Raw genomic sequence first — 72,089 nt, forward strand, 5'->3', positions numbered from 1 at the left:
AAAAATCACACAAGTTGGCAGAAAAATCAGTATCAAGAAAAAAAAAGGTGAAAGGGAAGTGTGCTTGTTGTTTTGGCTCAAAATTTATTCTATAATTGGTGCCTATTTTATACCAATCTTAGTTCCGCAATTTCAATTGAAAATTAGTGTGAAAACAAGTTCCAGAGCTAGAGGTTTGTTGAGTCTTTTTTTTATAGTTTTTTTACTCTACTCTAGAGCCATTCTAAGTTTCTCTTTGAGTCCTAGCTTGCTTCTATGTCCTTTTTATTGCTTTAATTGTTGAATAATCCTTGATAAATTGTCTTGTTAAAACTCCATTGGTTTAGCTTTCATTTCATTTTTTTGGTCTTTGGTTATTGCTTGTCTTTTTGTTTCCTTGTTTGTGAGTTGCCATATAGGGAATTGGAAAGGAGGATTGGTGTCATCCCTTGAAGAATTTGAGTCAAGAAGCCAGGGGCCAACCACCTTAAGAGCTATTGGACTAAGAAGAACTCCAAGTTGAGTGAATCACCAAAGAGAGAACAACCACCAAAATTGAGGACCTTTTGTAATTTTGTAACTGTCAATTTACTTACCTTCATTGCTTTTAAATTTTGTAACAAGAAGGCCTTTCATTGGAAGTAAGTTAGGAGCCTCCAATAGGTCACCCTACTTCCATTTGTGTGTAATAATTTTAGGAAATTTTTGCTTAGGATAGTGAGCATTTTGTTGGGAACCTTAAATGTGGTCATCCACACACTCTTAGGATTCGCCTAGTTTACATTTCTTACTTACTTTCATAGCTTATTTCCTTTACCTTCCATTATCAAACCGCCTAGATAGCTTGCCTTTTACCTATTAGTTTTTACCTTATCTTTCACACCTCTTTTAGCGTTTATTTTGGCTAGTTTCAACTATAGTTTCTTTTATCTTTTGTTTTCAAACCCCCAACAAGAAAGAACCTCAACTTTGGAACCGATATCAGTCATCATTCAACTAGTGTTAATGATGAGGGTACTAGTCATAAGGACCCTCTAAGAGAGTTAAGAAAAGAAAAGCATGCCTCCTATAGTAGTCATAACTCTTGCAAGAGCCTAAGTGAAGAACTTCGTGATTATTATGAAGGAAGGCATAGGGCACATATTAGACCTCACTCCCATTGGAGAGAAAGGGAAAGAAAGCCTCAAGAGGCTAACATTAACCTCCCATACTTCCATGGGAAGGACAATGTAGAGGCTAACTTAGATTGTGAAATAAGGGTAGAGCAACAACTTAAAAAAGAAGTCTACTTCAAAATCTTATGGCTCTCACTCTTATCCAAAGAAAGACCAAGGTTAAGGCATCTTAGGGGTGATACCTTCTAAGCCCGAAGATGATAAGGGGAAGACAATAGAAAAGCAACTGCTTAAGGCTAGTATGCAAGAGAAGACTAGCTCCATAAAGTGCTTTAAATGTCTTGGAAGAGGATAGATTACTTCTCAATGCCCCACCAAGAAAACCACGATTATGAGGGGCCAAGACATTTATAGTAGCCAAGATGAGGCTACTACTTCACCTTCCTCAAGTAAAAGTGAAAAAGCAAAAGGGGAAGAATCTAGTGAAGAAATCTACCCCAAGAAGAAGGACAACCTTTAATGGTTAACAAGGAGTGTAAGGAGGTAAGTGTCTCCTCCAAGAGGTTAGCTAAGAATGAAAGTCATTTTGAAATAAAGACAAATATTAAAGAAAAACTTCCCCTCTTAGACAACCTCCTCATTTTCTCGTTTGCAAAAAGACACTTGTTAGCACTGCCACATCTCTTGGGCTTGAGGTTATTCCTCAAGTAAAGAAGTTGTTGGATGAGGGTTTGGTTCGTAAGAGCTTAAATCCTTGTGCTTTGTTGGTGCCCAAAATAGGTATTATTAGGCACCAAATTGATATGATGAATGTGTTGAATGTTGCAACCCTCTTTTGTAAAATCAGTCATGCACCCAACATCTTCATGATTCATGTACATAGGGACTCATTAGGAAGGCTTGTTCTTATTTTTAGTTTTAATACAAACCTAGGTGCTCATATGGGACACGTTAGGTTTGTTGTATTTTTTTAGGAATAATCAACATGAAAATACAGAAAAGGTACATTTTATTGCATTACTTTCCTTAATTTTTTAAATAGTGATCAAGGGGTTCCCACGGACCCTTAGAGAATAAAGGTCATTCCTGATTGGCCCACTCCACCAAGTATAAGGGAAATCTGGGGCTGCCATAACTTAACAAACTTTTACAAAAGGTTTGTCCCATATTTTTCTATACTTATAGCACCACCTATTGAGTTGGTGAGGAACCATGTTCCCTCATGGGATGATGCCCATGAAAAGGGTTTTCAGACCTTTCCCTACTCTAACATACCCAACACCACTAATATATATGTTTTTATTCTTTTTACAGGTGTCGTGGAAAGGAGCCCAGAGTATGAAGAACCTCGAGATTTGAGGTCAAATCCTTTCCAAGGCAGAGGGGATGATGCAATCCTACCCCCCAAGGGACAGACTGTTGTTGTTGTGGAGGACTTGCCCATCTTAGATTTGGATGATTTCTCCAACCTGGATTGTATCTGTTGCTTGAAAGATCATAATTATTCTACTGTTGTTGATTTTGCTGCTGAGGGGGTCTATTATAAATGTTTGCAACATAAGTTTCAGGTTGCTTATTGACTCCAGATTGCTTCAAAGAAGGACAAAGATCTGTATAGTGATCTGCAGAAGAACATAAACCACAGACTCTTGCAACAGGTGCAGATTTCTAATTCAAGGCAAGCTGAGTTACTAGGTTGACCAAGGCATCAAGTTTTCCCTCAAGCTTTTTATTTTCAGTAGATGAAGATGAATCTGTGGCCACCAAATGGACTTTTCTAAGGAAAATAGCATCATTTCTCGCACTGAATTGTTGGGAGTTGGAAGCCATCTTCCCAATCAAATTCCTAGCCTCGGCAGGAGTCATATCACTGAGAGCTCCACCACTGGCAGCATCAATCATACTCCTCTCCATGTTGCTAAGTTCCTCATAGAAATATTGAAGAAGGAGTTGCTCTGGAAACTGGTGGTGAGGACAGCTTGCACACAATTTCTTGAATCTTTCCCAATACTCATACAAGCTCTCTCCACTAAGTTGCCTGATGCCTTAAATGTCTTTTTTGATGGCAGTGGTCCTAGATGCGGGGAAGAATTTCTCCAAGAACACCCTCTTAAGGTCATCCCAGCTGAAAATGGACCTGGGGGCAAGGTAGTATAGCCAATCTTTTGCCACTCCCTCCAGAGAATGAGGAAAAGCCTTTAGTGAGATATGATCTTCTTGGACATCAGGGGGCTTCATGGTGGAACAAACAATATGGAACTTCTTAAGATGCTTATGAGGATCTTCACCTGCAAGACCATGAAACTTGGGCAGCAAATGTATTAGTCCAGTCTTGAGAACATATGGAACACCCTCATCAGGATATTGAATGCACAAGCTTTCATAAGTGAAATCAGGTGCAACCATCTCCCTAAGAGTCCTCTCACGAGGTGGAGGTTGAGCCATGTTCTCAGTATGAAAATTAGTAGTTGAATGCTCAAAATCAGAATGTTCAGAATCACCAGCAACAAAATACTCAAAATGCTCGAAATGCACATAATGATCAGGATGCACACTATGCCTAACTAATCTATGAAAGGTTCTATCTATTTCAGGATCAAAGGGTTGTAAATCACCTGGATTGCCCCTAGTCATGCACTATATGCAACAAATCATGTATCTCTCAAATAAGCACCAGGGGAGGGTTAAAACTATAACTATAGTCAAATGATATCCAAATTAGCTGAAATTTTGTGAGCAACACCCTAAAATCATGAGAAGATAGCACAAAAAATTTCAAACAAAAATTCAAAGTCTAACTATGAAAACGTCCTAAGCAAAGTTTAGAAAAATAGGACAATAATACTTGAAAAATAAAAAAAAACTTAGTAAACAACTGATTTTTTGAGTTTGGGAGACCCCAACTGGCTAAAGAGGGTTGAGACAGTATGGGAAATTTTTTTCTACCCCAAATGCATATATAATAAAAGTGATTCTGATACCCGGAGCAAAAGTTATGGTTGTTTTAAGTTTTGCTAAAAACAAGTTCCCAAAATTTCTCTCTCTCAAATACTACCACACCAAGTGCTCCTGGTATTTTTCACACAAAATATGGACCAAAAGAAGCTACCACACAAAAAATCATCCAAAAATAACAACTCTAACTATCAAAACAAAAATCGCTAATTAAATTACAAAATTAGTCGCTAATGACTGTTCACAGCAAAACACAAAGCTGAAACAGTCGCAAAATAGTCGCTAAACAGGGGACGCAACTAAAATGCAAAACAGAACGCTACACAAAACAAAACAGCTAAACACTATTATGAACCTTTGGCCCACTGCTCCCTGGCAACGGCGCCAAATTTTATCGAGGTTGTACCCGAATCAAATAAACATTAAAAATGCAGTATCTAGGAAGTGATCCTAGGTCGTCTCCCAATGAGCAATGGTCAACCAAACGTTCATAACAGATTCTAATAAAAATGGTAACGAATTGGGGGGGGGGGTGTTTGTTTTTGTAAATTAAATAGCAAGCAAATTTGAATTAGAAAATAACAGAATTAAAACATGTTGTTTCCCCTTGATTCACAAGCAAGTCTCTTATCCTAGGTTACGAGAATTTATCCTTAATCAGTTCAACCACTTAATCCAACCCTAAATTAAATTACTAAGCAAAAATTAACATAAGGTTGTCATTATGTGATTAAGCAACACATACACCAATTAATCATGAACGAAATTGATCATTAAGCATGAACATAAATTAAGCGCAGAGACAATTAATCAAGCACTAAGCATGCATGGATTAATAGCAACAAATACAGAGTAATTTGTGAAGAGGAAAAACTTATCAGAATTCAATAGTAATAACAAAATCTCAAAGAGAGTTGTGCTTGATCCTCAAGAGAAAACAACGCTAGAGACTTAGCCTTCCATTAATCAGTAGAAAACGAAATTGTAGATTGAAGCAGAAACAAAATTGCAGAAAATGAATTTTATTCTATGTGAACAGTGCGCATGAACAGTAAAAACTGGAATTGTAAAATCCTAGAATTATTCTCCTCTCCAAAAACTCCAAAACTAAAACCCTGGTGCTGTTATATAGGTCCTCAGCCCCAAAGCTTACAAATCTATTTTAAGTCCAAGCCCGTAAACGAAATAAAAATAAAATCTGGACAAGATAAGAAAAGATTGGATGAAATACAATCTGGACGAAATAAAATCTAGATGAAATAAAATCTGGATAAGATAAGATTTGATAAAATAAAATTGTCTGCTCTCTTCAAGTCCAAGCCCAATTCCGGATTCAAGCCCAATTGCTTATAATTCTCCTGAAATTAAATTGAAAACACAAAATTAGTCAACTAGGCCCAAATGATAAAACTGCATAATTAATTTGACAATTAAGGCTAATTAGTAATTAAAATGGTGACAAAAAGGGTTAAGAAATAGGAGTAAATAATGACACATCAGTCTTCGCGTGTCATCAGACTTGATTGTCTCTGGATGACGAAATGAGAGATTAAAGTAGTCTCAGGTGCGTCATCAGACTCACCTGTCTCTGGATAACGAAAATGGAGACTAAAGTAGTATCGGTCAATAGACATTGAGTCTTTGACGAAGAGGTGCAGATGACCATATTTGTCTCTGCGCGTCAACGGGCTCACTTGCCTCTGTTTAACGAAAATGAGAGACTAAAGTAGTCTCGATCGATAGACATTGAGTCTTCAACAAAGGGTGCAGACGACCATGATGGTTTCTGTGTGTCAACGAGCTTTCTTGCCTCTGGTTGACGAAAGGAGAGACTAAAGTAGTCTAGGCGTCCCTTCACTAAAATGCGAACATGCTTTAGCAAAGAAATAAACCTCCAATCGATCAGAGCCACATACATTTTGAAGAAAAATAATGTTTCCATTGGGGAAGGAAACCATGATGATAGACTTTTCTCATAACCGTAAATGAGATTTAGGATATTAGCATTTTGTTTCTAAACGAGCATTTAGAAGAAACACTGGGTCCAACTGAAATAGAAGAAAATCACTCAAAGTGTATAAATCTCACACAGGCAAGTGTTTCATCGTAATTCCGAACCATGGATACGTCATGACTTGACTTTACAAATCATTTCTATCAAATCAAAGACAACACGCGCAATCATGAATCAATAGGACATTTTCGGGAAACTATCTTCGGTGGGAAACTTGGCTTTGGGTATTTCGGCCTTTTCCTTTTCTGTTTTTGCTTAGCCCGGGGCGAAAGAGTCACCAGCGCAAAAGATTTTGGTTGGTAATCAAGAAGGGGACCGCTTCATGTGTTGTAAGCCATGGTTTCCTTTCTTTTCTTTCTTGCTTGTGATAATTCTGTATGTTATTCAGATATTGTTTGGTCTGAAAACCTTTATGTATATTTCTTTTGTTTTCTTCCGATCTTTGATCAGGAATTTCCTTTTTTCTTTTGCTTTCTTCCGATCTTTGATCGGGAACTTTCTTTTTCTTTTGCTTTTGAAGCACGATTGCAGCTTAACAGTGAATGGATCTTCTTTCTTGGGAGACCCTTCAGTTCCTTCTTCCGAGGGTAAGGATAAAAATTTCTATCCTAGGTTGAGGTTTATGGCCAATGAGTTGAGGTTTTGGCTCGAAAGGCTTGTAGAAGGCTGGACATGATGTATGCCAGGGATATTTGTTCGATGCGGTTCAGGGATAAGGGAATGCCCCACATTATTTCCATGATACGCATGCAACAATGACGATTTAGAAACTTATGCAAAACTGATCATGCATGCACCCATGCGGACACTCAAATATGAAGTTTGTGGTCATGTGTCACTAAGGCTTGGGATTCATTTTGCCTATTTAAATCAACCCAAAGTTTCCAAAAGATGCTCCTTTATCAATTTATGCATTCATCTGAGTCCATTTCAACATTCGGGAAAACTTCCACAGCATTCACCCTTCAGGTGTACACACATTTTTTTCAAAAATCCGCATGTGTTCTGGCTGGTGAAAATTTTCCAAAGAAAAAAATGGCAGTTATTTCTTTTCAAAAGCGTGTTGGCCTTTTTGTTTTGTTATTTGATTAATTATTGTTTTTCTATGTAACGGATTAGACACGGTTTGTAAATCGGGCACAGTTGGTATTCAAAATTACATTTTATTGAAAAAGAGGCGCATAACTGAAAGTACACAAGACCTGCATTTTTGGCGTTTTAGACAAACCATCTCAATGTAAATACGACAAAATGCTAGACGCGGTAAAAATTACTCACAATGAGCGACTGATAACCGAAGGCGATAACGGCATGTTCAGTTTAATCATAATGGACATAATAACTGGTAGCAAATAATGTCAAACCACACGAAAATAACAAAATAAACCAAAAGCAATAATGTTGAAAGGAAGACGAATCACAAGTTTGGCGATCTGGTCATCCTTGTCCTTCTCAGAGGAGGAAATCCAGCATGTCTGCCATGTCCTGATCGTCCTGGGCTTTGTCCCCACCTCCAAAGGTCCCCGCAGGCCCTGCCAGCGTCTTAAACTCGGCCTCGTCCACAGGCTAGGCCATCGTGGCCTCGAACTGCTCGGGAGTGGGCCAAGGGAAAGGACTGAGGTCCTGACTTTGCTGGTGCAGGTTGTAACGATAGAACATCTCGTTCAGCCGCCCCTACCCTCTGTGATTAGCTGCTTGCTGTCTAATCACGTGACACATATACCTATCCATCCGGAGCTCTATCCTATCCAGGTGATCAGAGAAGGACCTCAAAGATGGTGCCTCCTCTCGTGGCGGCAGTGGCGCATCTGCCCCTGGCTGCTGATCCTCCTCGAGCTACTGCGGTGCCCGGGGATGCAGTACTTCTTGATGAAGGCTCTGGTAATGGGAGGCCAAATGACCTTGCTGGGGGCGACAGGCACTCTGTAGAATTGGCAGAGGCCCATGATCAGAGCTGGGAACCCTAGGGCCTTGTTGGACCTCTCCAGGTCCATAGGGTGTCTTGTAGGTGCCGTCCCTGTAAACTGATAAATGGCATCAGAAATCAGCTGAGCCACGTGAACACTCACTTGTGTCAGGATGGCATACACCAACTGACACTTTGATAGAGGGAGGTCGGAGTTGTGATCACTGGGTAGGATGTTGCTGAGCAGCAACATCATCCATATCTGGGTAAAGGTGGTCATGCTGGTGCGCATGATCCGCACCCGTCTCCCTGAAGTGGTCCGGGCGAAATCTTGCTCCAGTATGCATAATAGCTGAGCAATGGCCTCCTCATCAAAACTAGAGACCTGACTCTTCCTTTGGCTGAATTTGCACTGCTGGCCCTCTTCCAAGATCAGCGGGTGGCCCAAGAATTGACTGAGGGCGTCTGCATCAAAGGGGATCCACTGGCCCCTCACTCAGGAGCACATATCTCTAGCTCCCTCTTCGGTAGGCTAGGCATTGGCGTAAAACTCCATGACTATTGATGCAATCCTCCCTATGAAGGGACCAGTCACTAGAGCCATGAGTAAGAGGCTCCAAGAGGATTGGGCTATAGTTGCTGAAGAAGGCCCTAGGGTTCTCATGAACATCAAGGTAGATTTCTGAGCCCATGGGCAAGGGTTGGGTCCAATTATCTTTGTACATATTAGACTAGGATGTCATTATATTTGGTCCTTGTATTTAGGGCTCCATAATGTAGGTAGGGTACCCTAGAAATATAGGATTTTTCAGCCGTTGTATTTTAGGGCACATAGACTAGTTTTTGTATAAGGGTAGTTTTGTAATTTCACATGCACTAAGTGAATATTTGATGTGTGTGGTTGGAAATAAATTTAATTGAATTTTAGAGGGGGAGGTGAGCATTTGCTTACTACACCCCATTGCCACATCATATAGTCACACTTTGTGCATGTCCTTCATGCTTTACATGCCTCATGACACCTAAGCACACTTAGTGGAGAATCTTGGAATTGATCTTGGATTAGTGGGCTGAACCATAACTAAAATTCACTAATCATAATTAGTGAAATTTTGGTTCCTAAGTTTGGCTCCACAAATTCAATTTCAAATTCAAGTGAAATTTGAATTGAAATTCAAATTTCCCTCCAATTTTGTGTGACACTTAGGCTATAAATAGAGGTCATGTGTGTGCATTTTTTCAACTTTGATCATTTGAAAATTAAACTTCAGATTTTAGAGCTCTTTTAGAGCACAAAATTTCGTGCTCTTCTCTTCCTCTCCCTTCATTCATCTCCTTCTTCCTCCAAGCTCTTATCCATGGTCTCCTATGGTGGTGAGCTTCTTCTAGACTCATCTTCTCATTGAAGTGGCGTCTCCTCTCTCTCTTCCTTCTCCATTCCACTGACATTCATCTTCCAAGAAGCAAAGGAATCCATTGATGAATAAGATCCTAGGCCTTCAAGCTCCAATGGAGCTTACATCATGTGGTATCAAGAGCATCTTCATCTAGGTGATGTTCTTTTGCTTCCTCTATCTTTTTGTTCGGTGAATTCTCTTTAATTCCTTGTTCTTCATCTTATTCTCCATGTATATCCTCCATTGTCTCGTGGTTTGGTGCTGTTTAGAGTAGATTCAAAAAAGAAAAAAACCGATTAAATCTTAGATCTACACTTGTTCTTGCATTTCTATGGTTCAAATTTTGTAGATCTACTCTTGAATCATGTTTTTGTGAATTTTAGGTTCTATCATTTTTCATTCATAACATTCTTGTACTGAACCTTAGATCTAAATTTTCTTCCAAAATATTGATTAGAAGAAAAACACAAAAATCTAAGTGTAAATCACTTAATCCATGTTGTCTTAGAGTCATGTTTAGTCATAGAAATTGTCACATTATGTTTTAAGTTTGTGTTGAATTTTTATTTTGTTGATTGAATTCTAGATACATTTGTTCATGTATTCTTGTCATTCTTAGCCTATCTTTGGAATTTTGAGTCTAATTCATGCATGTTATTTAGTTCATAACATGTTCTAAATCAATTCCTAGAAGTAGTCTTGTTGAACTCTTTTTTTTTTTTTGTTTTCTAAGTTTCCTACATGATGCCTATGATGAAGTTGAGTTGTGGTGCTGAGTTGTGGCTGGATTTGTGAATCAAAATAAGTCTTAAGCTCTCTTGAATTGTATTATTCAAGATAATTGAGCATAAGCAAACACAAATTGTAACTATCCAAGCCTTAAGCAACATAAACACTACTATTGATTTCTACGTTTTTTGAGCTGAAATTTTTACTGAATTTTCTTGACATCTGGACCAAAATTATGAAAAAAGAAACAAGCGATTTGGATTAAAGGAAAAAATAAGAAAAATCACACAAGTTGGAATAAAAATCAGTGTCCAGGAAAAAAAAAGTGAAAGGAAAGTGTGCTTGTTGTTTTGGCTCAAAATTTGTTCTATAATTGGTGCCTATTTTATACGAACCCTAGTTCTAAAATTTCAATTGAAAATTAGTGTGAAAAAAAAAGTGCCAAAACTAGAGGTTTCTTGAGTCTTTTTTTTTATAGTTTTTCTACTCTACTCTAGAGCCATTCTAGATTTCTCTTTGAGTCCTAGCTTGCTTTTGTGTGCTTTTCATTTCCTTAATTGTTGAATAATCCTTGAAAATTTGTCTTGTTAAAACTCTATTGGTTTAGCTTTCATTTCATTTTTATTGTTCTTTGGTTATTGCTTGTCTCTTTGTTTCCTTGTTGGTGAGTTGCCACATAGGGAATTGGAAAGGAGGATTGGTGCCATCCCTTGAAGAATTTGAGTCAAGAAGCAAGGGGAAAACAACCTTAAGAGCTATTGGACTAAGAAGCACTCTAAATTGAGTGAATCACCAAAGAGAGAACAACCACCAAAATTGAGGACCTTGTTGTAATTTTTTAATTAACAATTTACTTTCATTGCTTTTAAATTTTGTAACAAAAAGGCCTTTCATTGGAAGTAAGTTGAGAGCCTCCAATAGGTCACTCTACTTCCATTTGTGTGTAATGATTTTAGGCAATTTACCGTTAGGATTGTGAGTGTTTTGTTGGGAACCTTAAATTTGGTCGTCCAAACACTCTTAGGATTCGCCTAGTTTACATTTCTTGCTTACTTTCATAGCTTATTTCCTTTACCTTCCATTGTCAAACCGCCTAGATAGTTTACCTTTTACCAATTAGTTTTTACCTTATCTTTGACACCTCCTTTAGTGTTTATTTTGGCTAGTTTCAACCATAGTTTCTTTTACCTTTTGTTTTCAAACCCCCAACAAGAAAGAACCATAACTTAGGAACCAACATGAGTCTTCATTCTTTATCTAGTGTTAATGGTGATGGTTCTACTCCTAAGGACCCCTTGTATAAGATATTAGATGAGTTGAGATCCCTTAAGTTGTGGAAAGAAAAACAAGAGAGAAAAGAAAAAGGTAAAAAAAGAGTGGAAGAAATAAGTCAAGATGAAAGAGAGAAAATAAGAGAGGAAGAAAGAAGACAAATAATAAAAGAAATGAAAAGAGAAAAACCTGCCTCCTATAGTAGTCATGACTCTTGCAAGAGTTTAAGTGAAGAACTTAGAGACTATTATAGAGGGTGCCATAGTTCACATACTAAACATCACTCCCAAAGAAAATAAAAGGATAGAAGGCCTCAAGAGGTTAACATTAGCCTCCCATATTTCCATGGAAAAGATAATGTTAAGGCCTACTTAGATTGGGAAATGAAGGTTGAACAACTCTTTGCTTGCCATCATATTAGCAAAGAGAGAAAAGTTCCATTGGCTACCCTTAGCTTTCAAGGGTATGCCCTCTATTGGTGGACTTCCCTTGTTAGGGAACGAAGGATTCATGGGGATCCTCTAGTACAGTATTGGAATGATCTTAAGAGTGCCCTTAGGAAGAGGCACATTCCTTCCTACTATGAAAGGGAGCTTATGGACAAGCTCCAAAGGCTTAGACAAGGGAGTATGAGTGTTGAAGAATATAGACAACAAATGAAACTACTCTTTTTAAGAGCTGGACTTAGGGAGGAGGAAAGAACAAGCACAGCTAGGTTCCTTAGTGGGCTTAATATGGAAGTGAGGGACAAGGTTGAACTTCTTCCATATAGGGACCTAGATGATCTAGTCCAACTTTGTATAAGAGTGGATCAACAACTTAAAAGAAAGCCTTCTTCAAAATCTTATGGCTCTCACTCTTATCCAAGGAAGAACCAAACTCATGGAATTTTGGGGGCTGCACCTTCAAAACCCAAGGAAGATAAGGGTAAGACCATAGAGAAATACACCCCTAAGACTAGTTCCCAAGAAAGGACTAGCAACATTAAATGCTTCAAATGTCTTGGGAGAGGTCACATTGCCTCTCAATGCCCCCACAAAGAAAACCATGATCATGAGGGGTCAAGACATTTATAGTAGTCAAGAGGAGACTACTTCTTGCCCTTCCTCTAGTGGAAGTGAAGATGAAGTAAGGGGTGAAGAGTCTAGTGAGGAAGTCTACCCCTACGAAGAAGGTGACCTCTTAATGGTTAGAAAGCTCCTTGGAGTTCAATCTTGTGATCTATCCCAATCCCAAAGAGAGAACATCTTTCATACAAGATGCAAAATTTTAGATAAAACTTGTTCTCTCATTATGGATAGTGGATCTTGTTGCAATTATTGTAGCACAAGATTAGTTTCCAAGTTGAACCTCACCATCATTCCCCACCCAAAACCTTATAAACTTCAAAGGCTCAATGAGCAAGAGGAAATGATAGTTAACCAACAAGTGAAGGTACCTTTCTCCATTGGGACATATAAGGATGAAGTTAATTGTGATATAGTTCCCATGGAGGCAGGACATATTCTTTTAGGAAGGCCGTGGCAATTTGATAGGAAGATCATTTATAATGGCCTAACTAATGAGATTACCCTCATCCATCTTGGCACTAAATTTGTGTTGCATCCTCAAACACCTTCACAGGTGGCCAAAGATCAACTAACTATGAAAGATAAGAGGGATGAGGAAGAAAAAGTAGAAAAACAAAAGAGAAAGAAGGATAGTAAGGCCTTTTCTTTAAAGTCCAAGGGGAAGGAAAAAGAGGAAAAGGATTCCTCCAAGAAGATTGTTAAGAAGGAAAATCATTTTGCAACAAAAGGTGATATTAAAAGAGCACTCCTTCTTAAACAATCTTTCTACCTTCTCATATCAAGGGAAACATCCCTAAGCACTGCCACAATTCCTACATTTGAGACCTTACCCCCAAAGGTCCAAGAACTCTTACATGAATTTGGTGATATATTTCCCAAAGAGATACCCCTTGGGCTACCTCCTTTAAGGGGAATAGAACACCAAATAGATTTAGTCCCAGAAGCAAGCCTTCCTAATAGACCAGCCTATAGGACTAACCCTCAAGAGACTAAGGAGATATAGTCTCAGGTTAAAGAATTGTTGGAGAAGGGCTGGGTCAAAGAAAGCCTAAGCCCATGTGTTGTGCCAGTGTTGTTGGTGCCCAAAAAGGATGGTACGTGGAGAATATGTACAGATTGCAGGGCCATCAACAACATCATTGTAAAGTATAGGCACCCCATTCCTAGACTTGATGATTTGCTTGATGAGTTGCATGGTGCCAATATCTTTTCAAAAATTGATCTTAAAAGTGGTTATCACCAAATGAGGATGAAAAAGGGTGATGAGTGGAAAACCGCTTTCAAGACCAAGTTTGGTTTGTATGAATGGCTAGTGATGCCTTTTGGGCTCACTAATGCACCAAGCACCTTTATGAGGCTTATGCATCATGTCTTAAGGGATTTCATAGGTAGATTTGTAGTTGTTTATTTTGATGATATTTTAGTGTATAGTAGGAGCCTAGATGATCACTTAGGATATCTCAGGAAAGTTCTTTTAGTCCTTAGAAAAAACACCCTCTATGCAAATATAGAGAAGTGTACTTTTTGTATAGATAATATAGTTTTCTTAGGGTTTGTAGTTGGTAGAAATGGGGTCCAAGTGGACCCTGAGAAAATCAAGGCCATCCAAGAATGGCCCATCCCAAAAAGTGTGGGAGATATTAGGAGCTTCCATGGGTTAGCAAGCTTCTATAGAAGGTCCATTCCTAATTTCTCTACAATTGCATCACCTCTCAATGAGCTGGTGAAGAAGAATGTGGCATTTACCTGGGGTGAAAAACAAGAGCAAGCCTTTGCTTTGCTCAAAGAAAAGCTTACTAAGGCACCTGTTCTAGCTTTTCCTGACTTTTCTAAAACTTTTGAGCTAGAATGTGATGCCTCTAGAGTGGGAGTTGGAGTTGTATTGTTACAAGGTGGGCACCCTATTTCTTATTTTAGTGAAAAACTTCATAGTGCCACCCTCAACTACCCCACCTATGATAAAGAGCTTTATGCCTTAATAAGAGCCCTCCAAACATGGGAACATTACCTTGTTTCCAAGGAATTTGTCATTCATAGTGATCATCAATCACTCAAGTACATTAGAGGACAAAGCAAGTTAAACAAAAGGCATGCAAAATGGGTAGAGTACCTAGAGCAATTTCCATATGTTATCAAATACAAAATGGGAAAAACAAATGTGGTAGCTTATGCCCTCTCTAGGAGACACACATTGTTTTGCTCCCTAGGAGCTCAAATTTTAGGATTTGATAATATTAGGAACTTGTATGCTTTAGATGAACATTTCTCTCCCATTTATGAGAGTTGTGGGAAAAAGGCCCAAGATGGATTCTATTTGGCTGAGGGGTATTTGTTCAAAGAGGGAAAGCTTTGCATACCCCAAGGATCCATTAGGAAATTACTTGTGAAAGAGAGCCATGAGGGTGGGCTCATGGGCCACTTTGGGATAGACAAGACCCTTGTCTTACTCAAAGAAAAGTTTTATTGGTCCTATATGAAGAAAGATGTCCATAAGCATTGCACTAGGTGTGTGGCTTGTTTACAAGCCAAGTCTAGGGTGATGCCTCATGGGCTATACACACCCTTACCCATCCCATCTGCACCTTGGGTAGACATTAGTGTGGACTTTGTCCTTGGGCTTCCTAGAACCCAAAGAGGTGTAGACTCTATCTTTGTGGTGGTGGATAGGTTTAGCAAGATGGCACACTTTATACCATGCCACAAGGTGGATGATGCTTCCCACATCTCAAAACTCTTTTTCAGGGAAGTTATGAGACTCCATGGTTTGCCTAGGACCATTGTGTCAAATAGAGATGCTAAGTTCCTTAGCCACTTCGGGAAAACCTTATGGGCTAAGCTAGGAACTAAAATTCTTTTCTCTACCACTTGTCATCCACAAACTGATGGCAAACAGAGGTAGTGAATTGGTCTTTATCCACCCTTTTAAGGGCTCTTCTGAAAGGCAACCATAAGTCTTGGGATGAGTATCTTCCTCATGTAGAATTTGCCTACAACATGGGGGTTCATAGAACCACCAAGCAGTCCCCTTTTGAGGTTGTCTATGGGTTCAATCCCCTAACACCGTTAGACCTCATTCCCCTCCCACTGGACACTTCTTTTATACATAAAGAAGGGGAATCTAGGTCAGAGTTTGTAAAGAAGTTGCATGAAAGGGTTAAGAACCAAATAGAGAACCAAACAAAGGTGTATTCAACTAAAGGCAATAGAGGAAGAAAAAAGCTAGTTCTTAATGAGGGTGATTGGGTTTGGCTCCATCTTAGGAAGGATAGATTCCCTACTAAAAGGAAATCCAAGCTTAGCCCTAGACCACTTTTAACATTTCTGATTTAATTCGTTTTGCAGGTGGAGCTGATATTGAGGAGGAGGAACCAACAGATTTGAGGTCAAATCCACTTCAAGGGGAAGGGGATGATGCAATCCTCCCTAAGAAGGGACCATAGAGCCATGAGCAAGAGGCTCCAAGAGGATTGGTCTAGAGCTACTGAAGAAGGTCCTAGGGCCAAGGTTGGATCCAATTATCTTTGTACATATTAGACTAGGATGTCATAATATTTGGTCCTTGTATTTAGGGCTCTATAATGTAGGTAGGGTACCCAAGAAATATAGGATTTTTCAGCCCTTGTATTTTAGGGCACCTAGACTAGTTTTTGTATTAGGGGTAGTTTTGTAATTTCACATGCACTAAGTGAATATTTGATGTGTGTGGTTGGAAATAAATTTAATTGAATTGGTAGAAGCCCAATCCAATTAAATTTTAGAGGGGGAGGTGAGCATTTTCTTACTACACCCTATTGTCAAATCATATAGTCACACTTTGTGCATGTCATTCACGCTTTACATGCCTCATGACACCTAAGCACACTTAGTGGAGAATCTTGGAATTAATCTTGGATTAGTGGGCTGAACCATAACTAAAATTCACTAATCATAATTAGTGAAATTTTGGCTCCACAAATTCAATGTCAAATTCAAGTGAAATTTGAATTGAAGTTCAAATTTCCCTCCAATTTTGTGTTACACTTAGGTTATAAATAGAGGTCATGTGTGTGCATTTTTTCAACTTTGATCATTTGAAAATTAAACTTCAGATTTTAGAGCTCTTTTAGAGCACAAAATTTCGTCCTCTTCTCTTCCTCTCCCTTCATTCATCTCCTTCTTCCTCCAAGCTCTTATCCATGGCCTCTTATGGTGGTGAGCTTCATCTAGACTCATCTTCTCCTAGAAATGGCATCTCCTCTCTCTCTTCCTTCTCCATTCCGCTGCCATTCATCTTCTAAGAAGCAAAGGAATCCATTGATGAAGAAGATCCTAGGCCTTCAAGCTCTAATGGAGCCTACATCAACTATCTCCGGGTCGAATTTAGCCATGGGTGGCACAAGTGGCGCCCAGCACCTGCGGCCTATCTCCTTCTAAAAGTCAGGGAACTCATTGTCCCTCAGCTAGACCCACCTCTCTCTAAGGAATGACTATCCCTTGATGGTTCCGAAGCGCTGCTAATGTTAAGTGCTCCGGAATCGATGCCTGTCGAAGTCTGTGTCAGCCTGTGGGGCAGCGCTGGAGCCTTCTCCTGTGGTGTCCTTCCTGGACCTCTTTGATGGAAGCTTTCTCGGGGCCATCTCCTGTGAAAACACAGTTGTAGAGTCAGTTCACAAAGAAACACCATTTTAAAGCAAAACCAAACAAAAACAGCATACAACTCTTTCCAACCACAAACATCAATGTAAATTTAGAGCAAACTCATACACACATTTCCTTAAGGAAGTACATTTACGAACATACATGCACGCAAGACATTCGGCTGCCTAAAAATCACACTCATGCACATTCAAGGCATTTTTTCTACCTAGATTACATACATGCATTTTCAAGCCATCTTTGCTACCTAAAACACATACATGCATTTTTGCTAAATTTACATACATGCATACTCAAAGTATTTTGGTTACCTAAAGATAACATACATGCATGTTCAAGATATTTCTGCTACCAAGCAATTGCATACATGCATATTCAAGTATTTTGCTACCAAAAATTACATTTCATGCGTATTCAAGTATTTTTGCTACCTAATTGCATACACGTATGTCCAAGGTATTTTTGCTATCTAAAATGCATACATGCATATTCAAGTATTTTTGCTACCTATACATATAAGTTTTGTGAGGTATTTTGGCTGCCTAAACAATAAGGTATTTTTGTTACCTAAATTAATAAGGTATTTTTGCTACCTACATGCAACATACATACATTTTATGAGGCATTTTTGCTACCTAACATGCAACATACATACATTTTATGAGGCATTTTTGCTACCTAACATGCAACATACATACATTTTATGCGGCACCTTTGCTACCTATTCATATGTACAAGTACATGATGAACGGCATTTTCAAACATCTAGGTGCAAGGAAAACATCATGGTGCAGCTCAAAATTGAATGCTGTCCTAAAGGGAAATCCTCACCACCATGCTCTCATCTTCATGCTCTCTTGCATTCAAAATCAAAGCTTGGTGTTCCTAGGCCGAAGTCCTATTTTTGGCACCTATCTTAGTTTCTAAAAGTCGTCCCTAAACTTAACAACAGCAGCCACCTATGCCCAAGTTAGTCCCATAAATAAAACTCAAAATTGTGCTCACATGCCATTGAGGCATTTCACTGAGCACTTGGTGGGTGCACCTTTAAGCATGAAACAAATGGGGAATAAGGGCAATGTGACATGCCCAATTATCTCAGAACACAACCTAGGCCTAAGGCCAAATTGCTCCACGGATTTGAGCAAATTCACACAATTTAGAGCACAAAAGGGCATCAATGGAAGGCTAGAAAAACAAAGAATGATGTACTCACTTGTTGGGAGTGAACAACAATGCCAAACGGAACCAAAATTGCAAGAAAAGGCGACTTTGGACTGGAAAATTCATGATTTCTGCAAGGTCCTTCGTTCTTGAGTGTTAGGGAAGGTTTTAGGGTGAATGAAACTTCACCCCAACCCCCTTTTTTTTATATTTTCGTATAGAGGGTGCTCGCCTAGGTGAGCTAACTCTGTATTTTTTTTTTGCAAGACTTTTTTGGCAAAATTTGACCATCCTCCTAGTTCGTGCTTGTTTATTTTAGACCCTAGGATTGCGAACAAACTAGGAATAATCAACTATGACTTAAGAAAATAGATGAATAAATAACAAGCAGAAATTTAAAAGGTACTAGGCTACCTCCTAGTAGCGCTTCTTTAACGTCTTGAGCCGGACGCAGGATGATGATTTGTTGATCATGGGCCTAGTGTCTGCTCATACCCGTTCCTAAGTCTTATGAAAATAGGAAATGGCACCATGCAGTAAAACATGACTACACTACCACTTACCTTGGTTTATCTTTGTCTTGAATCTGTCGCGGTATTGACCATCACTCGAAACAAATCTTCCCCTGTCCTTCAACTCACAGGATAAAAATATGCATATGAATGCGTATGCATGGGCAGTTCAAGTGCAATAACGTAAACAAACATATGTTATGTTCAATTTTACTCAAACACTTGTGGCACCCCTATAGATTGAGCGAGATGGCTTGGACAATAAAAAGAGAATATGCATCTTAAAGAAATAACAGACACAATGCAAGGGCTGAAATGCAAATAATCAATCCGATGTTCATTAAATGTTATGATGAAAGCTTACAAAGGACCGAAAATCTTTAGGGAGCCTTAGAGTACAATCACGTAGTGACTCTCCTAGCTGCCCCAAGTGCTAATCATAATATCGCTTGACGGTATCAGCGTTCATAGGTGAAGGCAATTCTTCACCATCCATGTTAGTGAGCACCAGCGCTCCTCTGGAGAATGCCTTTTTCACGATGAAAGGCCCTTCCTAGTTTGGAACCCACTTTCCCCTATTGTCCTTTAGGGCTTAAGATACTTTCTTCAGAACAAGGTCCCCCTTGTTGAATTTGCACGGGCATACCTTCTTGTCGAAAGCGTTCTTCACCCGTCTCTGGTACAGACGCCCATGGCTCATAGCTGCTAGACTCTTGCCTTCGATAAGATTGAGTTGATCAAAGCGTGGTTGGGCCCACTCCGATTCTTCCAGCCCGAACTCTGCCAGAATCCTTAAAGAAGGGACTTCCACCTCAAATGGCAGCACGACTTCCATTCTGTACAACAATGAAAATGGCGTTGCCCCGATTGATGTGCGTACCGAGGTTCGATAACCATGCAATGCAAAGGGGAGCATTTTGTGCCAATCCTTATATGACACGTTCATCTTCTGATTAATATTTTTGATGTTCTTGTTGGCCGCCTCAACTGCTCCATTCATCTTGGGCCTATAAGACGTAGAATTATGGTGTTGGATCTTGAAATCTTCGCATATTTCCTTCATCATCTTGTTATTCAGATTGATGGCATTGTATGTGATAATCTTCCCGGGCAGCCCATACCGGTAGATTATTTCCTTTTTAATGAACCTCAATACCACGTTTCCCGTGACGCTGGAGTATAAGGCGGCTTCAACCCATTTGGTAAAGTAGTCGATCGCAACCAGGATGAAGCGAAGCCCGTTTGAAGCCTTGGGCTCAATGGCCCCGATCACATCTATTCCCCACATGGAGAAGGGCCACGGTGCTGCCAAAACATTCAAAGGCATGGGCGGAGCATTGACATTGTCCATGAATGTCTGGCATTTGTGGCATTTCCTAACATGGATGCAGCATTCGCACTCCATGGTGAGCCAGTAATATCCCGCCCTCAGAATCTTTCGGGCCATAGCATGCCTGTTGGCATTTTTTCCAAAGGAACCTTCGTGGACTTCTACTAGCATCTGTTCAACCTCCTTGGCCTCCACACATCGGAGTAAAACCATGTCATGGTTTCTTTAGTACAAAATGCTTCCACTCAAGAAGAAACCAGCTGCCAACCTTCTTAATGTTCTTTTGTCATTGTCAGAAGCCTCTTGTGGGTACTCCTTGTTTTTGATGTATATCTTGATGTCGAAGTACCAAGGTTTAACATCTTGTTCCTCTTCTATAAAACAGCAATGCACAGGCTTGCCGTGACATCTGAACTCGATGTACGACAAGTCTCCATGCGGAGACAGCTGGAACATGGATGCTAGAGTGGCGACGCATCAGCCATTTGATTCTCCTCTCTGGGAACGTGGTGGAAAGAGACATCTTCAAAGAACTCAGCCAACTTCTTGATGTAGTTCTGATAGGGTATCAGCTTATGATCCCTAGTCTCCCATTCTCCCCTTAGCTGGTGAATCACCAAGGCTGAGTCTCCGTACACTTTGAGCAACTTGATGTTGAAGTCAATTGTCACATGGATCCCGAGGGCAAATGCCTCGTATTCGGCCATGTTGTTCATGCAATCGAAACCTAATTTGGCCGTGAAGGGAATGCATTGATTTTCAGGAGAGATCAAAGCCGCCCTAACCCCAAGGCCTAGGGTGTTGGACGCGCCGTCGAACCACACAATCCACTTATCCATGTCCTTATCCTCTAACTTCTCTTTGAACAAGGCCATAATGTCTTCATCTGGAAACTCCGGATGCATGGGCTGGTAATCATTGAGAGGCTGATGAGCCAAATAGTCTGCCAAGGCACTTCCCTTTATCGCCTTTTGGGCGACATAGATGATATCAAACTCAGATAGCAAAACTTGCCACTGAGCAATTCGCCCCATAAGAGCGGGCTTCTCAAAAATGTACTTGACTGGGTCCATCTTGGATACCAACCAAGTGGTATGGCTCAACATATAATGCCTTAGACGATGGGATGCCCATACCAAGGCACAACATGTCTTTTCCAGCAGAGAGTAGTTCATCTCACGGGCCGTGAACTTTTTGCTCAAGTAATAGACAACCCGTTCTCTTTTTCCAGAATTGTCGTGCTGCCCCAGCATGCATCCCATCGACTCATCCAACACTGTCATGTATAGGATAAGAGGCCTCCTGGGTACCGGTGGCATAAGCACAGGAGGATTCATAAGGCATTGTTTGATCCTTCCAAATGCCTCTTGACAGCCATCGTTCCAACGAACGGATTGGTTCTTGCACAAGAGTTTGAAGAGCGGCTCGCAGGTAGCGGTGAAATGTGATATGAACCTTACTATGTAGTTGAAACTCCCCAAGAAACCTCGGACCTGCTTCTCCGTTCACAGCTTAGGCATGTCTAGGATGGTTTTCAACTTGTCCGGATCCACTTCTATCCCTCCCTGACTTACAACGAAGCCAAGTAGCTTTCCTAACTTGACCCCAAAAGTGCACTTGGCGGGGTTCAATCTTAGCTGGTACTTACGTTGTCGTTCAAACAACTTTCGCAAGTTGATAAGGTGTTTCCCCTCTATTCTAGATTTGGCAATCATATCATCCACGTAGACTTCAATTTCCTTATGCATCATGTCGTGGAATAATGCTACCATGGCCCGCTGATAGGATGCCTCGACGTTCTTAAGCCCAAAGGACATCACCTTATAACAGAATGTTCCCCACAAGGAGTTGAACATAGTCTTCTCCATGTCCTCTGGTGCCATCTTTATTTGGTTGTAACCCGAGAATCCGTCCATGAAGGAAAACAAAGCAAAATTGGTCATGTTATCCACAAGGACATCAATATGTGGCAAAGGAAAGTTATCTTTGGGACTGGCTCAGTTTAGCTCCCGATAGTCCACACACATTCGTACCTTCCCATCTTTCTTAGGGATTGGCACAATGTTGGCCACCCACTCAGGGTATCGAGCAACCACCAAGAAGCCAGCATTGAACTGCTTTTTCACTTCCTCTTTAATCTTTAAGGACATCTCAGGCTTCATCCTTCTTAGCTTTTGTTTCACCGAGGAAAAACTGAAATTCAAAGGCAACCTATGCTGCACAATATCAGGGTTCAAGCCAAGCATATCTTGGTACGACCAAGCGAAGATGTCTTGGTAGTCTCGTAGTAGAGCCACTAATTCGTCATGGATAGGTGTGGTCATGCCTGTACCCACCTTTACCCATTTCCTTTCACTGCCAAAACCTAAGTTTACGATCTTCGTTTCTTCTTGGTGCGGCTTCATCTCTCGGCCTTCCTAAGTGGCTATCATTTCTAGCTCTGGGGAAAACCCCATATCTTTGTCTTCTTCATCCTCAGGTCGATTTGTTTCTCGTTCAAAATCGACGGTTGGGTCCTCGGTATTAGTACCTTCACAAGACTCGTCGGCAGATCTATACCATTTAAACGCAACAGAAATAAACATGCAGATGAATGAGAATGGGTGAAGGCACAAGAACATATGAAGGAAAGATCTTATATTATATTCTTAGATAGCAAAAGACATAATGCCTTAATAAGGAGAAAACCCTAAAGCCTAGGCCCAGCTGTAGGATTAAAACTAAAGAATTACATTGTGTCCGCCATGGAAACTTCGGGTCGTTCGACGACTTATCAGTTTCCCAATTGAAAATCAGGAAGGCATGGCTGCACCCAGCTCAAATGCTCTTAAGGGGCTTTGTCATGTGTCATGGAGACTTGCTTTTCGCGTCTCAAGCCTGCACTTACAAAGCTCTCGCTAATATGACAAGAAGGGGCCTCTCTCACTTGAGGCCTTAGTTGTGGGCCCCTGCCTCTGTTCCTCCTTCCTAAGACACTTTTTCTCATATCAGTCTGCGTGGGCTTATAGCCTAGCCCAAACTTCCCACGGTTTTCCTTCATGTCTACTAAGCTAGCCATGCCATCATTATTCTTCCCCAAGCCCATTCCGGGCTCATAGCTATGCCCCAACATCACACGGACCACCATCATCGCAGCATCAGACATGCGAGGCCGCATCGGAAGGGATTCTACGGAAACGTTGCTTACCACCTCAAAGGACTGAAAAGTTGTTTCCAAGGACTCTTCTGTGGCCTCAACATATGGCATAGAAGAAGGGCAGGTTACCAGAATGTCTTCCTCCCCCAAAACAATGACATAGTGCCCCTCTACCAAGAACTTCAGCTTTTGGTGATGCATCGAAGGGACAACTCCCACCGAGTGAATCCACGGTCGGCCCAACAAGCAACTATAGGCTAGGTTAATATCCATCACTTGAAAGGTAACTTGACAGGTGTGGGGTCCTATCTGAATCGGGAGATCAATCTCCCCTCTTACTTCCCGGTGACTGCCGTCAAAAGCCCGGACTACCATGGAGCTTGGTCTCAGGTGAGGGGCATTGAATGGTAGTTTCTCCAACATGCTTTTGGGCATCACGTTTAGGCTTGAGCCATTGTCAATGAGCACCTTGGCCACAATGTGATCCATGCACTTGATAGATACATGCAGAGCCCTATTATGTCATCGTCCTTCGACAAGAATCTCCTCCTCGACGAAGGTAAGGTAGTTATTGGCTTTGATATTGTTGACAATCCCCTCGAAGCCTTCTACGGAGATATCCTGGGCCACGTGGGCCTCATTCAAAACTTTAACTAGCAATACCCGATGAGGTTAGGAACTCATGAGCAACTCTAATAGAGAGACCCTAGTTGGAGTCTTGTTGAGTTGTTCGATTATTTTGAACTCACTCTGTTGGATTATGCGGAGGAACTCATTATCCTCCTCTAAGGATACCCTTTTTCTGCCAAAACCTTCCCTTTCTTCAGCGAACCTCCCCACCGGAACATCCTCATCCGGGGTGGGGCTTGCTTCGTTGGTCTCCTCCATGGCCACCTTTGCTTTTCCTTTGGCATTCGCGGGCTGTACCAGAATGTCAGGTGCCGCAAAGATGCAACCACTACGGGTCACGCTACTTAGTCTAGTGATATTGGTCACTTAGGCAGAAAGTGAGTCAATGTTGGTGGCCCCCTCCTTCCCCTCGCTTGGCTTCTAAAGAGTATACCTCCACGGGACTGCCTTGTTGCTATTATACGAGAAGGGGAAAGGGTTAACCACTTGACAAAGTCGAAGGGCCTCGGTGCTTTTGGGGAGCAGCATCTCTGGTGAAATGTATCACCAAAGGCTTGGGTTTCCTAGGACTTTCCTTGTCAACTGACTGCATGCAGACGTGCTACTCTTTCTCGCCCTCATCACCGATCTCGAATCGGCCTTGGTCTATCATCTGCTGTAACAGCTCCTCCATCGCTGGAACATGTTTCCATATCATGCGGTGCACCCGAATGCATCAAGAAGGGATCCCCCTTATGCTCACTGATCGAGGCCGTACCCGAATCGAATAAACATTAAAAATGCAGTATCTAGGAAGTGATCCTAGGTTGTCTCCCAACGAGAAATGGTCAACCAAACATTCATAACAGATAGTAATAAAACAATAACGAATTGGGGGGGTTGTTTGTTTTTGTAAATTTAACAGCAAGCAAAATTGAATTAGAAAATAACAGAATTAAAACATGTTGTTTCCCCTTGATTCACAAGCAAGTCTCTTATCCTAGGTTACGAGAATTTATCCTTAATCAGTTCAACCACTTAATCCAACCCTAAATTAAATTACTAAGCGAAAATTAACATAAGGCTGTCATTATGTGATTAAGCAACACATACACCAATTAATCATGAACGAAACTGATCATTAAGCATCAACGTAAATTAAGCGCAAAGACAATTAATCAAGCACTAAGCATGCACGGACTAATAGCAACAAATACAGAGTAATAGGTGAAGAGGAAAAACTGATCAGAATTTAATAGTAATGACAAAACCTCAAAGAGAGCTGTGCTTGATCCTCAAGAGAAAACAATGCTGGAGACTTAGCCTTCCATTAATCAGTAGAAAACGAAATTGTAGATTGAAGCAGAAACGAAATTACAGAAAATTTATTTTATTCTACGTGAATAGTGCGCATGAACAGTAAAAACTGGAATTCTAAAACCCTAGAATTATTCTCCTCTTCGAAAAAACTCCTTAAACAAAAACCCTGGTGCCGTTATATAGCTCCTCAGCCCCAAAGCTTACAAATCTATTTTAAGTCCAAGCCCATAAATGAAATAAAATAAAGTTTAGACAAGATAAGATAAGATTGGATGAAATAAAATTTAGACGAAATAAAATCTAGATGAAATAAAATCTGGATAAGATAAAATTTGATAAAATAAAATTGTCTGCTCTCTTCAAGTCCAAGCCCAATTCCGGATTCAAGCCCAATTGCTTATAATTCTCCTGAAATTAAGTTAAAAACACAAAATTAGTCAAGTAGGCCCAAATGATAAAACTGCATAAATAATTTGACAATTAAGGCTAATCAGTAATTAAAATGGTGACAAAAAGGGTTAAGAAATAGGAGAAAATAATGACACATCACTCACCGAGAGGAACCACGCCCATCTTTTGTAGGGCTTCAAAAATAAACCTCCTAGAGGTCATTACATCCTTTAAATACTTAGGCTTTTGTAGTTTACACACCTTAATTGCATTTACATATGATCCTCCATGGTTGGTGAGCGGGTTTGCTTTCATATTTGGCCCGTCTTCTTGGAACATCAACCATCCCGCCTCGATCAAGCTCTGGGACTTGTGCTTAAGAGCCATGCATTGCTCGATCGAATGCCCCGGAGTTCCCCCATGCTCGACCGATTGCTCGACCTTGTTTAGTGACGACAATAGGTCCCCATATGACATTGGGATTGGGGCAAACTCCGGAAGTTTCTTTACCGGAGGGTTTCTTCCCCCATTGGAAATCATGCCAGAATTGGCATTGTTGGCGGGATGAGGTTGCGCTAGAGCCAAAGTATGAGTAGGGGCCCTTTACGATGGTGCATACATCCTTGGTTGGACAGGAGCTGAGCTGGAAGAGTTTCCGGCACAGGCTGGAAAACTCGGGTGGTGTTGAGTGTATGGATGAGTACCATGTGAGGCTTGCTGAGGCTTCGACCAAGTAGGTGTCGAGGTGACGACATGGGCATGAGGCAAAGGGATAATCACTGACAAAGGGATAATCACCGAACCCTTTAACCGATCTCAATCTCTCTTCGATGAGATCGAGCTTTTCACTTCCTTCCACTGCTAGAGGCGACCCCCCTACAGAGAAGAGCAGTGGTTGCATCGGGCAGGGTTGAGAGACTCCTACAATATTGGGCTGAGGCAAGACATTGGGCGCTGGTCCCTCAGTGGTGAAAAGGGGGTAGGAGTTGACGTCCCCTTGGGCATGCTCCCGACGGTCTTCGCGAGCGCCCCCTGTGGTGCGATCCAAGTTCTCATGCATGGTAGGTGGCATAAAGTTGGGGGGTAGAGTGTAGGGGTAAGCACTTCGGTTGTACCCCAAATGCGGGCTGTTGGTATTCCCCAATGTGTCCTTTCCTCGTCCCACCATATCCAAGGAAGGTTGATGCGCTAGATTTGCTATAGACGAAAGGACCAGGTCTGCTTCAGCGGCGGTGCTGGCGGCAGTAGCTGTGGCTGCATTACTCTCTATTAATCTTTTCATACCTAGCATTGCTTCCATCATGGAAGCCATTTGATCTTTTAGAGCCAACATGACGGCCTTCATCTGTTCTTGCACTTCCTTTAGGTCACCTATAGCCCTAGATTTAGAAAGGGTTTGATAAGGGTTCCTTGAAGCGCGCTTAGTTATGGTGTTATTCCCTAAAGAGACAAAATATGGTGTGTATGCAACAAGGAATTCAAACATGAATGCATGCTAGAGATAAATTGTTGAAGCATTGGATTTACACAGGTTTTTTAAGTAAACTCATGGAATTAAACCAACCTCATCTTATTAGAGAACAAAAAGGTCTTAACTAGCCAAAATCAGAGTGACAATACAATTGCCTTAACGGCTCCTAATTATGTGAGCCATTAGATCAATCATGTGCTGGAAATAGTTGAGGAGCCCGTGAATTTCTTTAGGGGCCGAGTACACGTCCGCCATTGCTTTGGCCTTAGCTAGCAGTCGGGGAAGCTCTTGACTTCCATTCAAAGTAAAGGCAAATCTGTCAATCCACATCATTGTCTCTCTGTGCAATGAGTCGATTACCCTTTCCCTTGCTTCCCTTTTTGCTGATATCTTGGTGCACTCATCCTTTAGCCTTTGCTCGTGAGTCGCTGCTAGGTTTAGCTTCTCTTTGTAGTCATTGATGATGGCTCACATATTCCCTTCAATCTCGCTTAACTATTGGGATAATTTTCTTTTCGACCTAAGGCAAGCCTTTAACTCGTCCTTCAAAATCATGCCTTCGAACCATGATTGATCCCTTTCGTCTCTTCGGAGCTTGAGCTCACTGTTGCTACCCCATAAAGCCCCTCGAAACTTGTTTCGGCCGTGTTCTTCCTTTCGGGCCCTCTTGGTTTCTCGTTCTAAGGCTTCGGTAGTGGCCATATTGACGTCCCTTAGTTCATCGTACTCTCTTCAGACTTTGATGGCCGTTGACTTGAACTTTTCTTTGACTGTCCGAGCTCTTTCAAGCTCCGCCTTTAGGGCTTATACCTCCTCACTTTCTTCCGGAGCTTCAGCCTCTTCGTTTCTCGCAGCCCTTAGCTTTGGGAGCCAATCTAATCCTTGTGTCCAGACTCTCAGCCACTTTCGATAGTCACCGATGATCCCATTACTGCTTCCCCTAAGCTCTTTGTCCTTCGTTCGCATCGCATCCCATGCCTTGCGAACTCCTTGAAGTACCCTCGCGTTGGAGTCACTGAAACCTCTTGCGATGAAAGGCGTGATGCTTTCCTCCGATGGCACTCCTCGCATGGGGTAGCCAAGTTGTCTTTTGGTGAGGATGGGATTATAATTAATACAACCCCTTGTTCCCATCAAGGGAACATTCAAAAATCCTTTGCACAAGGACAGAATCCCAGTTCTTCCTTCCTTCCAGCGAGGAACCAATTAATGGACGCCCCTTCCATGCTAGCCAAGAGTTGGTCCCAATTCGCCTTTCCTTTTTTGGCACACGAGCGGTGATCTTGTAGCAAACATATGGGTCTACCTTCTTGGGGAAAAAGGTGAGAAACCAGCCACACATAGAGAGCCGGTGTACAGCAAACAATTCTTATGATGCTCTTTTCACATCTCCGATCGTACGTGTCATACATGTCGGCCAAAATAGCGATGACCGGGCTTTCCTTGCCATGATGAAAGGCGAGGAAAGCATCAATCGCTGCTAGGTCCACTAACCCTTCCACATTTGGAAAGAGGACAACTCTGAAGATCAACAGCGCCAAGATGTCAATAAAAGAAGCCCATTCGCCTTGATTTGCCAAGGCCTTTGCCCTTTCCTCCAAACACTTCCTTGGTACTCTGACTACCCCATTCTTATTTTGTTTTACCCGGTCCAACTCTTGTGCTTAGATTTTCACTACCTTGGCAACTCTTGTCATGGAGGGATAGAACCCAGAGAAAAGATATGGCTTCCTTCCTCCCAGTGGGCATCCCAGGATTTCTTCAAACTCTTCCACAGTCGGCACTAGTTGGAAGTCCTCAAATGTGAAGCATCTCAGGGGCTGGTCATAATACTGGGCAAGGGATGCAATCGCTTCCATCGAGAATTCTATCGTAGCTAGGTCTCAAATCTTACCATAGGCTTTGCGGAAGGCTTGCCGTTGAAGTTGACCCATCAATTGCCGCAACTCTCGTAAACTGGTGACCTCTAAGCTCTTGATTTTGGCTTGATAGAACCTTTTCTTGAGAATAGGTGTTTGATTTGATCCCATGTCTACTAGAATGAAAAGTCCAGTTTGAATCAATACTTCGACATCTATCATCGGATGGATGCATGAAGAGATGCTTATGCGATGCATGACAAAAATGTATTTTACGGACATGAGAGCGCAGAAAATTTATCTCTTCGTACTTGCAGCATTTGGCAGCACAGTGCCCCATGTATGCACTTAAGAAAGTGATACGGACCTTCCGGCTTCCTATGACAAAATGACGAGACCAAAAATACAACACATGCGTGATGACGGGATGTAGACATAAAATGTGCATGGTTTATAGCGCAACAAGGGGACGTACAAGCATGGTAACATCATCAAATTATCACACAGGAGAGACGCTCATGACATTTAAAGGATATGCATGGCAGTGTTAAAGAAAAAAAAACACGCAACGTATTCACTTGCGCCCCTATTTTAGGAACCTATACGGGAGGAACTAAAAAGGCTTTTAGTGATAACTCCCCAAGGAGGTTATATCTCTCTCAATGGTTTCTAGAGATATCATTCCTTTTGATATCAATGTCGTGGTGGTAGGGACTACCAGTGACAACATATCATCAAAGAGAAAAAATCTAGATGAGGTTTCATTGTCATCAAGCAAGTCGGAGACTTAGCATGATCACAAATTCACCTCCACTTCCTATGTTCCCACCGACTCGGGTATAGGGTCCTTTTTCAACTCACTGTGTGTGCAAAAAGTGTTGGTGTTTGTGTGCATCAAATAAATAAATATCTACCTCATGCATACATAAAAAAAACACCAAAAGCATCCAAGAGTTATATACAAGAACATAAGAGAAATAAAAGGAAACCAACAAAAGGGAAAGTCATGATATTTGCACAAGATTTAGAAGGCCTAACTCTCTAAAAACAGTCCCCAGCAGAGTCGCCAACTTTCGCAACCTACCCTTCGATGGGAGGGCGATGCGAGATTCACAGGTGTGTCTTCCAAGGGAGGAAAGCATACGAAATTGCCACCAACGTTTATTTGTGAAAAATGTTGGCAAAACTAATACGTGTAAGTCTACGAACTTTAAGTACGAGAGGTTCGGGAATTGTTTTTACGCACAGGGAAGGTATTAGCACCCCATGCGTTTGTCATGAGGGACGACAACCTTTAATCAAATGTGCAAAATCATGACTTTAAATTATTTTTATTTTTCCTTTTTATGTTTTTATCTTTTGGGGTCAACAAAAGCGGGGCTTTTGCTCCTACGCATCCTCAATTGCGATGAGGAACTCAGACCTACATAGTTCTTTAAAAAGCGGTAAAGTTATGCGGGGTGTTGATTTTATACTTTTGAACGACCCATTTTGACCGATAAAAGCAAAGAGGACCGTTTAAGGCGTTGGACCTCAAATGGTTTCAAATGAACTTTTCGCAGACAAAGTTGGATTTGTGAGTTGATTTTAGCTTTAGTTTCACTTAGTTATTTCTCAACTCATTTAAAAGAGAACTTTCAGAGTAAAATTTCCGGTTGGAACTTACTTATTTTTGATTAATCGAGGTTACAACGTGAATGATCGGTTGGATTTTATTTTAACAATGATTAAAGAACATTACAACACAAATGATCAGTTGGAGTTCATTTTATCATTCATTAAGTGAGGTTACGGTTTAAACAATCGGTCAAAACTCATTTAAAATGAAGAAAAGAATACCGAAAGTAAACGAGATGAAGAAGAAAACATTCAAAGCAAGAATGGACCCCTAAGGGTGCATAGAATGAATTCAAAGCTTCGAGATCAAAAGCTAACCGGTTGAAGATCGACGAACGATGAAGAATGAATGAAGAACGGTGAAGAACGTTAGCGGAATTGATCACAAAAATGTCACGGATGCATTACGGAAGCGTCTTGGTTTGGATTTTTTCCTTCTTTCTTCTTTTCCTCATTAATTTTAAATGAATTATGAGTGCCAAAGATGCTAAACCTTTTTCCTCAGCCCCTCATGCCATTTTATAGCAAAAATGAGGGAGGTGGTTGCCGCCCAGCTCACCCAGGCAAGCTAGGTAGCTTCCACCTGAAGTAACCTCCCTCCAGAATATTCAAGATGGGCCCCGATGGGCTCAGGGCTAGGTACACCCCCCTAAATTGATCAGTTCACCCCCCATTTTGTGCTTTTGGCTGATTTCCTTATGAAACATCGCAAAACTTTACGGATTACGCGACAATGAGTGTTAAGCATCTCAACTTGGTCAGCAAAGGTCCGCATGTTGACAAATAGTTATCCTCGGACGAAATTAGGGTATGACTCAAAGAAACAACTAAAATGCATGATATCAAGATAAAACATCACGTGATATATATACAACTGAATAAACTATGAGCCTTATGGCACTCCAATATAACATAAATATATACAATGTCAGAGCAACTCATTTCTTCTCCGAGCATGCATATAGACATATACAACTTTGTAAAAATCAACTACCTAGACTCTTAGCTTGTCAACACTATACATAACTCTAGGAATGAAACAAAGACCACTAAGTTCAGGGAGCTCTAGTGGTAGTTGGCCAGTGTGTATGTGTGTGTGTGTTGAGATAGTGAAAAAAGATGTTTTAGGACACATGTGAGATCCAGTAGATAACCACAACTTCGTGGTTACTAGTTTGTCTGTATAACTTGTTTTTAAGTCTTTATGTGTTTGTTTGACAAAGTAGGAAGTCTCACCCCTTACATTTTGTTCAAGATCAAATGGTGGCAGAGGAGCCAATGCTTCACCTCAAAGTTGAGTGTGCATGGGAGCTTGGGTACCCAATGTGATCTACGGCATAGATCACTTTTTGAGGTATCTATGATATACAACAATGTTTATAGGCAACCCCAAGGAGCTACCTTACCTTTTTGAGTACTACATATGGTGGACACAACCACTCCATCGTACTATTGTCGAGCTATGCCAGTGGAGGCTATGGATATCTCTTTGCTTTCATCTTCATCATTGTCATCATCATTTTCTTCTAATGGACCAACGAAGGATTCTCTAGCAGTTGTGGTATTTGTAGTACAGACTCATCCCTCTAGCCCCGACCCCGGGCATTGTCCTTGACTAGAGCTAAGACTAGGAAGGAGACATTAACACTAGCAAGGTTAAAGGAGGATTTCGAGTTGAAGGAGGACATGAATATTATAGAGGAGTGCATAGAGCCAGTGAAGGGATTTGATGATTCTTCATAGGGATCCTACTGATGGGATTTCCGAGCTAAGACTTTATGACTTACGTTTTATGTATCTTCTGCACAAGGCTAGGTATTAGAAATGACTTCTCTTAGTCTAAAACTTTTCTTTTTGTATGTATATTTTATCTAGGTAGGCCTAGACTCTAGTGTTTTTGTTATTATTTCCAGTCATTTACTTTATTATCAAATACAATTGTACCTTGAGGCGGTACTCACTACTTTACTCAAAGAGATACTTATGCATGTTTTTACATACATACATACATACATACATACATATGTGTGTGTGTATGTGTTGTAACTGGATATATTTTATTTCACTTATGTTGTTGTAAGTTAATGTTTTAAGAATTATTCTTCTAAGAGAAATTCCATTACGTTTACTTTTTGAAAATATAAATGAATGTTTTATTTACTTAGTGATATCACTTAGGAAACGACTAAGGGAAAGTTTTAAAACTTCACTAGAAAAATTTTGATTCACATTTGCACAACTTTGCATGATTGCAAAATTAAAATGATTAACATGCTTTACAAAATAAAGAAATAAATTAATTAAGGCATAATTACACTATTAGAGATTAGGGTGTTACAAAATCTATTATTGATATAAAACTAAAGTTATTTACTGATATAAAATTATAGTGTTGAGATTCTTTCTTTTTCATTTCTTTCTGTTGTGAAATACCAAAATGCTTCCAATAGATAAACAGAAAAAGTAAAAAAGTGGTAAGGTAAATGAAATAAAATAAGTAGGGGTATTATAAAGAATAAATCTAGTGTAAAAAAGTGTTATATTGATCAATAATTTAGTTTTTTTTTACCACTTATTGCACCCATAGTTATAAAATTGTCATTTTATTTTCAATCTTTTCGGTTTCTTTCTTCAAGTTTGATTGTAAAGAACATAGAAGGAAAGAAAAATATGTATGAAAAATAACATAATTATCTTAAATAAAACATGAAATGTAATATAACTTAAATTTTAAAGTTTTTTCACTTTATTTGAAAAGTAACTTATAAGTTATATAAAGAAAAAACAAAGTTAGGCCTACAGTACTATAAAAATATTTTGACTTTGTATGATAAAAGACATTCCCTTTTTCATCTACTTTTGGGGAGAAGATGAAAATGACAGAAGTCCTACATGCAAAAGTCCTTCCTTTCTTTGTCCTCTTCAAACAAAGGGAAGATTAAAAATTTGTATTTTCCTTCTTTTTTAATTCATTTTCTCACTTGTATGAATCTCAAATGAAGACTAAAAATAATATCACTTAATACTCTCTTACTAGAGATAAAAGTAATGGACACTAACATATGAATTATTTATTTTAATAGTCTATAAACGGTAATTGGAATTTCTTTTGGAAGGCACGATAATTGGAATTCAAAATTTTAATGGTTAATTTCTAGGGAAGGCAAATAGATAATGTGAGTACTAACTTTTATGTTGATCAACACAGATTGACACAAGTGATAGCGACCTGTGTCCGTTAATCAAGTGGTTTGGGATTCAAATCCTAGCTTTTGGTATGAAAGAAACAATGTTGAGAGGATAATATCCACTTTATGTGCGCTCACAGTCCACAATGAAGATTAATCACCGCTTCCAACAATGAATATTTCAATAAGTAAAAGATGTAGAACAATTTAATTAAAATTTGTAACCATATGTTATGCTTCAGATAATAGTTTATTATATCTATCTATCTATGTATCTATCCTTATTATTATTATTATTATTATTATTATTATTATTTTTGATGTTGTTTTTGTTGCTTTGTTAATTTTATATTATATATGCTACACTTATTTAAAGAGAAGCTAAAATTGGCTCAAATAAAGGCTTAACAACTAAAAAGAAGAAGAAAAAGCACTAGATAAAAACATTGGGCCCATTGGGCCAAGTCTCAACCCTAATTTTATATTATAAATGTAGCATAGTCGTGTCCTATTTGCAAATGTGAATAGAGCACAACAACTGCTACAAAGAATAACACTGCTACAAACACCCTTGCAAGTTGAGAGAGTAAGAATGAGGAAGAAACCCATGTTGTGGCTGCCATTCCTACATGGCCAAATTTCCCACCAGCTCCACAATATCAATACTCCGCCAACATCAACCCTTCTCATTACCCACCACCCTATCAACCAAGAACCCTAAATCAGCCACAAAGGCCACCCCTAAATCATCTAATACCAAACACCACCCTTAACACAAGCCAAAACACCAACCAAGGAAGGAATTTTCCAGCAAAGAAGCCTGTAGAATTCACCCCAATTCCGGTGTTATATGCTGACTTACTCTCATATGTACTCAATAATGCAATGGTAGCCATAACCCCAGCCAAGGTTTCTTAACCTCCATTTTTCCAAGGATACAACTCAAACGCAACATGTGCTTATCATGGAGGAGTTTTGGGGCATTCCATTGAGCATTGTATGACCCTGAAACATAAGGTGCAAGGTCTGATTGATGCTGGCTGGCTAAAATTTGAGGAGGATAATCGCTTGTGAATTCTGACATTGGCAAGCGACACTATGCATGGGGCAATTTGAGGTTGTTGTTAGATGTCTCCAATGACTCATTAGGATTTTCAAGTTTATGCCATTACTGTAGATAACAGTCACAATGCTAATAATATGGACAAATTTGATATCTTTGTCTCTCATTCTCTCATAATTACATATTTGCTTATTCAACTTCCACTAGAATGTGAGTGTAAGCCATTGGTTTGTTTGCTCAAGTGACTTGCGCTCCTGAGTTTATCTCCAAGTCTATTCAATCAGAAATTGCTCGTTCTCTATGTTTGGTGAGGGTGTCGTAAACAATGAGTAAAAAGTTCAAAAGAAAAAAAAACACGTTCGATTGACTGTGTTTCAAATAAAAAAGTACAGACATTCATGTGACCTCATTTTATCATTCCTAAAGGTTTTCTTTTGAGAGAAAAGTGAGTTATCAAGAATAGGAGTCATTTGACTTAATCTGTCAATTGAAAACTGATGTAAGCTCCATTGGAGCTTGTAGGCCTAGGATCTTCTTCAACAATGGATTCCTTTGCTTCTTGGAAGATAAATGGCAGCGGAATGGAGAAGGAAGAGAGAGAGGAGATGCCACTTCAAGGAGAAGATGAGTCTAGAAGAAGCTCACCACCATAGGAGGCCATGGATAAGAGCTTGGAGGAAGAAAGAGATGAATGAAGAGAGAGAGAGAGAAGAGCACAAAATTTTGTGCTCTAATAGAGCTTTGAAATCTGAAGTTAATATTCAAATGATCAAAGTTAAAAAAAATGCACACACATGACCTCTATTTATAGCCTAAGTGTCACACAAAATTGGAGGGAAATTTGAATTTCAATTCAAATTTCACTTGAATTTGAAATTGAATTTGTGGAGCCAAACTTTGGAGCCAAAATTTCACTAATTATGATTAGTGAATTTTAGTTATGGTTCAGCCCACTAATCCAAGATCAATTCCAAGATTCTCCACTAAGTGTGCTTAGGTGTCATGAGGCATGTAAAGCATGAAGGACATGCACAAAGTGTGACTATATGATGTGGCAATGGGGTGTAGTAAGCAAATGCTCACCTCCCCCTCTAAAATTTAATTGGATTGGGTTTCTACCAATTCAATTAAATTTATTTCCCAACACACATCAAATATTCACTTAGTGCATGTGAAATTACAAAACTACCCCTAATACCAAAACTAGTCTAGGTGCCCTAAAATACAAGGTGATGTGCCATCATTTTCTTCTATTTTCTAAACCCTTTTTGCACCATTTTAATTACTGATTGGTCTTAATTGTCAATTAATCAGGCAGTTTTATTATTTGGGCTCATTTAGCTAATTTGATGTTTTTAATCTAATTTCAGGAATTAATGAAACATTGGGCTTAATCCGGATTTTGGTTATGGACTTGAAGAGGGCAAATAAAGCAGCGCTTACCTTAGTTAATTTCTAATTAGGAAATTTCGCAATTTTATTTTATGTTGTTCAGTGTTTATTTTGTTTTGGGCCAGAGTATTGTAATAGGGCCCAGTGACTTTGAGTGACTCTTTTTAAATAGCTGCCTTGGGATTCGTGCAGGGCATTCTGTTATGCTATTCAATATTCAGAGCTTTGTTTTAGGGTTTTCGTTTTTCTGTTTTGATGCTTCTGAGTTCGTAATGCAATTTTACGTTTTCTGCTTCTAATTACAATTTCGTTCTTGCTTCTTCTTCTACTCTCATTTACGTTTCTGTTCCATTTTACATTTCTGTTTGTTTACGTTTCTGTTCATTTACGTTTCCGTTCATTTACGTTTCTGCTTCATGTTTCAATTGCGTTTTCTGTTTGAATCCATGGAAGGCTAGATTTTCTGGTGTTGTTTCCTTTTGAGGACGAAGCCCAACTCTCTTTGAGGTTTCGCTTGTAATGTGGTTTCCTGGCAGTTCTCCCTTCACCAGTATCCCAAATTCGTGAATATTAATCAGTGCACGCTTCGTGTTCGATTAATTGCCTCTGAGCCCAACTTGCGTTCATGCTTAATGGACGAAGGGCTAACTGGTGTATGTGGTGCCTAATCACGTATTGAAAACCCTAAGTTGATTTTCGCTTAGTAAATTGAAATAGGGTTGGATTAAGTGGTTGACTATTAGGGACGAATTCTCCATAACCCAGGATAAGAGAATGGCTTTTGAATCAGAGGAAACAACCCGTTTTTAATATTAGTAGTTTCGTATTCCATTTTACTTGTTCTGCTTTTTAATTACCAAACAACCAAACCCCCCCCCCCCCAATCGTTACTGTTACTGCAAGTATATTATGAACATTTGGTTTGTCACTGCTCGTTGGGAAACGACCTAGGATCACTTCCTAGTTACTGCATTTTCATGTTTATTTGATTCGGGTACGGCCTCGATCAAATTTGGCGCCGTTGCCGGGGAGCAGTGTCAAAAGGTTCATAATAGCTAGCTAGTGTTGTGTGTTTAATCCTTTCGTGTTTTATGTTTAAATTGTTAGTATTGTGTTAGTATGTGTGTTAGTGTTGTTTAGTGTCCTGGAATTTTGTTTAATGTGTGTTCTGTTTCAGTTTTCCCATTAAGCGTTTCCCCTGTTTCAGTCTTGGGTGTTTCGCTGAGAAGATTGTGCTTGCGGCAAAAACAGAGTAGTAGTAGAAATCAATTAGAGACGGATTTTAGCGACCACCCATGCTGAATTATTTGAGATTTTTTGTTTTAGTAGATAGGGTTGTTATTTTTGGCTGAATTTTTTTGTGGTAAATTCTTTTAATCCATATTTTGTTAGAAAAATAGCTAGAGCCTTTAGTTTGGTCAGATTTGAAAGTTCCAAAAAACTAGCAAATTTTGTGTTTGTCAAAACTTCAAACGGCCATAACTTTTGCTCCGGTTATCAGAATCGCAATTATTATATATGCATTTGGGGTAGAAAAAAATTTCCTACGCCGTGGTAGGCGGCCATAGGCCGGCTGAGGTCTCCATCGTCCAAAAAAAGCGATTCTGTCAAAAGTTTTTTATTTTTCAAGTTTTATTCACTTATTTTTCTTAACCTACCAATTTTAGCTTTCATAGTTAGACTTTGAATTTTTGTCTGAAATTTTTTGTGCTATCTTCTCATCATTGTATAAGGTTGCTCACCAAATTTCAAGTCATTTGGATATCATTTGAGGGTAGCTGTAGTTCAAACCTACACCTTTATTTACATGACAAGGCAACTAGTTGTGTGCATGCTGAATGCAGTGTATGACTAGAGGCAATCCATCTGACTTACAACCCTTTGATCCTGAGATAGATAGGACATTTCATAGATTAGTTAGGCATCATTTTATACCTTTTGATCATTCTGAGCATTCCATAACTGGTGAATCTGTGCATTCTGTTATTGGTGATTTTGAACATCCTGATCTTGAGCATTATAATTTTGAGCATTCTGATTCTGAGCATTCTGATTTTGCACATTCTGAGAACATGGCACAACCTCCACCTCGTGAGAGGACTCTAAGGGAAATGGCTGCACCTGATTTCACCTATGAAAGCTTGTGCATCCAATACCCTGATGAGGATGTCCCATATGTTCTTAAAACTGGACTGATTCATTTGCTTCCAAAGTTTCATGGCCTTGCAGGTGAAGACCCGCACAAACATTTGAAAGAATTTCACATTGTCTGCTCCACCATGAAACCCCCCCCCCCAATCGTTACTGTTACTGCAAGTATATTATGAACATTTGGTTTGTCACTGCTCGTTGGGAAACGACCTAGGATCACTTCCTAGTTACTGCATTTTCATGTTTATTTGATTCGGGTACGACCTTGATCACAAGGGCTGAAAAATCCTATATTTCTAGGGTACCCTACCTACATTATGGAGCCCTAAATACTAGGCCCAAAAATAATGAAACCTTAATCTAATATTTACAAAGATAAGTGGGCTCGTACTTAGCCCATGGGCCCGAAATCTACCCTAAGGCTCATAAGAAACCTAGGGCCTTCTCTTGCATCTCTGGCCCAATCTACTTGGAGTTTTCTATCCAATGCCCTTGCGGGGTAGGATTGCATCAAAAACCCTTCAAATATTTCTCATCCTTGAAGATTTATTTTCGAGAATCTGCACAACATCTTCCTTGCTACAAGGTCATGACAAAAGACAAATCCCTACACTGGGGCAATGAGAGGCACCATGCATGAGCCTTAAGCGAACCTAGGGGGCAGATCAAAATTTTTCACCTGGTAGGTTGAAAACCCGAAAAGGGCGGCTTAAGCAAAAATTAAGGTTGATATAAAAAAAACAATCAGGGGCGTGTTATTAAGGTTTTGTCCCAAAATCCAAACTTCAAAAGGATCTAAGTCAAGATTTGAAATGACACATGGCCATGTTTCAACATTCCAAACACTAATTTATCCCTTGCTACCCCCTAAGCCAAAGCATATTTGTTTTCTAAAAAACAACAAAAGAAAACAGCAAAATCAAAATGGAAACCCTGAATTGGAACCACTGCTAAATCGGCGGGAAGAGCACAAAAGTGCAATGAAAGATTAATGTATGATACAAAAGGAGTAGAGCCTAGTCCAAAAGGTACAAGCAACGCTCTTGAGGTTCTTACTCAATATAACCCTCAAACACTCTTTGAGCTTGTCTAATCATTTCTTTCATAGCCATTTTACCCCTGACCACGTTACAAGCCCAATAAAGCCCATGTGGATCAAGGAATGACTAATTTGCTTTTAAGTTGGGATTCTAGAATGAAACTCGTGCACGCTTGTGATTGTTAAAAAAAATTTATCTAAAACAAAAAAAGAGAAACCCCTAAGGTTCACACTTGCACATTTGAGAAGAAATCTCATTCAACCAGGAGCTCACCGAAAATGCCCGAAGCCAATAGTGATAGTAGGGTACATGTGATGTTAGTCGCTCATGCAAAACTCCTTAGGATTCCTTTGAATCCAATGGTGGCCTTTGCCTCGGGATCAGCCTGTGTCATCAAGTTTTAGTGGGATCAACAGACCCATGGCATTACTCTATGACCATAAATCAGGAAAGTTCCACTTGGTCACTTACCAAAGTGTGACAATCCATTGCCATTCTTCAATGGGGCGCACGATTGGTCCCAAAGCCATATATTTTCTTGTTGTGCAGAATAATCGAAGTTTTTAAAAAGAAAGGGGAAAACCCTAAGATCAATATTTCGGTTGATTGATTAAATGTCAAACGGCTCCATTGCCATCACTCCAAAATTGTCAAGTGACTAAATCAAACAGGATGAGGTTGCATGAGTTATCACATCTTAAAAAAAAATAGTCAATCTGTGTTTTCCACAAAGAAAAGCAAAATAAAAAAAAATGGGAAAGAATGGCATGAACATTGTACAATTTTTCATTGCATTGTTTTATACAAAGCCTGCATTAACTGCATCCCAAACATCATGTTCATGTTAAGTGCATAGATTTCTCTGTATATACCAATTCCCAAATCTAAATGTCCTAGGAAAAGAGTCATCCTCTTGCTTTCTCATAAGGTTAAGCCTTTCGGTACTAGTGCCTATTGGCTTCTTTCATAAGACTCAAAGTCCTCACTTTTATCTTTAAGAGGACTCAAAGTCCTCCCCTTTATCTTTCATAGGACTCAAAGTCCTCGCTTTTGTCTTTCATAGGGCTCAAGGTCCTCCATCATTTATGCTTTCAAGACGAAAAATTCTTTATCCTTTTCAAAGACTATCGTAGTCTTTTGCCTACAGAGACAATCAAGGTCATCTACCTCTTTTCGAAGACTTCAATGTCTTTCGATTAAGACTATCATAGTCTTCTTTGCCTCCAAGACTATCAAGTTCATTGGCATGTAAAGACAATCAAGGTCATCTGCCTCTTTTCGAAGACTTCAATGCCTTTCGATCAAGACTTTCACAATCTTCTTTGCCTCAGAGACTATCAAGTCCGTTGGCTTGCGGGGACAATCATGGTCATTTGCTTCCTTTACTTTTCAAAGACTATAATAGTCTTTTGTCATTGTTGGATTTCCCTTGTGGTTACTTTTTGTTCCACTTTTTCTTCGTACAAATATATTCAAGGGAAATCCGATTTGCCAGAAAGCATACCGGATCGTCAAGTATTTAAAAATTAAAATGGATGAAAGAGAATTAAACTAGGTCTAGGATAAAAATAGTAAAATTGATAGCAGTAGGTAGAAGTGTTGGGTCATTTTAACAGACCAGCTGATGCATATAAAGATGTTTCTCTAATCAATCATGCTTTTGTGTTCTATGCTATAGCCTAAATTACTAAACCTCGGTCCCTAGTTAGACTGAATCAATCCAAGTTTCGTCCTCAGATCCCTCTTGTTGGACTAGGCTTAATTTAGACAACCCTCCTAGGTTTAGACTAACTTAAACTAAGCTTCATCCTCAGATCCCTCTTGTTGGACTAGACTTAGCTTAAATAGCTTACGAAAGTTTAGCCTAATTTAGCCTAAGCTTTGTCCTCAGATTCCTCTTGTTGGACTAGACTTAGACCAAACAACATTATTGTAACAGCATTCTTAAAACCAAAACTTAATCCGTAAATTCCTCTTGTTAGACTAAGTTTCAATTCTGCTTCATTCAAGTTCTAAGGCAACAATACATTTCCCAATGTTAAAATCACCTAACTAGGCACACAAATGGTTGATCAGACTAAGAGCATACAAAATTTAAGCACTGAAGAAGCATTGAACACACGAAACAAAATCAATTAGATATGAAAATAATTACATCAGTTGTTCATTAGAAATCTCCAACAAGGGTGTTTTGCCAGCCATTACAGACGAAACCCTAAAAATAATAAGCTTACAAAACCTAGGTATCTCTACAGAAGTTGCTCCTCTTGTTGCCTCCAGAGCTCTTTTCCCAAAATAGGAACTGTGGTGTGCTATGGAATTTTGTGCCCTGGGCCCTTGTTCAAGTTGTTACCCTAATTCTGCACAAGACAGGCTTTAAATAGGCTCTGAATTTGCGACGTTGCGCTTAGTGCCACCCTCGTGCTTAGCGCGAGTAAGTGGATTTGAGCTTAGCGTCAGTCGTGCACTGAGCCTGGCTAAAGATAACTGCTGCGCTTAGCGCATTGATATCGCGCTTAGCGCGCGACCTTGATGATGATGCCCGGCTAGATTCTTTTGTCACGCTAAGCATGCTGAACCTGCGCTTAGCGGTGGATGCGCGCTTAGCCCACTGATGAGCTAAGATCAACTATCACTTTTAGCACTTCATGACTTAGCCTCATTTTCACCTAAAATCGCACATATTTCATTATTAAATCCAATGGACATATTCTAGAGACAACTTTAACCATAAAACAAGATTTATTTACAAAAAATCACTACAAAATAACTATAAATTGGGGAACTATACAAGTTTTGGAAAATGTTTTCTATACAAAAGTTAGTCGTATAAGATGACTAACTGATGCAATCCTCCCTAGGAAGGGACCAGTCACTAGAGCCATGAGCAAGAGGCTCCAAGAGGATTAGGCTAGAGCTGCTGAAGAAGGCCCTAGGGTTCTCATGAACCTTAGGATAGATTTCTGAGCCCATGGGCCAAGGTTGGGTCCAATTATCTTTGTACATATTAGATTAGGATGTCATTATATTTGGTCCTTGAATTTAGGGCTCCATAATGTAGGTAGGGTACCCTAGAAATATAGGATTTTTCATCCCTTGTATTTTAGGGCACCTAGACTAGTTTTTGTATTAGGAGTAGTTTTGTAATTTCACATGCACTAAGTGAATATTTGATGTGTGTGTTGGGAAATAAATTTAACTGAATTGGTAGAAGCCCAATCCAACTAAATTTTAGAGGGGGAGGTGAGCATTTGCTTACTACACCCGATTGCCACATCATATAGTCACACTTTGTGTATGTCCTTCATGCTTTACATGCCTCATGACACCTAAGCACACTTAGTGGAGAATCTTGGAATTGATCTTGGATTAGTGGGCTGAACCATAACTGAAATTCACTAATCATAATTAGTGAAATTTTGGCTCCAAAATTTGGCTCCACAAATTCAATTTCAAATTCAAGTGAAATTTGAATTGAAATTCAAATTTCCCTCCAATTTTGTGTGACACTTAGGCTATAAATAGAGGTCATGTGTGTGCATTTTTTAGATTGAATATTGAACTTTAGATTTCAGAGCTCTTTTAGAGCACAAAATTTCGTGCTCTTCTCTTCCTCTCCCTTCATTCATCTCCTTCTTCCTCCAAGCTCTTATCCATGGCCTCCTATGGTTGTGAGCTTCTTCTAGACTCATCTTCTCCTTGATGTGGTGTCTCCTCTCTCTCTTCCTTCCCCATTCTGCTGCCATTCATCTTCCAAGAAGCAAAGAAATCCATTGATGAAGAATATCCTAGGCCTAGAAGCTCCAATGGAGCTTACATCACTAACAAACTCCCTCAAAGATTCACGCAAAAATCAGTACTAAATGATAGTCATTTCTCTCAAAATTTAAGGATCACACTCTCACCATGATATGGTTAATGCATTCCTTCACAATCAATCTGACAAACTGACTAACATTTTTAGTCATACTTCTAATCACATGCTCATTCTCTTCTAATGGCTACAAGCTTGATCAAAACAATTCTCTAACCATTCCAATCCATTCAAATCATACAATTGCTTATTCAAATCATTCTCAAACACTCATTTCATACCAAATAATCCACTGCATATCATTTTCAATCAATTCATTGTTCAAACACGCTTTTGGTACAAGTAAACAACTCAAAGTGTTGAAATTTTAAATAAATGAAATATAAAATAACTGAAACATAAAAACTGAAATTAAAATAACTGAACATAAATCATAAAATAATTGAAAATAAACTAAAATGTTCAAGATGCACAAATTTAAATGTCATGTTCATCATGTGGCTAGTCTTCATTAAGATCCAGTGCTGGAGCTACTAATGAATCCTGGATAGGTTGCTTTGGCTCCGTGACTGGTGTAGATGGCTGGGTCTCCTCAGGAGGAGGTGCAGAGGATGGCTCAGGTATCTGATCTGTGGAGGTACCCTCCTCCTGAGCCATGTGTGCATCTACATCGAAATAAAAGGGCTCAGAAGGGGTGAGCTCATCCTCCCCCTCTGCTGCTGCTACTGCTGGCTCCTCAAAAGCAGGCTCCTGGGCTGCGGAGGCCCCACCCCCTCCAGAAGGAGAAGACTGGGCTCCTGGCCAGGCCACCTATGCATCAAACTCTTCCATGCTCATGATGGATGGCAAGCCCAAGCCCTGAAGGCTCTTCATGATAATGGACTGCCCCCTGTGGATGCTCTGGAGCATGAAGTGCAGCATCTGTGGTGTAAAAATAAAATCTGATGGTCCTGCAGATAGAGGAGCTGGAAGTGGTATCTGTGTAGGTGTAGGAAGAATAACTGGAGTCTGAGTGAGAGGTAATGGAGTTGTGGAAGAAGAAGGAGCTGGTGTCTCTGGTGCTAAAGTAGTAGGGGCCTTTGATCTCTTACCCCTGGCCTTCCTTGGTCCTCTAAATGCCACTGTTGGATCATCAAGATTCCAACAGTTCTTCTTAATATAAGCCAAGTTAATAGTAGGACTTAAGTTCTCCAGGGATCTAGAGTCTGACTGGACTCCTCTTGCCTTGCATAGAGCTGTGATCAAGGCAGGGAATCCAAGTCTAGATGTGTCATGCTGTGCAATTAGAGAGATCTGGTGGGAGATGAGGTACCCCAGGTTCATGTCCATCTTCATAATAATCCCATAAATCAATTTGGCTCTATCCAGGGTCACATCAGATGTGTGGGAGGTGGGAATAAAGTTGGAAAAAGAAAGAACGCTCCATGTCTAAGCTAGAGTAGTCATGTTCTTCCTCAGAATCTTCAAAGGCTGCCCATCAGCAATAAGCTCAAATCCCCTCCCTGGGATACAAAGCTTAGTAGCCAACTCTTGAGGATCAGGCCTCAGGAGTGCAAATCTAGAATATGTACACAAGTTTTCCCCCTCTTCCAGCACTATAGGGGTCTTAAAAAATGTGATGAAGGTATCCTCATCAAACTTCACTAAATGACCTCTCACCCTCACCTGCTTAGGTGATTTATCATCGGGGTCATAGAGGTTCTCATAAAACTCCTTTACAATGGCGATGTCTATGCTGCTGTCAGAAAAATCAGCCAGCTTCTCATCCCAATGGCGTCTCTCGAGTTCCTCCTTGAACTCATCAAACTCTATATAATAAACTACCACATTCCTTTCTGGTAAAAGCTTGCGAGGCACCACAATGTCTGTATATCTCTCCCAAGCCTCTAGGGATGTGAACCTAGATCTATCAAATCTAGCTTGGATAGGTGTAAAGGGTGCTTTCCTATTCTTAGATGCCATCTGCAAAATATAAGACAAACACAAGAGATTAGTACAGGTTATTTTCACAAAAACAAAAAAATAAAACTGAAATTTTGACTGGGCACTTAGCGCAGCATGCTGACCTTAGCGAACCTTATAAAATTTTGCTCAAGCGCTAAACGCAGCAAGCTGGCGCTTAACTCGAAGACAAATAAAACATTTTTTTTCTGTAGAATAGGCTTAGCGCACAACTGAGCTTAGCCTAAGTCTACAATTTTCAAAACCGCAAAGGATTGGAGCTTAGCACAGCATGCTGGCGCTTAGCTCAGCCTCAACAGACAGACACTCAGGCTTAGCACACAAGGCGCGCTTAGCTTGACTACAAAAACTTAAAAGGCAGTGAAGGAGTTGAGCTTAGCGCAGCAGGGCACTTAGCTCAATACACAACAAGGGCTTAGCACACAGACGCGCTTATCCTTATTACATAGGAGAACTCATTGAAGCAAAGTGGCGCTTAGTTGTACAAGTTCGGATTAGCGCTAAACAAAAATTTTCAAAACCCTAAATGTCATAACACTGGTCCTGCTTAGCGCAGATATGCTTAGCAGGCTTATCACTTAAGTTCATCAGCAGGGATGAACGCGCTCAATGCAACATGGTCCACTTAGCGCGTTCATCTGGAAATCCAAAGTTTTGACAGCTGCGATGAATAAGCTAAGCGCACATGCATGCTTAGCGCGTTCATCGCAATTTCCAGATAGAGCTTCAGGGGTCTTCTCCCCTTTTCAGCCACATTGCCCCTAATGGGCTTCTAGGTTACCAAAATTCCTACATTAACTAACCCTAAAACTAATAACCTTAACCTAACAGCAACTAACTAAATAAAACAAGAAGTCATTTATCCTAAGGTTTGAAGAATGAAAAGTAAAAATAGAAATGTGCTAACTTACTTGAATTGTTCTTGAAATGAAGCAAAGATGATGTAGAGAAGCAGTACACACGTAGCAGAAAGTAAAAAACTTTGCTCAAAGATGAGAGGGTGCAGAGGTAGCAACCCAAGTGCCTCTGCCTTTGATTTTTAAAAACTAAAATTTGTATGGTGCGCTTAGCGCGCAGCTGCGCTTAGCGTGCCAACGTGATGTTTGAGTTTAAAACACTAGCGCTTAGCCTAGCCTTACGCTAAGTCCAACTTGAAGTTGTAAGGTCCAGTGAGCATCTGGGGCTTAGTGCAGCAGGCTGCGCTTAGCGCTTTCTACAACACAAAATTTTCTGCAACATGCGCTTAGCCTGAGATGTGAGGCTTAGCGTAACATCAAACTTCAACTTACAGAGAGTAGTTCAGGCTTAGTGCAGCAGGCGCGCTTAGCGCACTTCCAAGAGTTTAAAAATTGTAAGAGATTGACGCTTAGCGCCTCCTGACCAGCTAAGCCCAGCTTAAAAGCTCAAGTTATAGAATAGATTTGGGCTCAGCGCGCTTAGTGCTGTTATAATGAAATGTTTACATAGAATAAGTGGTGCTTAGCGCATCATCCACGCTAAGCCCATAGGTTAAAGTTCAATTACTGTAAAAATGTGGGGCTTAGCGTTGTGATGTGCGCTTAGCTGAACTATTCAGCCAACCAATCAGGGGTCTGTGCGCTTAGCGTGAGAAAGCTCAGCTTAGCGCGTGAAGACTGAGTGCTTAGCGCAAGGTCTGCACTTAGCGAATATACAATTTCAAAAAAATTTCTAAGTCTTTTTCTGTCTATCTCTTCACACAAGCTCACAACCCCTTGTTCATTACTAAACAAGCTGAAATTAATCACAATCACAAGCAAGATATCCTAGTTATATGCAAGAGGTAAAAATGAAAATAGAAAAGGGAAAGAAAAGCTGGGTTGCCTCCCAGTAAGCGCTCTTTTAACGTCATTAGCTTGATGCATCGTTCTATTGTCTAGGATCCAAGAGAGTTCCTACTTCAAGGACCTTCTTCTCAGGTCTCTTTTCCTCCATCACATGCACTTTCAGACAGACATTTTGGCGAGGTAGATCTTTGTCCTCATGGAACATATCAAAGTTGATCTTCTAGTCTTCTATGCCCATCTGCAGTATCTTCTTTCCCATGTCCACCATGCAGCTTGTAGTAGACATGAATAGGTGGCCAAGAATGAGAGGAATGTCAACATCCTCTTCTATATCTATGACAACAAAATCAGCTAGGAATATCAGGTGTTTAACCTTCACCAAAACATCTTCAATGACTCCATATGGCTTGTAATGGAGCGGTCAGCTAACTGGAGAGTCATGCGTGTAGGCATTATCTCTATCTCTCCAAGTCATCGGCACATGGAAAGAGGCATTAAATTGATACTAACTCCCAAGTCTATGAGAGTTTTTCCTGTAGCAACCTCACCAATACAACACGGTATCGTGACAACTCCAGGGTCTTTGTGCTTGGGTGGAAGAATGCGTTGAATCACAACACTACAATTACCTTCCACAGCAATTCTGTCACTATGGATGTACCAGTTCTTCTTTGTTAGCATATCCTTCAAAAATTTGGCATAGAAGGGCATTTGCTGAAGTGCTTCTCCAAATGGCAAAGTAATTTCCAGTTTCTCGAAGATATCAAGAAATCTGGCCAAAGTTGCTCTTTATCTTTCCTGGAGGATACCAATGGATAAGGTACCTCCTTGCATTCAATAGGAGTAGCCTCTTTCTTCTTTTTTGAGTTAGCCTCACTCTTGCCCTTCTTCTTTTCAATCTCAACAACCTTCTTTTTTTGTTTTTCATTTTTCAATTTTTTTACTTTTTCTTCCTTTTCTTTTGTTTCTTTTTCTTTTTCTTTTTCTTCCTTCTTTATTCTCTCTTGATAGTCTTTGATATCTCTCCTTCTTCATCACCTTCTGCTTCCTCAACAATTTCTTCAAGTTCAACTAAATCATCAACCGGTTCCAGTGCCAGTTCATCAGCCAGTTGTTGTTTATGTTCCTCCATCTTCTTCTCAACTTTTCTTTCATCCACATGGGTTGTCATTCTACTCCTTGTCATGATAGCTTTACATTCTTCCTTTGGATTTTCCTTAGTGTTAGCACTAAAGCTTCTTGACGGCCTATCTGCCAACTGTTTTGCGAGCTGTCCCACTTGGACCTCCAGATTCTTTATGGCAGACTCTGTGCTCTTTTGGTTAGACATAGAAACCTGCATAAATTGAGCTAGAGTCTCTTCCAGCTTCATGGTTCGATCATAGAGACTAGACCCTTGTGGTTGCAGCCTTATGGATGATCCCTGGTCTCTATTGAATTGATTCCCAGGATGGTTCCTCCATTGTCCCTGTTGTTGGTTGTATTGTTGTCCATGCTGGAATCCGAAAAATCCACCTGCATTAAAATGGTTTCTGGACTGGTTCCCCATATAATTGACTTCATGTGTGACTTGTTTTTCATTAGGGATACAACATCCAGATTCATAAGCTCCACCACAAATTGTACATCCTGCAACCTGCAAAACAAAAGAATGTGAAGTTTGCACAGAATGAATTTGAGTTGGCAACTTACTTAGTGTTTCAGCCAATGCCTCCAGTTGCTTAGATAGCAACTTGTTCTGTGCCAACAATGCATCTTGTAAGGTTAGCTCCAATAAGCTCTTTTTAGTAGGAATGTGGGCTCTATCTCTCAGAATAGCAATGTCACTTGCAACCATATTTTCAATGAGATCCATGGCTCCTTCAAGGGTCTTCAACTTGATTTTTCCCCCTGCAGAGACGTTCAATAGCTGCTTGGACTACGGTCTTAACCCATCTATAAAAATGTTGAGTTGTATCGGTTCTGAGAATCCAAGAGTGGGGGTCTTTCTCAATAAACCACAGAATCTTTCTAAGGCCTCACTCAGAGATTCATCTTGAAATTGGTGAAAAGAAGAGATGGCAGCTTTGCCTTCCGCAGTCTTAGACTCAAGAAAATATTTCTTTAGAAATTTCTCCACAACTTCATCCCATGTCTTAAGACTGTTGCCTTTGAATGAATGAAGCCACCTCTCTGTCTGCCATGTCCTGATCGTCTTGGGCTTCGTCCCCACCTCCAGAGGCCCCCGTGGGTCCTGCCTATGTCTTAAACTCAGACTTGTCCCCAGGCTAGGCCACTGTGGCCTCGAACTGCTCGGGAGTGGGCCAAGGGAAAGGACTGGGGTCCTAACTTTGCTGGTGCAGGTTGTAACAATAAAACATCTCATTCAGCCGCCTCTACCCTCTTGATTAGCCGCCTGATGTCTAATCACATAACGTATATACCTGTCCTTCCGAAGCTCTATCTATTCCAGGCGATAAGAGAGGGACCTCAGAGACGGTGCCTTCTCTCGTGGCGGTGTTAGTCGGTTAGTATGACTAACTTTTGTGTAAAAAAAGCTGTGTAAATTGTATTCGACTCCTTTCATTTACACTTCTTTTTGTAGTATTGTAAGTACTTTTTGTAAATTTAGGTAATAAGTACTTAGTATCCTACTTTTGTGTATTTAATAACCTTTCCATTTCAATTTTAGGTAAAATAAGCAAGTTTGGTGAAGTTGATTTTTGGAGTTCGTTGACCCATCCTCTTCTGGCTTAGCGAGCCATCTGCTAAGCGCAGCAGTTCATGGCTAAGCGCGTAGAAGATCCTGGAAGCAGATGAGTTGTCATGATGCGCTCAGTGAGAATCAATTAGCTAAGCGCACTGCTTGAACCTCTAGGCTGAGCGAAGAAGGGGTGCGCTAAGCCAAATGTCACTTAATTTGGCTAAGCGAACTAGAATGTGGTTGAGCGAACGACCAAAAATCAACAACACTATTTGAAGCATGAAATAAAAAATGGAAGCATTCATCTGAGTGGCTGAGTGGCAGAGAGAACTTCTGGTGTGAAGATTCTGAGGGACAGCAAAGACTAAAGAGGAAGTTATCATGCAGAGTATTGGATGAGAGTTTGAGTGATTGTGAGGTTTCTAGAGGTGAAGGAGACATCCTCACCACTTGTACTTCCTAATCTTTCATTTTCTCTTTTTCATCTTTGTAAGAAAAGCTTCCCAGTTATGGAGAGCTAAATCCTCAGTTGGTTCTTCCTATGGGGTACTTGATGTAAATACTCTTATATCTATCTAATGATGTTGCATGTGTTCTCTGTGCTATCGGTACTTCATTTTTGGTATGCTTTTGCCTTGATCACGTAGATGCATGCTCAGTTAGGGTCATTCAACATTGGGAAATGGTTTGATCCTTAGAACTAGATAGGACGGGGCTAGTTTATCATATTTTCATGAGGGATCGGGGTACGGTAACCTAGTTGTTGGTATGTATGTCTTAATGCAGTTCTGGTCAAGTTTAGTCCAACAAGAGGGATCTAAGGATGATGCTTGATTAGGATTAGGCTAAACATGCATGAGACATCAGGGTTTAGCAGTCCAGGAGACAACATAGAACACAAACATTATTAGGTAGAGAACATCTTTAATAACATCAGTCATCCAGTAAAAAGACCAACACGTTCTTTATCTGTCTTCACACACCACTACTCACATGATTTTCTGTTGAATAGTTTAGTTTACATACCTGTCCATACCACGCACCAAACTTTAATCCAAAGGCACTTATTTATTGAACCACAACTTTACCAAGTAAAACAAGTTCCCCGAGAGTTCAATACTCGGTTCTTACCATTTTATACTACTTGTGCGATCCGATGCACTTGCCGGCCGTCGACCAGGCGGTGGTGGCGCATCTCCCGCTGACTGCTGATCCTCCTCGAGTTGCTGTGATGCCTGGCCCTGTGCCTACCTGGAGGTGCAATACTTCTCGATGAAGGCTCTGGTAATAGGGGGCCAAATGACCTTACTAGGGACGATAGGCACTCCATAAAACTAGCAGAGACCCGTGATCAGAGCGGGGAAACCCAAGGCCCTGTTGGACTTTTCTGGGTCCATAGGGTGCCTCGTAGGCACCGTTCCTGCAAACTGATAGATGGCGTCAGCAATCAACTGAGCCACATGAATACTCACCTGTGTCAAGATGGCATACGCCAACTGACACTTCGGTAGAGGAAGATCAGAGGTGTGGTCACTAGGTAGGATGTTGCTGAGCAGTAACGTCATCCATATTTGGGTCAGGGTGGTCATGTTGGTGTGCATGATCCTCACCCGTCTCCTTGCAGCGGTCCAAGTGAAATCCTGCCCTAGTATGCATAAAAGCTTAGCAATGGCCTCCTCGTCAAAACTAGAGAACTGACTCCTCCTCTGGAAGAATTCACACTGTTGACCCTCTTCCAAAATCAGCGGGTGGCCTAAGAACTGGCTAAGGGCGTCTGTGTCGAAAGGGATCCACTGGCCCCTCACCCAAGAGCGCATATCCTGAGCTCCCTCCTCGGTAGGCCAGGCATTGGCATAAAACTCCATGACTATCTCCGGGTTGAATTTAGCCACGGGTGTCACGAGTGGCGCCCAGCACCTACGGCCTATCTCTTCTTGAAAATCAAGGAACTTATCGTCACTCAACTGAACCTGCCTCTCTCTAAGGAATGACCATCCCTTGATGGTCTCGAAGCACTGCTGATGCTCGGCGCTTCGGAATCGATGCCTACCAAAATCCGTGTCAGCTGGCTGGGCAGCGCTGGAGCCTTCTTCGGTGGCGTCCTTCCTGGACCTTTTTGATGGAAGCTTTCTCGGGGCCATCTCTTGCAAAAGACATTTGTAAAGTCAGTGCACCAGAAATAGCAAAGTCAAGCAAAAATGGCATACAACTTCCTCCAATAAACACAAACATCAATGTAAATTTAGAGCAAACTCATACACCCATTTTCTTATAAACATACATGCGCGCAAGACATTCCGCTACCTAAAAATTGCACACATGCACATTCAAGGCATTTTTGCTACCTACATTACCTACATGCATTTTCAAGGCATATTTGCTACCTAAATCACATACATGCATTTTTTTGCTAAATTTACATACATGCACACTCAAGGCATTTTGGCTACCTAAAGACCACATACACGATGTCCCAAGATATTTTTGCTACCAAACAATTGCACACATGCATATTCAAAGTATTTTGGCTACCTATACATATAATAATTTTTTTTTGTGAGGTATTTTGGCTACCTAAACAATAAGGTATTTTTGTTACCTAAATTAATAAGGCATTTTGTTACCCAAATTAACAAGGTATTTTGTTACCTAAATTAATAAGGTATTTTTGCTACCTAAATTAATAAGGCATTTTGTTACCTAAATTAATAAGGCATTTTGTTACCTAAATCAATAAGGTATTTTTGTTACCTAAATTAATAAGGTATTTTTGTTACCTAAATTAATAAGGTATTTCAACAAAGGAATTTTCACTACCTAAATTAATAAGGAAAAGGCATTTTTGCTACCTACTCTTCACCTTTATGTTTGATGGAAGCTTGCTTGTGGAGCTTCTATGGAGGCTGGATCTTTGAGCTTCAATGGGGTCCTTTAATGGTGATTTTCCACCATGGAGATGCAGCGGAAGACAAAGGAAAAGAGGTGAGAGGAGGCGTCATCCATTAAGGAATAAGCCATGGAAGAAGGAGCTTCACCATCAAGATGAGCCTGGATTAGAAGCTTGGAGAGGATGCTTCAATGGAGGAAAAGAAAGAGGGAGAGAAAGAGAGAGGGGGGAGCACGAAATTGAAGGAAGAAAAAGGGAGAGAAGTTGAACTTTGAGTTGTGTCTCACAAGACTCTCATTCATCAAAGTTACAACAAGTGTTACACATGCTTCTATTTATAGACTAGGTAGCTTCCTTGAGAAGCTTTCTTGAGAAAACTTCCTTGAGAAGCTTCTTTGAGAAAACTTCCTTGAGAAGCTAGAGCTTAGCTACACACACCCCTCTCATAACTAAGCTCACCTCCTTGAGAAGCTTCCTTAAGAAGATTCCTAAAGAAGCTAGAGCTTAGCTACACATACCTCTCTAATAGCTAAGCTCACCTCCTTGAGATGAGAAGCTAGAACTTAGCTGCACACCCCCTATAATAGCTAAGCTCACCCCCATGACAAAAAAAAACATGAAAATACAAAAAAAATTCCTTACTACAAAGACTACTCAAATTGCCCCGAAATACAAGGCTAAAACCCTATACTACTAGAATGGCCAAAATACAAGGCCCAAACGAAGGAAAAACCTATTCTAATATTTACAAAGATAAGCAGGCTCATACTTAGCCCATGCGCTCGAAATCTACCCTAAGGCTCATGAGAACCCTAGGGCCTACCCTTGGATCTCTAGCCCAATCTACTTGGAGTCTTCTACCCAATGCCCTTGCGGGATAGGATTGCATCATTCCCTCCACCTTGGAAAGGATTTGACCTCAAATCCTGAGGTTCTTCATACTCTGGGCTCCTTCCCTCAACACTTGTAAAAAGAACAAAAACATATGTATTAGTGGTGTTTGGTATATTGAAGTAAGGTAAGGTCTGAAAACCCATTTTCTGGGCATCTTCCTATGAAGGAACATGGTTTCTCACCAACTCAATGAGTGGTGCTACAAGTATTGAAAAATATGGGACAAACCTTTTGTAAAAAGTTGTTAAGTCATGAAAGCCCCAAATTTTTCTTATACTTGGTGGAGTGGGCCACTCAGGAATGACCTTTATTCTTCTAGGGTTCATGGGAACCCCTTGATCAGTATTTGAAAAATTAAGAAAAGTAACGCAATAAAACATACCTTTTTCTATATTTTCATATTGATTATTCCTACCAAAAAGTATGACAAACCTAAGGTGTCCCATATGAGTACCTAAGTTTGTATTGAAACTAAAAATAAGAACAAACCTACCTAATGGGTCCCTATGTACACACACCATGAAGATGTTAGGTGTACGAGTGATTTTACAAAAGAGGGTTGCACCACTCAAAACATTCATCATACCACCTATTTTAGGGACTTGGTGCGTAATAATACCTATTTTGGGCACCAACAAAGCACAAGGATTTAAGCTCTTGCGAACCAAACCCTCATCCAACAACTTCTTTACTTGAGGAATAAACTCAAGCCCAAGAGGTGTGGCAATGCTAGCAAGTGCCTTTTTACAAAAGAGAAAATGTGGAGGTTGTCTAAGAGGGAAAGTTTCTTTAATGTTTGTCTTTATTGTAAAATGAGTTTCCTTCTTAGCTAAACTCTTGGAGGAGACACTTACCTCCTTACACTTCTCTTTAACCACTAATGGTTGTCCTTCTTCTTGGGGGTAGATTTCTTCACTAGATTCTTCCCCTTTTGCTATTTTACTTTCACTAGAGGAAGGTGAAGTAGTAGCCTCATCTTGGCTACTATAAATGTCTTGGCCCCTCATAATCATGGTTTTTGTGGTGGGGCATTGAGAAGTAATGTGTCCTCTTCCAAGACATTTAAAGCACTTTATAGAGCTAGTTTTCTCTTGCATACTAGCCTTAGGGGATTGCTTTTCTATTGTCTTCCCCTTATCATCTTTGGGCTTAGAAGGTGTCACCCCTAAGATGCCTTGACCTTGGTCTTTCTTTGGATAAGAGTGAGAGCCATAAGATTTTGAAGTAGACTTCTTTTTAAGTTGTTGCTCTACCCTTATTTCTCAATCTAAGTTAGCCTCTACATTGTCCTTCCCATGGAAGTATGAGAGTTTAATGTTAGCCTCTTGAGGCTTTCTTTCCTTTTCTCTTCTATAGGAGTGAGGTCTAAGATGTGACCTATGCCTTCCTTCGTAATAGTCACGAAGTTCTTCACTTAGGCTTTTGCAAGAGTTATGACTACTATAGGAGACATGTTTTTCTCTTTTCATTTCTTTCATTATTTTTCTTCTTTCTTCCTCTCTTATTTTCTTTCTTTCATCTTGACTTATTTCATCCACTCTTTTTTTTCCTTTTTCTTTTCTCTCTTGTTTTTCTTTCCATAACTTGAGGGAACTCAACTCATCTAAGATTCTAGATAAAGGGTCTTTATGACTGGTACCCTTGCCATTAACACTAGATGAATGATGACTCATGTTGGTTCCTAAGTTGTGGTTCTTTCTTGTTGGAGGTTTGAAAACAAAAGGTAAAAGAAACTATGGTTGAAACTAGCCAAATAAACACTAAAAGAGGTGTGAAAGATAAGGTAAAAAACTAATTGGTAAAAGGAAAGCTATCTAGGCGGTTTGACAATGGAAGGTAAAGGAAATAAGCTATGAAAGTAAGCAAGAAATGTAAACTAGGCGAATCCTAAGAGTGTTTGGATGACCACATTCAAGGTTCCCATCAAAACACTCACTATCCTAAGGAAAATTGCCTAAAATTATTACACACAAATGGAAGTTTGGTAACCTATTGAAGGCTCCCAACACACTTCCAATGAAAGGCCTTTTTGTTACAAAACTTGAAAGCAATGAAGGTAAGTAAATTGCAAATTACAAAATTACAAAACGGTCCTCAATTTTGGTGGTTGTTCTCCCTTTGGTGATTCACTCAATTTGGAGTGCTTTTTAGTCCAATAGCTCTTAAGGTGGTTGGCCCCTTGCTTCTGGACTCAAATTCTTCAAGGGATGGCACCAATCCTCCTTCCAATTCCCTATATGGCAACCCACAAACAAGGAAACAAAGAGACAAGCAATAACCAAAGACCAAAAAAAATGAAATGAAAGCTAAACCAATGGATTTTTAACAAGACAATTTTTCAAGGATTATTCAATAATTAAAGCAATGAAAAGGACATAGAAGCAAGCTACGACTCAAAGAGAAACTTAGAATGGCTCTAGAGTAGAGTAAAAAAACTGAAAAAAAAGACTCAACAAACCTCTAGCTTTGGCACTTGTCTTCACACTAATTTTCAATTGAAATTTCCAATTATAGAATAAATTTTGAGCCAAAACAACAAACACACTTCCTTTTCACCTTTTTTTTTCTGCATACTGATTTTCCTGCCAACTTGTGTGATTTTTCGTATTTTTTATTTTTATCCAAATCACTTGTTTCGTTTTTTATAACTTTTTTCCAGATGTCTAGAAAATTCAGTAAAAATTTTAGCTCAAAATTCGAAGTAACCAATTCTCAGTAATTTTTACAAGTTTGTATGTCCAAGCTGCCAGCACCAGCGATTTGTTTCTTTAAGCATGGTATATTGATTGCCTTGGGCTTACTTTCAACCTTCCTACGTATGTTGAACTCACTAGGATTGTTTAACACTATTTTAGGAGTTCAATATTCACTTAGGATCAACATTTCAGCCAGCAATTCAATCACCAAAACTCAAATTCACAATAGACACAATCATAAGGAAACCTAAAAGTTCAAGAAAAGGTTCACAATCAAAGACTCTCTAAGAATTTTGCATGAACATGTTAAGCACTAATTAACATGAAAGATTTGACTCAAATCAAATAGTAGGCTAAAACAATTTCATACACTCATGAACAAATGAGTTAGACAAAGAAACAAGAAAATAAAATTCAGCACAACATAAGAAATCTTATGTGACAAGTTTCATGACTAGACATGACTTCTATGACAAAACTACAATAGGTGAACAAGTCACTCTAGATTTTTGAGGTTTTCTTCTACTTTAATATTTTTGTAATAATTTTATGGTTTAGGTTTCAGCCACAAAAAATAACAAGACAAAACTCAAAGGAACCTAAACTCAACACAATTCATGGTTCAAGAACAAGAACAAGAAATTTGAACCATAGAAAATCAAATCTAGTTTCTATAGCACGTTTAATCGGTGGAAACTCTAAAGAATCATGTTAACAACATTTAGAACAAGACATGTGAGGAGATACATGGCGAAAAATGAAGAAACAACAATGGAAGAGAAGGTAAAGAAAAAAAATTAATGGAGGTTTAAGAAGCACCTACTTGAAGCTCTTGTGCTCTGATACCACTTGATGGAAGCCTTCTTGTGGAGCTTCTATGGAGGCTGGATCTTTGAGCTTCAATGGGGTCCTTTAATGGTGATTTTCCACCATGGAGATGCAGCGGAAGACAAAGGAAAAGAGGTGAGAGGAGGCGTCATCCATTAAGGAATAAGCCATGGAAGAAGGAGCTTCACCATCAAGATGAGCCTTGGATTAGAAGCTTGGAGAGGATGCTTCAATGGAGGAAAAGAAAGAGGGAGAGAAAGAGAGAGGGGGGAGCACGAAATTGAAGGAAGAAAAAGGGAGAGAAGTTGAACTTTGAGTTGTGTCTCACAAGACTCTCATTCATCAAAGTTACAACAAGTGTTACACATGCTTCTATTTATAGACTAGGTAGCTTCCTTGAGAAGCTTTCTTGAGAAAACTTCCTTGAGAAGCTTCTTTGAGAAAACTTCCTTGAGAAGCTAGAGCTTAGCTACACACACCCCTCTCATAACTAAGCTCACCTCCTTGAGAAGCTTCCTTAAGAAGATTCCTAAAGAAGCTAGAGCTTAGCTACACATACCTCTCTAATAGCTAAGCTCACCTCCTTGAGATGAGAAGCTAGAACTTAGCTACACACCCCCTATAATAGCTAAGCTCACCCCCATGACAAAAAAACATGAAAATACAAAAAAAAGTTCTTACTACAAAGACTACTCAAAATGGCCCGAAATACAAGGCAAAAACCCTATACTACTAGAATGGCCAAAATACAAGACCCAAACGAAGGAAAAACTTATTCTAATATTTACAAAGATAAGCAGGCTCATACTTAGCCCAGGGGCTCGAAATCTACCCTAAGGCTCATGAGAACCCTAGGGCCTACCCTTGGATCTCTAGCCCAATCTACTTGGAGTCTTCTACCCAATGCCCTTGCGAGATAGGATTGCATCAATGTTCATGATGAACAACATTTCTAAACATCTAGGTGTAAGGAAAACATCATGGTGCAGCCCAAAATTGAATGCTGTCCTAAAGGGAAATCCTCACCACCATGCTCTCATCTTCATGCTTTCTTGCATTCAAAATCAAAGCTTCTTGTTCCTTGGCCTATGTCCTATTTTTGGCACCTATCCTAGTTTCTAAAAGTTGTCCCTAAACTCAACGACGGTAGCCACCTATGCCCAAGTTAGTCCCACAAACAAAACTCACAAAATTGTGCTCACATGCCATTGAGGCATTTCACCGAGCACTTGGTGGGCGCATGTTTAAGCATGAATAGCAAGGGAAAGGGGGCAATGTGGCATGCCCAATCATTTCAGAACACAACCTATGCCTAAGGCCATTGCCTACAACTTCCTAACTCAAACAAACAAGCATGAATTCAAAGCCAAATTGCTCCACGGATTTGAGCAAATTCACACAATTTATAGCACAAAAGGGCATCAACGGAAGGCTAGAAAACCAAAGAATGATGTACTTACTCGTTGGTAGTGAACAACAATGCCAAACGGAACCAAAAACGCAAGAAATGGTGACTTAGGGATGGAAAATTCGTGATTTCCACAACCTCCTTTGTTCTTGAGTGTTGGGGGGAGTTTTGGGGGGTGAATGAAGCTTCACCCCAGCCCCTTTTTATATTTTTCGTGCAAAGGGTGCTCGCCCAGGTGAGCTAACTCTGTACATTTTTTTTTTGCAAAATTGTGTTTAACCTTTGGGTTGGCGCTTGTTTATTTTAATTCCTAGGATTAAGAATAAACTAGGCATATCCAACTATGACTTTAGAAAAATGGATGAATAAACCAACAAGCAGAAACTTAAGGATACTAGGTCGCCTCTCAATAGCGCCTCTTTAACATCTTGAGCCGGACGCGGGATGATGATCTGTTTCTCATGGGCCTGGCAGCTGCTCGCACCCGTCCCTAAGTCTCTAAAAATAGGAAATGGCACCATGCAGTAAAACATGACTACGCTACCACTTACCTTGGTTTATCCTTGTCTTGAATTCGGCGTGGTATTGACCATCACTCGAACAAAATCTTTTCCTGTCCTTCGATTCATGCATATGCATGGGCAGTTCAAGTGCAACAAATCAAACAAACATCCATTATTTTCAATTTTACTTAAGCGCTTGCGACACCCCTATAGATCGAGTGAGATGGCTCAGACCCCCAAAAAAGAGAATACACATATTGAAGCAATAACAGACACAACACAAGGGCTGAAATGCAAATCATCGATCCAATGTTCATTAGATGTTGTGATCAGAGTTTACAAAGGACAAAAAATATTTGGGGAGCCTCAGTGTATAATCACGTAGTGACTCTCCTAGCTGCCTCAAGTGCTAAGAATAATATCACGTGACGATATCGGCATTCATAGGTGAAGGCAAGTCCACTTTTCCCTACTGTCCTTTAGGGCTTGGGATACCTTCTTCAGAATGAGGTCCCCCTCATTGAATTTGCACAGGCGTACCTTCTTCTTGAAAGCGTTCTTTACTCGTCTCTGGTACAGACACCCGTGGCTCATAGCTGCCAGATCCTTGCCTTCTATAAGATTGAGCTGATCAAAGCATGCTTGAGCCCACTCTGACTCTTTCAACCCTGACTCTGCTAGGATCCTCAAAGAAGGAACTTCTACCTCAAACGGCAATACAACTTCCATTCCTTACACCAATGCAAATGGCGTTGCCCCGGTTGATGTGCGTGCCGAGGTTCGATAACCATGTAGCATGAAAGGCAACATCTCGTGCCAATCCTTATATGACACAGTCATCTTTTGAATAATCTTTTTGATGTTCTTATTGGCCTCCTCAACGGCCCCATTCATCTTGGGCCTGTAAGGCATGGAATTATGGTGTTGGATCTTAAAGTCCTCGCACAATTCCTTCATCATCTTGTTATTCAGATTGGTGGCATTGTCTGTGATAATCTTCCGGGGCAGTCCATATCGGTAGATTATTTCCTTTTTAATGAACCTGACTACCACGCTTGATGTAAGCTCCATTGGAGCTTGTAGGCCCAGGATCTTCTTCATCAATGGATTCCTTTGCTTCTTGGAAGATGAATGGCAACAGAATGGAGAAGGAAGAGAGAGAGGAGATGCCACTTCAAGGACAAGATGAGTCTAGAAGAAGCTCACCACCATATGAGGCCATTGATAAGAGCTTGGAGGAAGAATGAGATGAATGAAGGGAGAGGAAGAGAAGAGCACGAAATTTTGTGCTATAAAAGAGCTCTGAAATCTAAAGTTTAATTTTCAAATGATCAAAGTTCCCAAAAAATGCACACACATGGCCTCTATTTATAGCCTAAGTGTCACACAAAATTAGAGGGAAATTTGAATTTCTATTCAAATTTCACTTGAATTTGAAATTGAATTTCTGGAACCAAATTTTGGAGCCAAAATTTCACTAATTATGATTAGTGAATTTTAGCTATGGTTCAACCCACTAATCCAAGATCAAGTCCAAGATTCTCCACTAAATGTGTTTAGGTGTCATGAGGCATGCAAAGCATGAAGGACATGCACAAAGTGTGACTATATGATGTGGCAATGGGGTGTAGCAAGCAAATGCTCACCTCCCCCTCTAAAATTTAATTGGATTGGGCTTCTCCAAATTCAATTAAATTTATTTCCAACCACACAAATCAAATATTCACTTAATGCATGTGAAATTACAAAACTGCCCCTAATACAAAAAACTAGTCTAGGTGCCCTAAAATACAAGGGCTGAAAAATCATACATTTCTAGGGTACCTTACCTATATTATGGAGCCCTAAATACATGGCCCAAAAATAATGAAACCTTAATCTAATATGTACAAAGATAAGCGGGCTCATACTTAGCCCATGGGCCCGAAATCTACCCTAAGGCTCATGAGAATCCTAGGGCCTTCTCTTGCATCTCTGGTCCAATCTTCTTGGAGTCTTCTATCCAATGCCCTTGCGGGGTAGGATTGCATCATTCCCTCCCCCTTGAAAAGGATTTGACCTCAAATCCTGAGATTCTTGAAACTCTGGGCTTTTTTCCTCAACACCTATAAAAAGAACAAAAACATATGTATTAGTGGTGTTTGGTATGTTGAAGTAAGGTAAGGTCTGAAAATCCATTTCCTGGGCATCTTCCCATGAAGGAACATGGTTCCTCACCAACTCAATGAGTGGTGCTACAAGCATAGAAAAATATGGGACAAACCTTTTGTAAAAGTTTGTTAAGTCATGGAAGCCCCAAATTTTTCTTATACTTGGTGGAGTGGGCCACTCAGGAATGAGCTTTATTCTCTTAGGGTTCATGGGCACCTCTTGATTACTATTTAAAAAATTAAGAAAAGTAATGCAATAAAACATACCTTTTTCTGTATTTTCATGTTGATTATTCCTACCAAAAAGTATGACAAACCTAAGGTGTCCCATATAAGTACCTAAGTTTGTATTGAAACTAAAAATAAGAACAAACCTACCTAATGAGTCCCTATGTACACAAATCATGAAGATGTTGGGTGCACGAGTGATTTTACAAAAGAAGGTTGCACTACTCAAAACATTCATCATACGACCTATTTTAGGGATTTGATGCCTAATAATACCTATTTTGGCCACCAACAAAGCACAAGGATTTAAGCTCTTGCGAACCAAACCCTCATCCAACAACTCCTTTACTTGAGGAATAAATTCAAGCCTAAGAGGTGTGGCAATGCTAACAAGTGTCTCTCCACAAAGGAGAAAATGTGGAGGTTGTCTAAGAGGGGAAATAACTTTAATATTTGTCTTTATTTCAAAATGTCTTTCCTTTTTAGCTAACCTCTTGGAGGAGACACTTGCCTCCTTACACTCCTCCTTAACCATTAAAGGTTGTCCTTCTTCTTGTGGGTAGATCTCTTCACTAGGTTTTTCCCCTTTTGCTTCTTCACTTTCACTAGAGGAAGGAGAAGTAGTAGCCTCATCTTGGCTACTATAAATGTCTTGTCCCCTCATAATCATGGTTTTCTTGGTGGGGCATTGAGAAGTAATGTGTCCTCTTCCAAGACATTTGGAGCACTTTATAAATCTAGTCTTCTCTTGCATACTAGCCTTAAGGGGTTGCCTTTCTATTGTCTTCCCCTTATCATCTTTGGGCTTAGAAGGTGTCACCCCTAAGATGCCTTGAGCTTGGTCTTTCTTTGGATAAGAGTGAGAGACATAAGATTTTGAAGTAGACTTCCTTTTAAGTTGTTGTTCTACCCTTATTTCCCAATCAAAGTTAGCCTCTACATTGTCTTTCCCATGGAAGTATGGGAGGTTAATGCTAGCCTCTTAAGGCTTTCTTTCCTTTTCTCTCATATGGGAGTGAGGTCTAAGATGTGACCTATGCCTTCCTTCATAATAGTCACGAAGTTCTTCACTTAGACTCTTGCAAGAGTTATGACTACTATAGGAGGCATATTTTTCTTTTCTTAATTCTTTTAGTATTTTCTTTCTTTCTTCTTCCCTTATTTGTTCCCTCTCATCTTGATTTATTTTTACCCTCTCTTTTCCTTTTTCTTTTCTTTCTAGTTTTTCTTTCCATAACTTGAGGGAACTCAACTCATGTAAGATTCTAGATAGAGTGTCCTTATGACTAGTACCCTCGCCATTAACACTATATGAATGATGACTCATGTTGGTTCCTAAGTTGTGGTTCTTTCTTGTTGGGGGTTTGTAAAAAAGGTAAAAGCTAAGGTTCCAAAAGAACTCAATATAAGCGTGATAAGAAAGAAGAAAGTACTATGCAATAACAAGATAAACTAGGTGTGGCTAGTAAAGAAAATAAACTATGAAAGTAAGCAAGAAATTAAAGTGAAAGAAATGTAAACTAGGCGGATCCTAAGAGTGCTTGGATGACTTCATTTAAGGTTCCCAACAAAACACTCACTATCCTAAGTAAAAATTACCTAAAATTATTATACACAAATTGAAGTAGGGTGACCTATTGGAGGCTCCCAACTTACTTCCAATGAAAGGCCTTTTTGTTACAAAATGTGAAAGCTATGAAGGTAAGTAAATTCTCAATTAAAAAAATTACAAAAAGGTCCCCAATTTTGGTGGTTGTTCTCTCTTTGGTGATTCACTCAATTTGGAGTGCTTCTTAGTCCGATAGCTCTTAAGGTGGTTTGCCCCTTGCTTCTTGACTCAAATTCTTCAAGGGATGGCACCAATCCTCTTTTCCAATTCCCTATATGGCAACTCACAAACAAGGAAACAAAAAGACAAGCAATAACCAAAGACCAAAAAAATGAAATGAAAGCTAAACCAATAGAATTTTAACAAGACAAATTTTCAAGGATTATTCAACAATTAAAGCAATGAAAAGCACATTAAAGCAAGCTAGGACTCAAAGAGAAACTTAGAATGGTTCTAGAGTTGAGTAAAAAAAAACTATAAAAAAAGACTCAAGAAACCTCTAGTTTTGGAACTTGTATTCAAAGTAATTTTCAATTGAAATTTCAGAACTAGGATTGGTATAAAATAGGCACCAATTATTGAACAAATTTTGAGACAACACAACAAGCACACTTCCCTTTCACTTCTTTTTTTTCCTGAACACTGATTTTTCTTCCAACTTGTGTGATTTTTCTTATTTTTTCCTTTAATCCAAATCGCTTGGTTCTTTTTCCATATTTTTTTTCTAGATGTCTAGAAAATTCAGTAAAAATTTCAGCTCAAAACACTTAGTGACCAATTCCCAGTAATTTATACAAGTTCGTATGTTCAAGTTGCCAACACCACCGATTTCAACCTAGAAATCAAGAGTAGTGTTTATGTTGCTTAAGGCTTGGATAGTTACAATTTGTGTTTGCTTATGCTCAATTATCTTGAATAAAACAATTCAAGAGAGCTTAAGACTTATTTTGATTCACAAAATAAAACATAAGTTAATTTTGCAAACCCCAGTGGCTTACCACTGGGGTTTGCAAAATTGTATGATATAATAAAACATAAGTTAATAAATGGGTCTAAATAATAACAATTATAAGAAATTGACACTAGTTTTGAAGTAAACAATAACTGTTTCTTGATTATCCTTGAAACCTCTTAAGACTATTGTTGACATCTAATGCATTACGTAGTACCCGCACTCAATGCTTCCTTTTTGCTTATTACACTAAATTGAATAAGATATTTAGATATTCAAAGTTAACCGAAGCATAGTAAAATTTTATTTTTAAGACATGAAACATTATTTAAATGACTTACCTTAACTATGATCCATCTAGCAACAACCTTAGATTTACTTCCTTGACTATCATTGAATCCCTTCAAAGCACTGATTAAGAGATACATGCATGTGTATTATACAATAAAAATATTGATGTCAAATTGCAATCATAAAGTAAATGTCTTATAAAATACAACTGACCTGTTAATAATAAGTAGTTTTCGAGCCTATTGTGCAAGGAACAATACCAAGATGGCAACATTGTCCTTGGGCAAAATGACATCATTTTGCCAATGCGCACTGCATTGGAGAACATTAAGTTATTATAAAGCATACATGATTTAAATTGATGTGTTCAATTTAACTTAAACATTCAAGTAGGCTCCTAAGTACACATCTCCTTTTGAATTTTGCATCAATTTCTTCATATAATCTTCTGATTCAAATTGTGATTGCCTAGATCTTCGTATAGACTATGGCTCGATGAATCCATACACATCGGCACTCCCTGCTTGCATAGTTGTCTCAGTCATATGCCTATTGTTGTTACAATATAGAAAATTATGCATGAATATAAAATAAACAGTTAGGTAATATACAATAATGTAAAGTGACTTACAGAATCCACACTTGTATAATAGAGATGCTCAGACATTAACCACCATGAGCTATTTCAGAAAGATCTTCATGTTTTATGTACAATGGGAAGTTATCATTATACACCCCAAACATGCTAGAATCCCACGACACCTGCAACGGCTTGAGGAAAAGCTGTGGAATGGTCAATGTTATCAGGTACAAGGGATCGACATCAGGATCCAGCATATCTACAGGTTTCTCCAGTCCCTCAGCTACCTGTTTATCCTACACAGTTAATAAAATTAAGCAAATGACAGTCAAATCTTAATTTGTAACAAATCATTTATTAATAATTATTAAAAAAATAAAATGAAATACATGTTTTGAGTATGGCTTTACAAGATGTGTCAACCAAGCAAGGAAGGTGTTAAGTGCCCGCCCTCTAACTAAACCTCTTGAGGAACACGAGCATTATCATCTCAAACTTCCTCAACACCAACCTTCACTTGATCATTGCCTAAAGTAACGTTGTGGACAATTGCTGACCCCTCATAAACGCTTCCAAGAGCAACCAGTCGGGGAGGATTGTCATTCACATACAACACACATTTGTCCAAGTCTCCTATTTTTGAGTCCTACCCTGAGGGATTGACACAACTTTCCTTTGTGCTGACATGAGCAGCAGAAGGACCAACCTTAGCCTCAGGAGGCAGAACGAGTCCCTGTGATTGCATTTGGGACTACATCTAGTTGAAGGACATCATTAATTGTTGAGTCACTTTTTGTGTAATCGACTCCTCCAGCTAGTCTCTGATCTTTTGTGTCAGTTGCTCTAGGTCTTCCACAGCCATGGACGAAGAGGTGCGGGAGCCCCTTGAAGTTGGACCAAAGTAGTGTTTGATCGTGACACTAGCTCAAGCAGCACGTACATGACAAGGGTGCATTGGTCGCCTAATGGTAGTGATGTGCCCTCATTTTCTTCTATTCTCTAAACCCTTTTTGCACCATTTTAATTACTGATTGGTCTTAATTGTCAATTAATTAGGCATTTTTATTATTTGGGCCCATTTAGCTAATTTGATCTTTTTAATCTAATTTCAGGATTTAATGAAACATTGGGCTTAATCCGGATTTTGGTTGTGGACTTGAAGAGGGCAAATAAAGCAGCACTTACCTTAGTTAATTTCTAATTAGGAAATTTCGCAATTTTATTTTATGTTGTTCAGTGTTTATTTCATTTTGGGCCAGAGTATTGTAATAGGGCCCAGTGACTTTGAGTGACTCTTTTTAAATAGCAGCCTTGGAATTCGTGCAAGGCATTCTGTTATGCTATTTTCATTATTCAGAGCTTTTGTTTTAGGGTTTTATGTTTTCTGCTTTGATGCTACTGTTCATGCAATGCAATTTTACGTTTTCTGCTTCTAATTACGAGTTCATTCTTGTTTCTTCTTCTACTTTCATTTACGTTTCTGTCTCATTTACGTTTCTGTTCATTTACGTTTCTGCTTCATGTTTCATTTGCATTTTCTATTTGAATCCATGGAAGGCTAGATTTTCTGGTGTTGTTTCCTTTTGAGGACAAAGCCCAACTCTCTTTGAGGTTTCGCTTGTAATGTGGTTTCCTGGTAGTTTTCCCTTCACCAGTTATCCCAAATTCGTGAATATTAATCAGTGCACGCTTCGTCTTCGATTAATTGCCTCTGAGCCTAACTTGCGTTCATGCTTAATGGACGAAGGGCTAACTGGTGTATGTGGTGCCTAATCTCGTATTGACAACCCTAAGTTGATTTTCGCTTAGTAAATTGAAATAGGGTTGGATTAAGTGGTTGACTGTTAGGGACAAATTCTCCATAACCCAGGATAAGAGAATGGCTTCTGAATCAAAGGAAACAACCCGTTTTTAATATTAGTAGTTTCGTATTCCAGTTTACTTGTTCTGCTCTTTAATCACAAAACAAACAAACCCCCCCAATCGTTATTGTTACTGCAAGTATATTATGAACAATTGGTGTGTCACTGCTCGTTGGGAAACGACCTAGGATCACTTCCTAGTTACTGCATTTTCATGTTTATTTGATTTGGGTACAGCCTCGATCAAATTTGGCACCGTTGCCGGGGAGCAGTGTTCAAAGGTTCATAATAGCTAACTAGTGTTGTGTGTTTAATCCTTTCGTGTTTTATGTTTAATTGTTAGTATTGTGTTAGTATGTGTGTTAGTGTTGTTTAGTGTCCTGGTATTTTGTTTAGTGTGTGTTCTGTTTCAGTTTTCCCATTAAGCATTTCCCTTGTTTCAGTCTTGGGTGTTTTGCTATGAATAGTGTTTTGCGACGGACTTAGCGACCACTTTTGCTTGCGGCAAAACAGAGTAGTAGTAGAAATCAATTAGAGACGGATTTTAGCGACCACCCATGCTGAATTATTTGTGATTTTTTGTTTTAGTAGCTAGGGTTGTTATTTTTGGCTGAATTTTTTTGTGGTAACTTCTTTTAATCCATATTTTGTGGGAAAAATAGCTAGAGCCTTTAGTTTGGTCAGATTTGAAAGTTCCAAAAAACTAGCAAATTTTGTGTTTGTCAAAACTTCAAACGGCCATAACTTTTGCTCCAGTTATCATAATCGCAATTATTATATATACATTTGGGGTAGAAAATAATTTCCTATGCCGTGGCAAAAGTTTTTTTATTTTTCAAGTTTTATTCACTTATTTTTCTTAACCCACCAATTTTAGCTTTCATAGTTAGACTATGAATTTTTGTCTGAAATTTTTGTGCTATCTTCTCATCATTTTATAAGGTTGCTCACAAAATTTCAAGTCATTTGGATATCATTTGAGGGTAGCTGTAGTTCAAACCTGCACCTTTATTTACATGACAAGGCAACTAGTTGTGCATGCTGAATGTAGTGTATGACTAGAGGCAATCCATCTAACTTACAACCCTTTGACCCTAAGATAGATAGGACATTTCATAGATTAGTTAGGCATCATTTTATACCTTTTGATCATCCTGAGCGTTCCATTACTGATGAATCTGTGCATTCAGTTATTGGTGATTTTGAACATCCTGATTTGGAGCATTATAATTTTGAGCATTCTGATTCTGAGCATTCTGATTTTGCACATTCTAAGAACATGGCACAACCTCCACCCCGTGAGAGGACTCTAAGGGAAATGGCTGCACCTGATTTCACCTACGAAAGCTTGTGCATCCAATACCCTGATGAGGATGTCCCATATGTTCTTAAAACTGGACTGATTCATTTGCTTCCAAAGTTTCATGGCCTTGCAGGTGAAGACCTGCACAAACATTTGAAGGAATTTCATATTGTCTGCTCCACCATGAAACCCCCAGATGTCCAGGAGGATCACATATTTCTAAAGGCTTTTCCTCATTCTCTGGAGGGAGTGGCAAAGGACTGGCTGTATTACCTTGCTCCAAGGTCCATCACGAGCTGGGATGACCTTAAGAGAGTATTCTTAGAAAAAAATTTCCCTGCTTCCAGGACCACAACCATCAGCAAAGATATCCCAGGTATTAGACAACTCAGTGGAGAGAGCCTGTATGAGTACTGGGAGTGATTTAAAAAACTATGTGCCAGTTGCCCTCACCATCAGATTTCGGAGCAGCTTCTTCTCCAATATTTTTATGAAGGACTCAGTAATATGGAGAGAAGTATGATAGATGCTGCTAGTGGTGGAGCCCTTGGAGACATGACTCCTACTGAAGCCAGAAATTTAATTGAGAAGATGGCTTCCAACTCTCAGCAGTTTAGCGCCATAAATGATGCCATAGTCATTAGAGGAGTGCATGAGGTAGCTACAAACTCAGCTGCATCATCTGAGACTAAGAAGCTTGAAGGAAAACTGGATGCATTGGTTAACTTGGTAACCCAGTTGGCCTTGAATCAGAAATTTGTACCTGTTGCAAGGGTTTGTGGTTTGTGCTCCTCTGCTGACCACCATACAGACCTTTGCCCTTCCATGCAGCAACCTGGAGCAATCGAGCAGCCTGAAGCTTATGCTGCAAATATTTACAATAGACCTCCTCAACCTCAGCAGCAAAATCAACCACAGTAGAACAATTATGACCTCTCCAGCAACAGATACAACCCTGGATGGAGGAATCACCCTAACCTCAGATGGTCCAGCCCTCAGCAACAACAACAACAGCCTGCTCCTTCCTTCCAAAATGCTACTGGCCCAAGCAGACCATACATTCCTCCACCAATCCAACAACAACAAAAACCCCAGAAACAGCCAACAGTTGAGGCCCCTCCACAACCTTCCCTCGAAGAACTTGTGAGGCAAATGACTATGCAGAACATGCAGTTTCAGCAAGAGACCAGAGCCTCCATTCAGAGCTTAACCAATCAGATGGGACAATTGGCTACCCAATTGAATCAACAACAGTCCCAGAATTCTAACAAGTTGCCTTCTCAAGCTATCCAAAATCCCAAAAATGTCAGTGCCATTTCATTGAGGTCGGGAAAGCAGTGTCAAGGACCTCAACCCGTAGCACCTTCCTCATCTGCAAATGAACCTGCCAAACTTCACTCTACTCCAGAAAAAGGTGATGACAAAAATTTACCTAACAATTTCTGTGCAGGTGAATCTTCTTCCACAGGTAATTCTGATTTGCAGAAGCAGCACATTCCCCCTCTTCCATTCCCTCCAAGAGCAGTTTCAAACAAAAAAAATGGAAGAGGCAGAGAAAGAGATCTTGGACACGTTTAGAAAAGTAGAGGTAAACATACCTCTGTTGGATGCAATAAAGCAAATTCCAAGATATGCCAAATTCTTGAAGGAGCTGTGCACTAATAAGCGGAAGCTTAAAGGAAGTGAACGGATTAGCATGGGCAGAAATGTCTCCGCATTGATTGGTAAATCTGTTCCTCAAATTCCTGAAAAATGCAAAGATCCAGGTACATTCAGCATACCTTGTATTATAGGGAATAGTAAGTTTGACAATGCCATGCTAGATTTAGGAGCTTCTATTAGTGTTATGCCTCTGTCTATTTTTAATTCTCTATCTCTAGGTCCCTTGCAGTCAACTGATGTGGTAATTCATTTAGCTAATAGAAGTGTTGCCTACCCTGTTGGTTTCATAGAAGATGTCTTAGTTAGAGTTGGTGAACTGATTTTCCCTGTTGATTTTTATATTTTGAATATGGAAGATGGATTTTCTCAAGGATCAGTTCCCATCATTCTAGGCAGACCCTTTATGAAAACTGCTAGAACTAAGATAGATGTTTATGCAGGCACACTATCCATGGAGTTTGGTGATATAACTGTTCATTTTAATATTTTGGATGCTATGAAATACCCATCTGAAGATCTTTCTGTATTTCGTGCTGAAATAATTGACCATGTTGTTGATGAATACATGACTGATCTTTATTCTAATCTGCATGCCTCTCACTCTTCATGCATTGAGTCTGAAATTGTACTTGATCATATGTCTGAATTTGATGCTGAGAGTGAATCTGAGAGTGATATTGATTGCATGTCTGGTGGTGGTGTTTTACCTCTTGAGATTGATTTTATAGAGTCAGATGGGACTAACCATGTTTCAGGAAGTACACATACCTCTGACTTTCTTTATGAGGTAAAGGCTGAGAAACCATCTCCTTCTACCACTGTCCAGCCGACCACACCAGAATTGAAGCCTCTGCCATCAAATTTAAAATACGCTTACTTGGATGATAGCAAGAGTTTTCCAGTGATTATATCTGCCTCCCTTGCTGATGAGCAAGAGGAGAAGTTGTTGTCAGTTCTCAAGAAGCATAAGAAGGCTATAGGCTGGACCCTGGTGGACATTCATGGTATTAGCCCATCCACATGTATGCATCGAATAAATTTAGAGGATGGAGCTAAACTAGTAAGACAGCCACAGAGAAGACTCAACCCGGTGATTCTTGATGTAGTGAAGAAGGAGATAACCAAGCTTTTGCAAGCTGGAATCATTTATCCTATCTCCGACAGCCAATGGGTAAGTCCCGTCCAGTAAGTCCCGTCCAGGTAGTCCCGAAGAAGACCGGCCTCACAGTGATAAAAAATGAGAAGGAGGAGCTAATTCCTACTTGGGTGCAGAACAGTTGGAGAGTCTGCATTGACTATAGGAGGCTGAACCAGGTTACCAAAAAAGACCATTTTCCCCTGCCATTCATTGACCAGATGCTTGAACGCCTGGCAGGTAAATCCCACTACTGTTTCCTTGATGGTTTTTCTGGTTATATGCAAATTACTATTGCTCCTGAGGATCAGGAAAAGACCACATTCACCTGCCCCTTCAGCACTTTTGCCTATAGGAGGATGCCTTTCGGCCTGTGCAATGCCTCTGGTACCTTCCAGCGGTGCATGATTAGTATTTTCAGTGATTTTTTAGAAAATTGCATAGAGGTGTTTATGGATGATTTCACTGTATATGGATCCTCTTTTGATGGTTGTTTGAATAGTTTGGAAAAAGTTTTGAATAGATGCATTGAAACTAACCTTGTTCTAAATTTTGAAAAATGTCATTTTATGGTTTAGCAAGGTATAGTTTTAGGCCACATTATTTCCAATAAGGGTATTGAAGTAGATCCTGCAAAAATTTCTGTTATTTCACAATTGCCTTACCCCTCTTGTGTGCGAGAGGTGCGATCTTTTCTTGGTCATGCAGGATTCTACAGGCGCTTTATAAGGGATTTTAGCAAAGTAGCCCTTCCATTGTCCAACTTGTTGCAAAAGGAGGTGGAGTTTGACTTTAATGACAGATGCAAAGAGGCTTTTGATTGCCTCAAAAGAGCGCTGACTACCACCCCCATCATCCAGGCACCCGACTGGACAGCCCCTTTTGAGCTTATGTGTGATGCATCAAATTATGCATTGGGGGCTGTCCTTGCTCAGAAAATTGATAAATTGCCCAGGGTGATATACTATGCTTCTAGGACTTTAGATGCTGCCCAATCGAATTATACTACTACTGAGAAGGAGCTTCTAGCCATAGTTTTTGCTCTTGAAAAATTTCGATCTTATTTGCTTGGTACCCGCATTATTGTTTATACTGACCATGCAGCTTTAAAGTACTTGTTGAAGAAGGCTGATTCTAAGCCTAGGTTGATCCGATGGATGCTCTGGCTCCAAGAGTTTGACTTGGAGATCCGTGATAGGAGCGGAGCACAAAATCTAGTTGCTGATCATTTGAGTCGGATCGAACGTGTATCTGATGCAAATTCACCTATTCGGGATGATTTCCCGGATGATCATTTGTATATACTGTATAGTAATTCTGACTCTCTTTCTACTCCCTGGTTTGCTAATATTGTCAATTATTTAGTTGCTTCTGTTTTTCCTCCCGTAGCATCTAAGGCCCAAAAAGATAAAATTAAAAGTGATGCTAAGCATTTTATTTGGGACGACCCCTACTTGTGGAAATTGTGTGAGGTGTTTGATGTCTGGGGTATAGATTTCATGGGTCCTTTTCCTGTCTCTTTT

At 39.8% G+C, this 72,089-nt stretch overlaps 1 protein-coding gene and 1 non-coding gene across 2 annotated transcripts; both read right to left on the reverse strand.

Moving 5' to 3' along the window:
- Positions 1-20,539: 20,539 nt before the first annotated feature.
- LOC102661711 (uncharacterized) lies at positions 20,540-21,361 on the reverse strand. Its single transcript, XM_006589922.1, has one exon. The coding sequence runs from the start codon at positions 21,359-21,361 to the stop codon at positions 20,540-20,542; it is 822 nt and encodes a 273-aa protein (XP_006589985.1).
- A 46,762-nt stretch (positions 21,362-68,123) lies between these two features.
- Positions 68,124-68,230, reverse strand: LOC112998297 (small nucleolar RNA R71). The gene has a single exon (XR_003263333.1). It is a non-coding gene; the product is annotated as a small nucleolar RNA R71 (small nucleolar RNA).
- Between the last annotated feature and the right edge of the window lie 3,859 nt (positions 68,231-72,089).

Source organism: Glycine max, chromosome 10 (assembly GCF_000004515.6).
Source record: "Glycine max cultivar Williams 82 chromosome 10, Glycine_max_v4.0, whole genome shotgun sequence".
Taxonomy (NCBI): domain Eukaryota; kingdom Viridiplantae; phylum Streptophyta; class Magnoliopsida; order Fabales; family Fabaceae; genus Glycine; species Glycine max.

Excerpts from the sequence above, each read along its gene's own strand:
- LOC102661711 (XM_006589922.1), bottom strand. The coding sequence starts at position 21,361 with ATGACAGTGTTGGATGAGTCGATGGGATGCATGCTGGGGCAGCACGAC.